This window comes from Hibiscus syriacus, unplaced genomic scaffold (genome assembly GCF_006381635.1).
Source record: "Hibiscus syriacus cultivar Baekdansim isolate YM2019G1 unplaced genomic scaffold, ASM638163v2 tig00116959_pilon, whole genome shotgun sequence".
Taxonomy (NCBI): domain Eukaryota; kingdom Viridiplantae; phylum Streptophyta; class Magnoliopsida; order Malvales; family Malvaceae; genus Hibiscus; species Hibiscus syriacus.
The window spans coordinates 308,187-380,275 of record NW_024063485.1 but is presented as its reverse complement, the minus strand read 5'-3'; the positions used below and the strand labels follow the sequence as shown (position 1 = coordinate 380,275).

General features: G+C 33.9%; 2 protein-coding genes, 1 non-coding gene and 3 pseudogenes across 4 annotated transcripts; 1 reads left to right on the top strand and 5 right to left on the bottom strand.

Annotated features, from left to right (window-relative positions):
* Positions 1 to 515: 515 nt before the first annotated feature.
* Positions 516 to 3,738, top strand: LOC120189796 (annotated as a pseudogene).
* Positions 3,739 to 3,911: 173 nt separating this feature from the next.
* LOC120189851 (serine/threonine-protein kinase Nek2-like) lies at positions 3,912 to 8,919 on the bottom strand. Of its 2 annotated transcripts, XM_039193016.1 has the most exons (15): positions 8,724 to 8,919; positions 7,825 to 7,958; positions 7,608 to 7,674; positions 7,252 to 7,317; positions 7,131 to 7,177; positions 6,969 to 7,014; positions 6,765 to 6,845; positions 6,627 to 6,669; positions 6,477 to 6,526; positions 6,309 to 6,390; positions 6,156 to 6,205; positions 5,593 to 5,666; positions 5,419 to 5,470; positions 4,865 to 5,311; positions 3,912 to 4,764 (listed from the first exon to the last, which is right to left on the bottom strand). In XM_039193016.1, exons 2-15 carry the CDS (start codon positions 7,908 to 7,910, stop codon positions 4,120 to 4,122), a joined length of 1,836 nt encoding a protein of 611 aa, XP_039048947.1. In that variant the 5' UTR covers positions 7,911 to 7,958; positions 8,724 to 8,919; the 3' UTR covers positions 3,912 to 4,119. The 2 variants fall into 2 exon arrangements, with proteins under 2 accessions (XP_039048947.1, XP_039048946.1); XM_039193015.1 differs by lacking the exon at positions 8,724 to 8,919 and having other exon boundaries at positions 7,825 to 8,027.
* A 29,092-nt stretch (positions 8,920 to 38,011) lies between these two features.
* Positions 38,012 to 39,563, bottom strand: LOC120189690 (annotated as a pseudogene).
* Positions 39,564 to 39,634: 71 nt separating this feature from the next.
* LOC120189795 (trihelix transcription factor GTL2-like) lies at positions 39,635 to 40,129 on the bottom strand. The gene has a single exon (XM_039192982.1). It carries the CDS (start codon positions 40,082 to 40,084, stop codon positions 39,635 to 39,637), a length of 450 nt encoding a protein of 149 aa, XP_039048913.1. The 5' UTR covers positions 40,085 to 40,129.
* Positions 40,130 to 63,441: 23,312 nt separating this feature from the next.
* On the bottom strand, positions 63,442 to 65,015 carry LOC120189757 (annotated as a pseudogene).
* Positions 65,016 to 70,107: 5,092 nt separating this feature from the next.
* On the bottom strand, positions 70,108 to 70,262 carry LOC120189853. Its single transcript, XR_005522557.1, has one exon. It is a non-coding gene; the product is annotated as a U1 spliceosomal RNA (small nuclear RNA).
* Between the last annotated feature and the right edge of the window lie 1,827 nt (positions 70,263 to 72,089).

Here is a 72,089-nt window from a genome sequence, read left to right as displayed (position 1 = left end):
CTGATGATTAAGGTCTTCAACAAAATGTACCATCATCCTCAAGCAGCAGCAGCGATACCAGCAATATAATAGAAGATCCTGAAGCACCTCCCACAGAACTTCGAAGATCCACAAGAGAGAGAAGAATGCCAGAAAGGTACAACGATTATGAACTAAATAATATTTCACTTTTCTACTTACTTGTGAACAGTGATCCAATAACATACGAAGAAGAGGTTGAAGATGACAAATGGAAGAATGCAATGGATGAAGAAATTGAATCAATAGAAAGAAATGATACATGGGAGCTAACAAGACAATCGGAAGGCCATAACCCAATTGGAGTAAAATAGGTTTACAAGACAAAGACCAATAAAAAAGGAAAGGTCGAGAAGCACAAAGCGAGGCTAGTTGTCAAAGGTTATAAGCAAAGACAAGGAATAGATTATGATGAAGTATTTGCTCCAGTAGCAAGGATCGAGACCATCAGACTTCTCACAGCAGTCGCAACACAAAAATGATGGAAAATTTATCAGATGGATGTGAAGTCAGTGTTTCTAAATGGCTACCTAGAAGAAGAAGTTTATATTGAGCAACCACCTGGATATATTAAAAAGGGGCATGAAGATAAAGTGTATCGATTGAAGAAAGCTCTATATGGTTTGAAGCAAGCCCCGAGAGCATGGAACACGAGAATTGATGAATATTTCCAGAGAAACGGGTTCATGAAGAGTCTATACGAGCATGCCTTATACACAAAGAAAAATGAAGATGGTGATATCATGATCGTGTGCTTATATGTGGACGACATGATTTTCACAGGAAATAATCCAGGTATGTTCAATGATTTTAAGAAAGCTATGACTAAAGAATTTGAAATGACAAATATTGGAGAAATGTCATACTTCCTTGGAGTTGAAGTGAAGCAAATGCAAAAAGGAATGTTTATATCACAAAAGAAGTATGCAGAAGAAATTTTAAGAAAATTCAGAATGGAATATTGCAAGCCGATAGCCACTCCAGCAGAACCAGGAGTCAAATTAAATGTGAATTCAACAAGAGAGCAAGTGAATCCGACGTTTTAAAACCTTTATAATTTTTATAATTTTTCTCTCTTCCCCTTTTCCTGATTTCTTCTTTCTCTTATTTTCTTTTTAAAACCTTTATAATTTTTCAGCGTTTTGGAAGTGGCTCTATTCCAACTCACCACATTGGTGTCACATTACTGCGAGGAGAGTGGAAAGCTGCTGCAAGCAATATTCTTGATCCAAGACAAGGGGATATCCTTTTTTTTTAAGTTTGATATTTTATTCCTTTTTGGCAGTGTTTTTAATATGCTACACTACTTGAAGGTCTGCAGTGTTTGAAGAAATGTCCTGGGAATTACTTGCAAGCCCTGAAAGCTATACCTAGGACTTTGAGAATGATGTAAGTGTTTGATGTATTGGCAAGTGGGGAATATGATTTTTCTTAATTCTAAAACAGTTAGCCTCATAGACGAGTAATGACCATGGTGTGCTCTAAGTTTTTGTCATTGGTCTATTTTGCTGTAATAACCATATAAGTAGATTCAGGCTTAATCCTTTACCTTGCTTGTGCATTCATCTCACACTGCCTCGTATTTCTGGTTTAAATCAATTATGCATTACCTCGAACATGGATTACTCCAACATATTGATTGATGTTGGGAATTATATTAAGATAATTATTGAGATATTGAATCTTAGATTATCTCTTTTCTATTGATCAGGTATGTACATAGTTACCAAAGCTATCTGTGGAACCATGCAGCAAGCGTGAGAGTGCAAAAATATGGTACGAAAGAAGAAAGCCATTATTGGGTTTGCTGTTTGTTGTATCTCTTTTAAAATGTTTCTACTTAACTGATCTAACATTATTCTGTTAACCCACCATATGCAGGAAGCAATGAAGTTGTATTGGGAGAGTTGGTATATATCAAAGGAGATGATGCGGAAAAAACGAAAGTTGTACTGTATGAAAATGAAGATGACAGCATTGAAGATGCAGATGATTGTAGTCAATTAGATGAAATATCTGGAAACGATCTTCCACTAGAGAAAAATAATCGTGTTAAGGTCAGTTATCACTTTTTGCATTTAGAGTGTTCTAAATTTTTTTAATTGTAAACTCAGGTTCTAAAGGAAATCTTTCTTTCCTAATTTTGATTTGGTGGCAAGACTTCAAACAAGTTTATTTTATTCAATACCCTAGATGATAATTTCTTTCCTAATTTCGATTTGGTGGCTAGAGTAAATGTGAAAGATGTTCAGATTATGGTGCCATTAGCTAATGATCTGCTGCATTCCCATGTTACTCGGATTGGGATGTGTCGGATTCGGGTATGTGGACACGACGGGCATGCTCAATGTTTTGAAGTTTTCCCATGTATTTGGAGGGCCTTTGGATAATCATATACTCATATCCTCATACCACCATATCGGATATGCTTTGGACGTGTGTCGAATATGGAAACTTCAAGAAAAATGAAGTCTTAGAATATAGTTGTATATTCACTTAGCATCAACCTTTCTCTTAGGTCATAACTGCAGCAGATATCAGTGCTGGAACTTATACTATTGAGGATGTCGTCCTTCCTATGCCTGGGTAAGGGAATATCAAAAGAGTCGATGAAGCTTTTACATTGCTCATATCGTTTCTGTAATGAACTGCTATTTGTTTCTTTCCTGACAATGCTATCATGTTTCCTTGGCAGTTCTAGAATTATTTATCCAATGAACGAGGTTACCAATGTTTTATTCTTCAGGATGGCATCAGCTTGACAGAGAGCGTCCATAGTACCAAGTACATATTCATGATTGAAACCATCTCTATATTTCCCGGAGAATCCCATTGCCATCTCCATTTTCATATTTTTTTTAAATTTTCGTTGCAGGGAATTTTCAATAACTAGCATGACCGGAAGCTACAGGCGTGTTTTTCAGAAGCTGATAGACTTTCAATGGTATGGTCTGCTTTTCTGAACATCTTTTTTAAAAGTGTTGTTCTTCTAGGTGACTAGGCAAATTGTCGACCAACTTCGTTTATGTTGTTTCAGGGAATTGCTGTTATATACAGACGGAAATATAGCATTGTCGGAGACTGATTTAGACAAAATTGTGAAAACTGAACCTGTGAACCTGGTCAAAGAAGAGCATCTGACAAATGGAACTGAAGGTGAAGAGCCATTTGATCATTCAGACCAAGTAGAGAGCTTCATTGATGACAAAAAGTTTTCAAGTGACAATGTTGTGGTGGAGGCTGAGCCTCTGGAAGTTCATTCTGCACCTGACTCGAATTCTCAGGAACCTCAGAAAGCTCTCAAATTAGCCTTCACACTTCCTGCTTCTTGTTATGCCACAATGGCCATTTGAGAGCTTCTCAAGACGTCGACTTCTGTATGCACTTTCCTTTAACTGTTTATTTTGTTATCCAGTTCTGAATCATAGGATTGAGAATTTATCTCCACAATTATACCTTAACGCAAAACGTCATCTTACTTTTCTTTTTGCTGCATTTGCAGGTTGCATTCCACAAGACACTCAACAGATTAACTTGTCGCTGCTCATATGGTTTACGAGATTAGGATCAACCCTCCGTGCTAATCAGGAACGAGAAAACAAGGTTTATTCTGGTACACTGGTTCTCTTTTTGGGTACATGTAAGGTACATGTTTTTATACATTTGACAAACTTTACTCCCTGTGCCAACTAGCACATTCTTTTTCGAACCATTATTTATAATCTTCTTAGGTGAGTTGAGCCATCAAGATTACCATTTCCCTTATTATTAGTTTTAAATTAACATGCTGTACCGGTCTGGATAGAGGAATATAAACAAACAAGCAAAAGTAGACGATTAGTTCATTCGATATCTACTTACACCTCATTATCCATTTTGAGGGAAATTATGAAACTTGATGCACAAGGGGGAACTGTGCAGGTGCAGGAAGATCAACTAGAGCCTAGAGCTAACAAGTAGCATTTGTTTGAAAACCAAAATGCCTTTCTACTAAGGTTCTATCGACTAGAATCTTGACCTAAATCCGGATAAGTTGAACTCTGAAAGATTGGTACATGTTACAGCTGCGGATATGATACAAACAGCAGCAGTTCATTGGAATTAGTCCTCTGGCTTGGCGGTGTTCTCCTTAAAGCTCTTAGTCAACCAGATGGCAGTTTCCCTAGGGGAGACCTTTCCGGGTCCAAATGGCTTTAGTAACACACCAAGCTCATCATACCTCTCTTGCTGCAACAACCTCGCGCTAAATTCGAGCAACCCTTCCAATGCCTCAGCACGTTGCTGGAACGATGCGGGGTCAAACCTTCGTCTCCGTGTGTCTGATGAGGTACGGCTAGATGCCCCAGCAGTTGCGTTTTGATCAGAGGAAACACTTGCATCGTCTCCATCCACATGAAACATCTTGCATTGAATTCCTTGCCATGCATCAGCGAAACCGGGCTTTCTAGACAACTGATCGCATATTTGAACCGTACATTTGTTTTTCATGATCAAATGGTCGACAAATTGTGGTGGTGAAGTTTTGTTCATGGGGAAGAATGCATCTTCATATGAGGCTAACGGGAATTCAGCTATCTTATCAATTCGAGGAGCATTGACAGAAACATCTGGTGATTGTATGCAGTGAAGAATGCCGGCATTAGATCTACAAGGAGATTCTCGAACCGAAGTTCTTGTTGGCAGCGGCAAAGAAGCTCTTCGAGTTGAGGGGAGAGGTTTGTTAACCGGAGTGCGCGAAACATGAATCTGTACATACAATGCAACTAACAGTAAAAACCCAGATTTTGGAACAAAGAAAACATTACAACTAACAATCTCTATCAATGTCTTGCACAGTAGAACTTACCGAGTCACGGTTTCTCGAAAGCTCTGTCTTTCTCTTGGGAGTTGCAGAAGCTTTTGCCGGAGAACGTTTTGGATTCTTGGTTGCACTTAAAAGTTTCGAAGTAATAGGCTTGCAAATAACTGTTCCTTCTTGGCTGCTATCAATACACAAATCTTCTAACCTTATATTCAGAAAATCATGTGCCTCGTGATGTATTCCTTTGGTAGAACAAACAGAATCTTGTTCGGCTCCGGATATGCTCGGATTTAAAGTCCTATCGTTACCGAAGGATCGGCGCCTCTTACTGTAAACAGAGAACCGAGTATCTACGGGATCCGAAAATCTAGTTTTCTTCATATTGGTTTCAGGCCAAAGCACGAGTAAAGTATTCTTTCTAGGATTATTAATTTTATGATGAACTTTAACAACATAAGACTGCAGGTGCGGATGCCTGAGCAGTTCCTCGGCCTGTCAAAATCGATAAACAGATCGGATGAGAGGAAAGATCATGAACACATTCCGAAATCATTTAAATATCAAATTACAGTTCAACTTCAGGGGAGAGTTGTACATACACTTGGCCTGAGTTCAGGATTTTTGCGCAGCATGCTTTTAACAAGGCCACGGCTGAAAAGAAAATTGACACGACAATTAGACCGATGTAATTAGTCATCTGAAACTCCGACATATTCGAAAATGAAGCTCGCATGGAAAAAAAACGAGTGTTTTAGAAGGAAAACGAGGCTTACAAGGCACCGGAATATTTTGTCGGAAGTGGAGAAACTATAGATTTATTGATCTTGTTTATCAGTGCTTGCATATCCTGCTCAAGAGATTTAAAGATTAATCGAAAACGGACATAAAACAAGAAACCGGAAATGAGTAACGATCAAATATGACATCGAAATACTACAAGAAATAATACAAGATGCCCCATGCAGTTTATCTCAGCTGGCCTAGATGTCCTGGTGAAACCATAACAGTGAACAGGCATGATGCAGTTAATGTGAATTCATGAAGACCGAATAAATGCAGTGATTCTGAGTTTGTACGTAGGCTTTTCAACAAACAACAGCTCGAAACAATGTGACCAACATACTTGCCTACGAAACAGAATGTCCGATTAGGCAGCCCCGTAAAAGTTCGGGGATGATACGGTCCGTGACCATTTATAAACGGAATATTTTGTAAAGACTATACACAGTGATCAAATCCATATGCTGTTGGAATCCGAAGTCCTAACCAGACTAACAAAAGGGTGTATATGCAACAAGCTGCAAATAATTACAGAAGAGAGGGTTCAAGAACTCACGAATGCTTTAAAAGCAGGCTTGAGAGCGGTCATTTCAAATATACAGCACCCTGGAAAACATATTTTCTAGTCATGTAAACACAGAAAGATAAAAACTCGATACGTTTTGTCAGACCAACTGACAAGCACAAGCATCGGCTGAAGCATGTTTACCTAATGACCAGATGTCTGATTTAGAACCATACGGTATATCGGCCAGAAGCTCGGGACACATATAGCTCGGAGTTCCAACAACCTTCAAAAAAGAAAAACTAGTTACGATCGATAAAACCGAGTGATGCATTTAATTCTCGAAGGTTACATAATTCATATTTTACTTACAGAGGAAGCAAGATCATCTGAAGTCAGAATTTTAGCAAGTCCAAAATCACCTGCATCGGGGTGTTGATCACATTTGTGTTGGAAGAAATTGTATACTCCATCGAAGGAATTATGTGCAAAAAGAAGGGAAAAAAAACGATAATCACTCACCAAGGCGTATGTCATGATCTTTTGTCAAGAAGATGTTTGAACACTGGAAAAATGAAATATCATATCATTAATTAAAGCTGCATCGACAATTTTCGAAGAGATCTACACCTCCAAGAGGCTAAAAGGTCTGCCACGAACCTTGACATCACGATGAAGAATGTGATTCAAGTGCAAATAGTCAAGTGCCATCAGGAGCTGAACAAGCCACTTGCACAGTTTCTGAACATGCACGGAAGCAAAAATTTAGGAGTTACGATCCTTCGACGAATAAAGATGAACACGAGGGAACAGGAACAGAGTAACAAAAAAGAACTGAAGTTAACAGCATAGGAACAAACAAACCTCTTCAGAGAAAAGCATGCCATTTGCTTTCTTTATGGCTTCAGCCCTGTTTTATACCGAAAATCTAATTATGTTTTGCGAAGTTCTTGCGATGTTCTTTGAGTTACAAAAATAAATGCACTATCTCAGTAATCTTGGCATCAGCAGAAAAATGAAACTTACATGTCTCCACCTTCACAATAACCTATAATAATGCATACATAGCAACCCTGGTATAAAAGACATATGCGAACACTTGTTAGGCTCTTCGGTAAGGTTCGATTTTTATGTCGTGACATGATACCTTTTCCACCCAGGAATTTTTGTACTCCACAATAAATGGATTCCGGATTTTAGAAATGAGCTCCATCTACATGAACAAATTGAAAGGTCAGTCTACAGATCGAACAAAACTAGGTTCATGCCAATGAAACAAGGCATGGGGCATGCCAATGAAACGAGGCATAGGGCAGCTACTTTGGACACAACTCTAATTCAAGTTCGGTCCAGCCAAACTTCAACGTTTCCATGTCCGAAGATGCTAACACGTTAATCGAATAGAAGCGATTGGAATCCATCTTTTCTGTTCATTTCTCGCTTATGTTTGCCTCAACAAAGTACAAAAGGAATAGGAGAGACTTATGATTAAATCATACTAACCTCCTGATAAGCAGACCTCCGTGACCTATCGGTCTGGCGAGCAAGACGAATCTTTTTCAACACATACCTGTAACATTCCCAAATATAAGAGAAAGGAGAAGTCAATTGTCAAAAGATGAAGCAAATGACCATGTCAAGTTGTTCATCTTCTCATATATTCCATATGTGATAAGAGTTGACTATAAATAGAGGGCGGACTCGGCCATAGTAATCTTACTTTTTCTTTTCATGCTTATGCCTCACTAAAAGAGCTGAACCGAAAGCTCCCTTCCCAATTTGTTCTAATACTTCATATTGCTCCATGTTGAAAAAAGAAGAAGAAGATGTACTTGATTCCTTTACTGTATTGCACCAATGAAAACAAGTCAGGGCATTTGATATTCATGAATCCTTCACCAAAAACTATAGATGCAAAGAAATATACAGCAATTTCTCTGTGAATTATACAAAAAAGACAACATCGAAAGAATCGAACTTCACAGTACAACAATTCATGATTGAACAAAAATGGAAATCAAAATGGAACACATGATACACAGAAAAGCTTGAGTGCCCTTTGCATACAGGATTAAAGAAGGCTGATCTAAACAATGGTTCAAAACATCTTCAAACGACAATGTTAAAAGGCATCAAATGCATCAATTTCATGCCAGAATCTTGTGTAAAGAGCTTTGTTTTCTAAACCATCAAGCTAAATTATTTAGTCCAATTCCAGACTTGATAGCTAGGAAAGAAGCCATTTTTCACTTGTATTAAGCTTAATTGACTGTTGTAAGCTTCCTATTTAGAGCCAAATTAGGCAAAACATCAAAAGCAGTTGAATAGAAGAGAAAATTTGAAAAGAAAGTGTCTGAGCGAAGCAGAACTCAGTAACAAAGTATGAGACAGTGTACATTACAAGTAGTCTTCCCTCTCAGCTTCAAAACACCCAAGAAAAGAAATTAAAACAATAACAAATACATTTCACCATCAAGAAAGCAAAGAACTTGGAAAAGGGAAAAATGCAGCTTTCAATGAAGAAATGAAAAAAGAAAAACACCCAATGAACAAGAAAGAGAGAAGAAGAAAAGGAAATCTGCAGATTCAGGGAGGGAAAAGGGGACTGTTCAATGTACCTTAGTGATAAAGGGTATATAAGATATTGATCTAAAGATTATCAGAAGGAGAAGAATAATGTGGACTTATACATTTGAGCAGAAGCTAAAGAATTACAGTTTACAGTACAGAGAAAGAGGAGAACAACAAAACAAGAAGATGAGGAAGAAAAGGAAGGTGCTGCCTGTTGCAGCTGTTTTGCCATTGGGTTGTTTTAGTTTCAAGGAGGAAATGACAAAGTTTGTAAGGGAGATTGGACAACAATATATATTAAAAATATGAAACTTTTTATGGGAAAAGATTCAAAGAAAGAAACTAAGATTAGTTTAATGGAGTATTTGTAGTTAATGGTGGACAAAGATCGTGGATTAGTGAAGAGTGGGGGAGTTCATAGTTATGTTTAGCTTTTGATGAGCACAATATAATTGCTGAAGAAACAAACAAAAATGGAAACAAAGTTGATGATCAAGACTGTTTTGGAATTGGATTAGGAATTTATTGACCATAATTGTCAGCATGTCACATAGATTTATTAAGTTAAATATATATTTATTAAATAAGTTTAATCATCCAACTTTATTATTGTTCCTGTCAAAAGAAAATTATTTGTTGGAATTCTTTAGAATTAAATGAGATATTTCGAGTTCAAGTAGTTACATTTATAATGGTGTTATGTGTGCAAGTTATTAGTTGATAAAAAGGATTATGATCAGTTAATACCTCATAATCATCTCAGGTTATTAAAAAATAATAAATTATTTCTCTTGACGAGTAATAAAACTATAAATAATAAAACTAGTATGAAAAAAGAAAAAAAATCTAATATTATAAAAACTAAAAGAAAAAACCTAATAAAAAAATTAAAATAAAACCTAATAATAATTATTGAATATCAAAATTCAAATCCATTAAGTAGATTCAGGTAATAGACATCTAGGGATATATTTATATTCGTTTCATTCAAAATCAGTATGGATAATAGTTAAAATATTCAAATTGAAATTTATTAAATTTATAATATTTAAATCTATAAAAAAGCTAAATGAAATATACGTAAATACATGAATTTTTATTATTTGTTATTACCTCATAAATTTATGGAGGGAAACAAATAAATTGAAGTGAATGGTGAGAAAAAGGAAAAATGCGGGTCAAAATAGGGATCAAATTAACTCAGAGTAGTTGTTTGATACTTTTTAGGGTAAACTACACGGGAGACCACTAAACTATAGTCAAAAATCAATTTGACTACCGAAGTTTCAATTGAATCAATCATACCACTAAACTATTTAAAAGTTTCAATCAAGCCACCGACCGTTAATTTTTAACGAAGGTGGTGAAGTGTCCGTTAATAAAATTGGCATAATTATATATTTGGTCCTTAATATTTAGACATTCTATTAATTTAATCACTATTTTAAGTCAATTAAATAAATTTAACTATCCAAATAGAACATGACATGTGTCTGTCACAACCGTCTTTCGGGTGGGCCCGGAATTGGGCTTTGACTTAAATAAAATACGTTAGAGCCGCCACCGATCATTTTTTTAAAAAAAAGGTTGATTGGATACCTTAATTTACCATCTTACCTTATATACGCTTTACCAGAAATATGTCGGATTCGGGAGTCGGTTACAACCAAGGAAGGATTAGCACCCTTGAACTGTCATTTTGGTACCATTTTAATTTATCGGTTGTCTTAATTGTGAAAATTAAAATTTAAAGATTCGATTCGAATTACTTACCTCCGATCGATAAAAATTGCCCATATTAAAAACATTAAACCGAAGTTAACTAAAAAATAACATTACGGTTAGAATAAAATAAATAAAAATTAAATTAAATTAAATAAAGAAAAAAATAATATTCAAATCACAAGGGTTAAACTGCAAAGAATTTAGAATTAAGGACCAAATTGATATTATTTGAAAGTTGAAAGAAATAATATAGAGTTAGGAGGGGTTAATTTGTAAAATATAAGAATTTTAAATCGGGATTAAATTGAAATTATTCAAAATTTATGGGCAAAATTACAATATGTGACCAAAATGAATTATACTTCGAAAGTGCAGGAACTGCATAAATAATTTAGGAATCTCATAATTACAATTTGACCCCCTACAAAACCCAAAAATTAACATTTCATTTCATTTTTTTCAAAACATCATCTCTCCCCACCCCTAAATGCTCTCAACCTAAACCTCTCCGGCCAATGGTCGGTCCGACCCCGACAAGGCTCTCCACCGCACCAGCCGCCGCCGACCACCGCTCCGGCCACCACCGATGGTCGAAAAACCAAACTCACCCAAAAAAATTCCCCTTGTCCCCATAAGTTCAAAATCGAGGCCAAAAACCCTAAACCTACCCCCATCGACATAGATATAAGCACAAAGTTTGAGCCTTTTACCTTTTCGACGGTGGTTCTTCGTTTTCCGACGCTTTGACTATACGAGTCCCTCGGCTTTGAGTGTTGCCTTCGGTTTCTTAATATTTGGTTGCTTTGTGGTTGTGATTGGTGATACTTTACTTCTCTTTTTGTTGTTCTTCGATGTTTTGTTTTGCAGGGCATTTATAGGCCCCCATTGGGGACATTTTCAATTGCTTCGAGGTTACTCTCGACTGTTTCAGGGTTGTTTGCCCCTATTTCCTTATTTGTTCGAGGTTAAGGGTTATTGTTTGACCAAGGGTTGTTGGTTGACCGGCTAAAACAGGATGAGTCAGTCCCGATTTAGTCGGGATTCATTGGCCTTGGTTGCTTTGTGACCGACATTCGACCGTAATCTCTGCCTGATCGCCTGGTATTCCCTGGATGCTTTTTGTGACCGTTGGATCAGGTGGCCAGATCCAACAATCCTTGTGCTGCGGCGCCTTTACTGGATTTACAACCCTAATATGTTTCGGGTTTAGTTCTGGGTTGGGTTTAGTGGCCTGTTGGGTCAGGCGGGTCTGGATATGGACCCTGAATGAGCTCCTTATTAAGTTATTTGGACTTGATGAACCCTAAAGGGGAAAAATAGCGAAATGAATAAACAAATAGTAAATAAAATGTAAACAAAAATTATAAAAAATAATATTATATATTTTCGGAATTTTTTTTCAAAATATTATATTATATATAAATTTTCAAAATGTTTTCTAAAATATATAATATATATATATTTTCCAAAACGTTTTCAAAATTATATATTATATATTTTCAAAATGTTTTCAAAACTATACATTATATATGTTTTTAAAAATATTTTCAAAATTATATATTATATATTTTCAAAAATGATTTCAAAACTATATAATTCAAAAAAAAATTCAAAATTCAAAATTATATATTTTCTCAAACGTTTTCAAAATAATATATTATATATTTTCAAAAATGTTTTCAAAACTATATATTATATATTATTTATTATGTATATATTAAATAGAACCTTGGACGAAAATGAGTGACTACAGTATCAATACATGATTGGAAGGTTTAATTTATGAATTTTAAATTATTTAATTAAATGATTTTTCTACTTATTCAGGTCGTGACACGTGTTAACACCCAATTGAAGTGAAAATAAAGGGACAAAGTTGTGCTCTAGGAGATTCAAACTAGTGTCAGGAGGGATTATGAACAACCAGACGCTCAAACCATAGTGTCAAAGGTCCCCAATAGTTTAAAGTTACAACAATTTGTACTTGTCTTTTAAAGGCTTGTTAATGATAAAAAATTAAACAAATTATTTGCCTTTTAAAGTTCACAACTACGGGTGTTCAAACGGTTAATTCGGTCACCGACCGAACCAAATTAACCATAACCGAATTAACTGAATTTTTTTCTTTAAGTGTTAATCGAACATATTTTGATTAATTCGGCCAATTTTCCAATTAACCGAAATTTTTTAAAATTTTCTAATTTATATAACAATTGAATATTTTTTAATTCAAAAAAAATAGTTTACAATTAATTTAAATAATAAGTAGTCGCGAGCATTTAGTTTTTGTATTTTTTAATTAATTAATATTGATTTAGGTTTAAAAGTTATTGGATCTTAAATTATAAATTGGGTTTTAAATGGTTTAGGCTGAGCCTATATGTTATATATAACATATTTAATATTAAAAAAAAATTAATTTCAGTTAATTCAGTTAATCCGGTTAATTAACCGATTTTGAACTGAATTAACCGTTAACTGAATTCTAAAAAAATTATTAATCGTTCCCCGACCGAACTAATTTGGTGGTCGACTAAATTAATCAAACTAATTTGGTTCGGTCGATTAATTCGGTTAAAACCAAAAAATGAACACCCCTATTTACAACAAAAGTTTGAATAATTTAAATTTCATAAATAATTTATGCAGGTTCTAATTCTATTATTTATCATTTCTAATTTTTTTTATCATTAACAAACTTTTAAAAGGAAAATACAAATTGTTGTAAGTTTAAACCACTGGGGACCTTTGGCCCAATGGATTGGGTGTCTGGTTGCTCATAATCCTCCCCCCCGACATTAGTTCAAATCTCTTGGAGCGCACCTTTGTCCTTTTATTTTCACTTGAATTAAGTGGTGACACTTGTTACCACCTGAATGGATAGAAAAATCATTTAACTAAGTAATTTAAAATTCATAAATAAAGCATTTCAATCATGTATCGACACTTTTACGTTCTAATTGGATAGTTAAATTTCTTTAATTGAATTAAAATAGTGACTAAATTGATAGAATATGTAAATATTAAGGACCAAATATAGAATTATGTTAATTTTATTAACAGACACGTCACCACATTCGTTAAAAATTAACGGCCGATGGCTTGATTGAAACATTTAAATAGTTGGGTGATTTGATCGATTCAACTGAAGCTTTGGTGGTCAAATTGATTTTTGACCATAGTTTAGTGGTCTCTCGTGTAGTTTACGCTATTTTTATTACTTCTATGAATAGGGAGTTCTAATGTGAGGTGCCTAAAATAAGGTGAATAAACGGCTTAACCGGTAAAAAAGGCTACAGTTTAAAAGTGCTACCTATAATATTACAAATTGGAACTGGAAAAGTTATCAGTCGGAGTAATATGACAGATTACACTAAAATATCATACAAGATAAGAAAATGAGTTATAAACAGTAAATGTTATGAATATTATTAATATTTTAGGTTGCGCCTAAAATGTTATCAGAGTTTAAGCTGATGGAACATTGGATTTTCCCACGATAGAAAATAAGTTAAAAACTGAAAATGTTATGAATATATATAAGAAATACAGTTGCGCATAAAAATGTCATAGTTCACTAAGAAACATGTTGCGATATGTAAATATTAAAGACCAAATATAGAATTATGCCAATTTTATAAACGAACATGTCACCACCTCCATTAAAAATTAACGATCGGTGGCTTGATTGAAACATTTAAATAGTTGGGTGGTTTGATTGATTCAATTAAAAATTCGGTGGTCAAATTGATTTTTGACCATAGTTTAGTGATCTCTCGTATAGTTTACCATATTTTTTTATTACTTCTATGAATGGGGAGTTCTGTGATGTGCCTAAAATAAGGCGAATAAACAACATAATCGGTAAACAAAAATGCTACAGTTTAAAAGTTCTACCTATAATATTACAAATTGGAACTAGAAAAGTTATCAGTCGGAGTAATATGACAAATTGCACTAAAATATTGTACAAGATAAGAAAATGAGTTATAAACAGTAAACATTATGAAAATTATTAATATTTTAGGTTGCACCTAAAATGTTATCAGAGTTTAAGCTGATGAAACATTGGATTTTCCCATGATAAGAGAACAAGTTAAAAACTGAAAATGTTATGAATGTATATATAAGAAATACAGTTGCACCTAAAAATGTCATGGTTCACTAAGAAACAGGTTGCGATATGTAATGTTAATATTTTTATTAATAAAATAAGTTGCATCCAAGAATGTCATGGTTCACTAAGAAATAAGTTACGATCTGTAATGTTAATATTTTTATTAATAAAATAGGTTGCACCCCAAAATGTAATGATTCACTAAGAAATATATTACAAATGAGTTGCGTCCAAGAATGTCATTGTTCACTAAGAAATAAGTTGTGATCTAAAATGTTAAATTTTTTTAATAAAATGTGTTGCGTCCAAGAATGTCATGGTTCACTAAGAAATAAGTTTACGATCTGGAATGTTAATATTTTTATTAATAAAATGGGTTGCGCTCAAGAATGTCATGGTTTACTAAGAAATAAGTTACGATCAATAATATTAATTTTTTATTAATAAAATGAGTTGCGTCCAAGAATGTTATGGTTCACTAAGAAATAGGTTGTGATTTGGAATATTTTTATTTTTTAAATAAAATGGGATGCGCCAAAAAATGTCATGGTTAGTTAAGAAATAAGGTGTGATTTGAATGTTAATATTTTTATTAATAAATGGGTTATACACAAGAATATTATGTTCACTAAGAAAGCAAGTTGCAATCTGAAAATTAATTTTCTATTATAAAAAATTCGAAATTATGGATACTCTTCCAAAAGTTGATACTTTCAAATACAAAATTCGAAAGTATGGATACTTTTCCAAAAGTATCGATTATTTCAAATTTAAAGAAAAACATGCAAATGAGAAGGCTGCAAAGTATCGATATTTTTCATTCTTGTGTGCAACCTATTTTATTAATAAAAATATTAACATTCAAATATTGTAACCTATTTAGTAGTGAACCATGACATTCTTGAGCACATCCCATTTTATTAATAAAAATATTAAAATTTCATATCGTGACCTATTTCTTAATTTATCATGATATTTTTAGGCACAACCATATTTCTTATATATATTCATAACATTTTCAATTTTCAATTTATTTTCTTATCGTGGGAAATTCAATGCTCAATTAGCTTAAATTGTGGTAACATTTTAGGTACAATCCAATTTATTAAAAAAATATTAACATTCCAGGTCGCAACCTATTTCTTAGTGAATGAGACATTCTTGGGTGTAACTCATTTTATTAATAAAAATATTAACATTCTAGATCCCAACATGTTTCTTAGTAAACTATGACATTTTTAGACGCAACCATATTTTTTTATATATATTCATAATATTTTCAGTTTTTAACTTATTTTCTTATCATGAGAAAACCCTATGCTCCATCAGTTTAAACCGTGGTAAGATTTTAGACGCAATTCATTTTATTAAAAAAAATAATATTTCATATTGTAACCTATTTCTTCATGAATCATGACATTCTTGGGCCCAACCCATTTTATTAATAAAAATATCAACATTTCATATTGCAACATGTTTCTTAGTTAACCATGATATTTTTAGGCGCAACCGTATTTCTTATATATATTCCTAACATTTTCAGTTTTTAACTTATTTTCTTATCGTGGGAAAATCCAATGCTCCATCATCTTAAACTATGTAACATTTTAGGTGCAACCCATTTAATTAATAAAAATATTAACATTTCAAATCGCAACAAATTTCTCAGTGAATAATGACAATTTTTTGACGCAACCATATTTTATATATATTCATAACATTTTTAGTTTTTAATTTATTTTCTTATCGTGGGAAAATCCAATGCTCCATCATCTTAAACTATGTAACATTTTAGGTGCAACCCATTTTATTAATAAAAATATTAACATTTCAAATCGCAACAAATTTCTCAGTGAATAATGACAATTTTTTGACGCAACCATATTTTATATATATTCATAACATTTTTAGTTTTTAATTTATTTTCTTATAGTGGGAAAATCTAATGCTCCATCAGTTTTAATTGTGGTAACATTTTAGGTGCAACTCATTTTATTAAAAAAATATTAACATTCCAGATCCCAACCTATTTCTTAGTGAAGCATGATATTCTTGGGTGCTACCCATTTTGTTAATAAAAATATTAACATTCTATATCACAACTTATTTCTTAATGAACCATGATATTCTTGGGCACAACCCATTTTATTAATAAAAATATTAACATTACAGATCATAACCTAATTCTTAGTGAACCATGACATTGTTAGGCGCAACCGTATTTCTTATATATATTCATAATATTTTCAGTTTCCAACTTATTTTCTTATCGTGGGAAAATCCAATCCTCCATCAGCTTAAACTTTATTAACATTTTAGGCACAACCTAAAATGTTAATAATAGTCATATCATTTATTGTTTATAATTTAATTTTTTTACCTTTATAACATTTTAGTGGTAACCTATTATGTTACTATATTAATAACTTTTCCAGTTCCGTTTTATAATATTTTATGTTCCGTTTTTAACTTGTAAGATAGGTTTCCCGGTTACACCATCTAACGTTATTTTAAAATGGTTACAACCCAATATATTACAAATAAGTTAATATTTTAGGTGTCGCTAAACCTATTTTATTAAAGATTTTCTCATATTTTTGATTGCGTCGCTTTTTAATCTTATATTAGTATGTCGTTCCTTAGAATTCCCCCTATGAATGACTATTATGAAAAGGATAGAACGAAGTGTAAACTCAAAGTGGAGTCAAAAGTCAGAAAGAAAATAATTTTAAAAAGGAGGGTTTGCTCAGTAAATTTGTCAGCTTTTGTGGGGTTTATCTATAATTTCTCCTTTCTTTTCCCACTCTAACTAAAATTCAAGCATTTAAACGAAAGGGTAAACTACACGTTTGACAACTAAACTTTACCTTCTCTCTTATTTCTCTCATCATATTTTCAATTTTTTAATTTCCTTACTAAACTTTATAGATTAATTTTTTTATCACTTCGTCGTTAAATAATTAATGATGTTATGGCATGACCATATTTTAATCAAAACGATGTCATTTTAATTTAAAATTTAATTTTTTTCAGGAATTCAAAACGGCTTCAATTTGATATAGGTTGTTATATCTTAACGTCGTTTAATTATTTAAAAGTGGAATGATAAAAAATTAATATATAAAATTTAGTGAGTAAATTGAAAAAATTAAAAGTATAATGAGTAAAATAGGAGAGAGTAATCAAACGTGAATTTACCCAAAATAAGAACAATTTATTGTCCAATTATTTATTTTACTATCTATTTTTCAACCTTGGACATAAAAGGCCGACCAAGTGGGGCCCTACACCTCTTCGATTGATCTGCGATCACGAAGCGGTGCGTTTTTGCCCCCAACTTAAATTGCCGAAAAAGCCCTTTGTTATTTATCGAATTTAAGAAGAGTAGGACTCGGGTTCTTTTATCGGTATGAGTTGAATATAATATAATATTTATTCGATTTTTTTAATTATTTGACAACGAACATTCATTTACTATAGACATTACCCAAATCTGAAATTTCAAGATATAATAACAATTTAGTATTGAATTCACTTGATTCGTGCTGATATAATTTATTCGAGACGAAGATTGCATTAAGTGGACCCTCACGGGTATGGTTTATTGGGGAAGTGGGTCAAGTTTGCCCCGGCAATATCCAACTTAAAAAATCTTTCACATATGTTTTGTTCTCTATCAATAATTATATATTGTCCATTTATGGTAGTAAAATACAGGAAACTTCTATTCCATGTAATAATTTCATTACTTCATTTAACATTCTAATAAGTTCAATGAATTCAGCCATTGTTACCATTCTATTCGTTGATGACCAAGTTAGTAGTAAAAATGAATGTAAGATTTTTTTAGTAAAAATAAAAGAAACGTGTTAAAAGTAATAAACTTATATCTTTATTATTTTAAAATTTTGAAAATATATTAATAAATTTAGTTTAAAAATATATGAAATATGTAGAATAATAATAATAAATTTAGTTTAAAAATATAAATATATTAAACTCATTTTTATTTTAAACTTTTTAATACTCCAAAGTGATTGTAATATAGCATATGTTCAAAATCTATTGACAACTTACACACAATCTGTAGATAGATTGCTCGAATTCAGGATCTATATAGAGAACAACACTCCCTTGTACCATTGAGGTCGCTTAATAAGCTAAATTATATATATAAATATTTAATTATAAATCATATCTATTAGATTTATTTTAGTATTTTTGGTGTTCCCATACATCTAAATTAACCTAGTTTCTCACTTGGCAACTTCTACTCTATCTTTTTCTGCCATTAATTATAACATAGAATATAGGGTTAGGATCCACTCAATGTAATTTCTTTTTAATTTTACATAAATTTAAAATCGTTGGATGAGTAAAAATAGATAATTGAGATTAACTCTCTTTTTTTCAGTGACTATTTTCTCATTTCTTAATGTTAATCTCAATCATTTATTTACACTTGTCTAGTAGTTCTAGATCTGTGTAAAACTAAAAAAAATTACCTAGTATAATTGGATCTTATCAGTATATATATATATATATATATATATATTAAATATTATATTTAATTATTAAATATGATAATTGACCTAATGGTCAATGCATGCCCAGTTAACCCTTAGGTTTTAAGTTTGAGTCCAAGGTTATTTTCTTTTTCTTTGTCATGAATTTTATTAGAATATAGAAAGTATGTTGTAAAGTTTTCCCATTTGTGGGGTTGAACCTGATGGTAGAATCGCGTATAAACTCTCTGATTAGAGTTAAAATATTAAATTAAATAAATTAAAATTTAAAATCTCTAATTAGGTGGTGACATATGTCACCATATGATTGGGAGGTTAAATTTATTGAATTAATTTAAAATTAGGACTAAATTGATAGAATGTGTAAGTAACGAGGACTGAATATGTAATTATATTAATTTTCTTAACATACATATCACCTCTTCTGTTAAATGTTAGAGACGGGTGACTTGATTGACATCAACTAAATAATTAGATGGCCTGATTAATAAAATTAAAAGATCGATAATTAAAATAAAAAATTGACAATAATTAAATAGTTATGGATATAGTTGACCATAAATTAAATACTTAACTTTAACCTAATGAGTTGAGTAATGAAAGAATTTTGAGCTTGAAAACATGGTAAGTTTGAAATTTGAAGATCACTAGGATTTATAATCTCAATTGTCCTTGAACTACCGGATGGGGGCCAAAATCATGAACCATTGTAATGTAAAGATGAATTGTGAGTGGTCAATTTCATATTGCTTCACTACATACCAAGACAAGGTAGGCTACGCCATTGCTTCCTTTCGGGATTCTGATTCGCCCATAACCCATAACCCCATCATCAACCTCGGCAAAAGCAAACCACGATAGAGCCCTATGTTATCGGGTAGATCTATCGTACGATAATTTAATTTAAGATTAAAGAATGATAGGAAATGGATGCAATTAAAAATGTTATAAAAATATAACATTTTTGGTTGGGGTGAATTAAATGTTAATTTTTTATAACATTTTTTGTTGAACCGAAAATACTAAGAAGAATGTAACATTGTCAGTTTAACTGAAAAATATTAGAAAAAGTTAACATTTTACGTTGAGCCTAACAAAAATTATTATGCATAATATTTTTCGATTGTGGCTATTCTTTGTCGTTACTTAACCTTAAATCAGATTGTCATTACTCAAACTCCATGTCCTATAATAAATTATTAAATTTGTTTGACATCTTCAACTTCTCTTTTCGCCCCATTTTCTTATCTTCCTCTTTTGCTTTATTTATGAACTTAGGCATACAAATCTTCACGATACATTTAATAAAAAGTGTCGCCAATTATTATCCACAAGTAACACACACACACACATATATATATATATATATATATATATATATATATATATATTTAAGGGTTCTAAGAATTTGATATATAAGAAGTGTAAAATTTAAATTCTACAAATATATTTATTTAAGTGTGGTCATAGGATCGAGTCCCACGGTGGGCAATTCATAATTCTGACTGCTGGAGGTCTTCCACGGAAGCTGCTCTCAACCTGGCGTTGAGGGCAGCCTACTACCTTACCTCTCCCTCACCCCATTACATATGGGAATAGGGTCAGCTAATTTTAGCATATTTGAATGAACTTAAATCTTAAATTTATTTTGGTTGCCCTCTGGTCTCAAGGTTTCGTCCTGATTAATTTGGACAGACACGGGTCATACATTGATTTTAGTGGGTGAGTCTCCCAGTGGAGATTTTCTGCATACACAAAGATTCGAACCTGAGATCTTGCTTAAGTGATATCAAACTGCTTACTACTTGAACCAACCAGTTGGTTAAAATCTTAAATTTCAATTCTTAGATTCTAAATTATAAATCTTAAATTTAAATTTTAAATTATACACCCTAAAACTTATAATATTATACCCTAAATGAGACAAATCAAATTAATACAATGTCGTTTGTATAATATTTTTTTCACCTTCAGCGTAAATTATATTTGAAGAAATTCAAACTCATCATGTCCGTATGAGAAATTTTAATTTTTTAATATATTTTATAAAATTTATTATTCTCACTGAATTCCACGTACATTATAAAAAATAGCCTAAATCTCAAATTAATAACCCAATCAATGGCAACAATACGTACATGTGTAGTAAAACATAGTTCACCTTGTGAGGGTTCAACAACCACATCCACAATGAAAACTGGCAGATACATTAAGACACTGAAAAGAACTTCAAGTCACAATGAAAATGGTCAAAATCGCTATGAAAAGTGAGCTTTCAGTGTGAATTGCAGCATCTTAAATTAGAGGGCTGAACCGACCAACTTATTGAATTACCCGTGAAGAGATACAAAAGAGCTCGAGTTTTACGTGAGTGGGTGTAATTCCGAACTACTCTCATCATCATAATGTGTTTGCCTCTTTTATGGCTCACCTAAATGAGATCACCAAATTCAAAATGGAAAAGGATTATGAAACTCAAAAAATAATATAATAATTATAGATGTTTACTAGTCAGATTAGGTTTACATCACACTCATAATAATTGGGTAAACTACTTATTTCATCACTCAATTACTTTTCTCCAAAATTGTACTTAATGTTACGTTTGATTCTGGTTTGGCCATCTACCATTAAAAAATAGAGGTGATGTTGTTGGTTACCATAAAATAATACTATGTCAGTACTGCAAAAATAATATAAAAATGTCACGTCAGCATCACCGTTGATTTTTTAACTATTAGTGACTAAAACATAACCAAAACTCATAACTTCTAGGGATAATAATCACCCCTTTACCCACTGAGTCGTTTGGTTCATGATGATAAATTGAAATTTTACCTCGATGTGATAAATTTTAATAAAAAATTATATTTTATTAGAACTAGTCACCTCAAGGTGACGAGTTTGAATAAAAAATATTTTTTATTTGAATTCTTCACATTGACGTGATAAGTTCCATGTACACCGTAAAAAATACCACAAATCTCAAAATAAAGTTCTACTTACCTTATTTTCTTAAATAATTTACCCGTTTGTTCTATTGAGAAAAAAAAAGAAAACCAATATAACATACTGAAATTATATACACACACTAACTTGAAAGCAATGTAACAAGAAAGATTTAAAGATAACCGTAATGGACTTAAATTTGACATTATTAATTGGACTTGGAGTTTTGAATATGTAAAATAAAAGGATTAAATTTCTGAAAATTAAAGTAGAGTGCTAAATTTATATTTTTTTTAAAAAAAAGATCATATTTAAAACATATTTTAAATATTATAAATTTATTTTTTGTGATATGTATTACATAATATATAAAAGTAAAATAAAATAAAACAGTATAATACTTTAAAACAAGTTAGTTTGGGAGACTCAAGCATTGAACGATGGATTCTAAACTCAATTTATATTTTAATCTAATTAAATTATTATTATTTAATTTTGCATTTATTATTTTTATTCAGTCTTTCTATAATATATAATCAAGCTTCAAATCTGATTGAATAACCCAATTTTTGAATAAATCTTAGGAAAATGTACTCTCATTATCATTTTTTAATTAAAATAAAATTAAACGTTTTTTGAATGTTAATTTGTTTTTTTAAAAAAGAGAAGGAAGGGCGGAGAAATTGGGTATATAATATAGGTAAATCCATAATTATATTTTGATCATTCAACTATTATTTAAAAAAATGTTTAATGTTATATTTTAATTATGTTTTGATCACATTTTGTTAAAAAATCAATAGTAATATTGATGTGTCACCATAAGATAATATCATGTCAATAATAAAAAATAATGGAAAATGCCACATCAACATATAAAAACATAACCAAAATTTAACGTTCAATATAATTTTGAGAAATATAATAGTTGAATGATCAAAATAGAAACTAAATAATAAATAGATGACTAGATAAATAATTACTCTATCATATTAATATAATTACATTTTTCTATAATGAGGTGGCCACTAGAAACTAAGGACAAAGAGAGAAGTCAAAACCAATGGTCAAAGGAAAAGAGTGATTGATTTAATTTAAAAGAAGCATTGGCTTAGAACTCGGATATAGTCCCCTTTTTGTTTGCCATTAGAGATGACCCATATTAATCATTGCCAATATCATTTCCTCCTTTAATTTTTAAATATTCATTCACGCTCCTTGTCGTTAGTATTAAGCACGATTTACTTATTTATTTATAGTATGACCACCAAATTTTTCAAGCATGATCAACCTACAAATAATCATTATCATTTTAAAGATGACATACACACGTGCTAAAATCTATTATAAATACCTGTAATCAAGATTAAAAGGGGAAAACATGTTAATAGTTTTGGTCTATCTGAGAGATTTGTAGACCTCTTGAAATTTATAATTGAAGTCGTTGGGTTGAGTGAAGGCTTAATTGGATGAAAATTTGGCTCAATTAACCATAAAAGATGATTTTTACATAGTATAAATGTGAGAATGGACCAAACTTATCATAAATAATAAACTAATAAACCTTCGCATAACGTTCTAGATGAGAGAACTAGCGATATAGCAGTTAGTGAGAGGTTGACCTCACTTCAGTGTGTCGAGCTACACTAGCTACTTGGGTTGCCTTAGTGGGGCGTTATCAGTGTTTTGTGGCCTTTAGCCCTCAGTCATGCATGTATAGTTGCATCAGTCCAGTACAATTGATATCTTCATAACTTGCCTTGACGGTTGTGTTAGACCAACCCAATGCTTTAGTTGAGCGTGAATTGTACAGATGCTATATGACACCAAGTTCCCCCTTCATGATCTACCTGATTGATATGTCAGACCAGGGGATCATTCAACAACTTAGTGGAAATTTTACCTATACTATGTGACATTGAATTCCCTCAATTAACTAGTATATAATGGCCATGTGAGGCCAGATACTAGTAGTGTTGCATTTAGGTAATGCACAACAGTGTAAGTGTTACATTCAGATAATGCACAACAAAGTCACTGTTGCATTTAGATAATGTATATGAGTGTCAGTGTCACATTTAGATAATGCAAAGCAGTTACAGTTAGTGTGGGTAGAGACCCAATAGAGGTGTACTCATGGCAAGGCTCTTAGTAGAGGATTAAGGGAAGCATGAGACTCCTACTTCAGCAATAGAATAGTAAAACCTTAAGTAGGTAGCACTTAATTAAGATCATGCATGTACTTGATTACTATGTGAGGCCAATAGATCATTCAACAACTTAATGGGAATTTTACCTATATTATGTGACACTGAATTCCCTCAGTTAACTAGTATATAATGGCTATGTGAGGCCAGATACTAGCAGTGTCGCATTCAGGTAATGCATAACAGTGTAAGTGTTGCATTCAGATGATGCACAATAGAGTCAATGTTGTATTCAAATAATGCATAGGAGTGTCAGTGTCGCATTTAGATAATGCAAAACAGTTACAGTCAGTGTGGGTAGAGACCCAATAGAGGTGTACTCATGGAGAGGCTCTTAGCAAAGGATTAAGAAAGCATGAGACTCATACTTCAGCAATAGAACAGTAAAACCTTAAGTAGGTAGCACTTAATTAAGATCATGCATATACCTACTGCTTAGTACCATGTCTTTAGCACGCTTGTGTTCATAAAACTCATAATGCTGCTCTAGATTAGCGATAATACTTATAAGCTTTGTAAACTCAGCGTTCAGATGTTTGCATTTGCATGTTATTAGCTTGAGTCGTTCGCAGAGGTCGCAACAGGACTTCCAACATCTCTTCCAAAATATTGTATTGTAGCTTTAGTATGCATGTATATTCATATGACATTTATTATTGCATTCAGATTTCATAACCTTGAATTGTATTATTTTGATTTTAAATTGTATCACAGAGCTCCAATTTATAAAAATATTTTTATAATTGTTATGTTTTTTTTCCTAATTTGGTACGATTCAGTATGTTTTGAAATGAAAATGAATAGTTTTTGAAATCAGGGGTTGTCTCGGTAACCTAATATAGTACTTTAGGCCAAATTGAGTTTAAGGTGTTACAAAACACATTTTATAACCACCCTTCTTATTGTTCTCTTACTTTCTCGTGACCTTGTTTCTTCTTCACCCATATAGCAATTAACAACTGTCCTCCCACCAACCTCAATTCTTCCTTCAAACTAGAAAGGATGAGTCTTTCACAATTGAGAAGGTAAATTTTTATTTCCATGTCAACTTTAATTTATAATTAAATTTGAATGATATATTTCCACTATTTAAAAAATATTTGTCTGATCCAATTTATCTTGTAATTATAATATTATTATCTATTTCAAAAAAATTATTTTATGTTACTTATAATATTAAAGGTTGAGTAAACTTAATTCAATATGTACGAACGCACCGGTGATGTTAGTGTTGAATATTTTGTTTTTGGATATCATTAGTAGCGTTAATTAATTGGACGACAAGTGCATGTATGTGACCACATCATGTTTGCGAGCGAGTAACCAACTCGTTGTATCAGACAAAGATCGAGTTTTCAGTGCACGTTAGAGGTGGTGGGTATGTTGGGCTATATACGACACCAAGGGAGAATTCTTATTACATGGTTAAAATTTTGTCGTCATCTCTATTCGAAGTGATCCAACTGTACAAATAATTATTGATTAAAATTGATATTAAATGAATTTTAATTCGAAACTCAATAAATATTATGTTGAAAATTGAGTGGATATTTAGATTATATTTTAGAGGATTTAACTCTGATTATTGTCAATGAAGCTTTCGTATAATTGGCAAAGATTAAAATATTGACTTAAGTTTTATATAATGTAAATCACATATGATTTCTTTTAAAATTTATTCTAATTAAATTTCATCATATATGAGTTTAATATAAAACTATTCTGTTAAATTAAGTTTTACATAGTTTAATCGAATCCTTCCCTATATATGTGTGTATTCATTATATGTTTGTGACTGTAGTCGTAAAAATGTTCCTAAAGTGTGGAAGTTGGATTTGCTTCACAACTAATTATTGTTAGGTTTGGACGAAGACGGATGCAAAATTTTATATCAAGTAAAAATTTAATGAGTTATATCAAAATTTTATATGGTGTGAAATTATAAATTTTCAAGAGAAACAAAAATGGATGTCCCTTGTTCCCATATGTAATGGGGTAAGAGTGAGGTAAGATAGTAGGTTGCCCCCAACATTAAGTTGAGAGCAACTTCCGTAGGAGACCTCCAAATTATGAAATGCCCTCCATGAGACTCGATCCACGGCCTCAAGGTTAAGAACCTTGTACTCTACCAACTGAGCTGGATGGTCATTTCTAAAAAAAACAAAACTAGATCATTAATAAAAATTATTAAAAAAATAAATAAAGAACATGGAGATTTAAAATATTCGGAGATACCCCGTTATCTTTTGATCTATCCTTGAGTTTGGGGTCGAGTTGCAAGAGAAAAGTGAAAGGAAAAGCTTAAATTTGGGTAACAAAACTGAGGCCTTCCCTAAGGCAAAATTGGCCCAATACAACACAAAGTAAATTATTTAGAGATTTACGATATTTACTATAGCAATTTGGAACTCGTCATGTAGACGTGATGAGTTACGATAAAATATAATTTTTTATTTAAAATTTTCACTCCGATGTGATAAATTATAATAAAAATATATATTTTATTAAAACTCATCACGTCTGTAGCATTTACCGTAAATTGTAAAATAAATTTTAAACTAACCTACTGAGCCAATTAATTTTTCCACTCCGCCTAATGGCCCAAAAAAAATCTTTCTTAAATGTTGAAAACAGCCCAAACTAATTACCCTTATATTGCCTGACTAGATAGGTCGATAAGTCTACCCAAAATGATTATCTACATACCTTGCGCTATAAACATGTCCCAAGATCATCCTCTATATTCGACCTAATACGCCCATGCTAATACGAAGTGCATTAAAAAGAATACGATCGAATTAACCGTTTGAACATCTTTACGCTTATTCATTTTGTTGCAGTCGTTGGTGTTCAAACTCGTGATCTCTAGAAAAATAACGATTCTTTCAACCACTGAAGTAAGTTGATTCATGTATTTACAATGTCATTTGAATCAAGTTCAAACTTTATTTTTTTTACTATAATTATGAGGTCAATTTAATATATAAGTCTTTTCAAAGTTACAATTTACAAGTGTAATTAAATATAATATATATTTGCATAACTATCATGAAAATTAACCATTACAAAGTACAATCATACTAATAATCAGAATATATTGAGAGAGGGCCAAGTGAATTCTATTTTTTGGGGGGGGGGGGTGAAATTAAAAATATAATAATAAAATTGGATGGGGATTACAAATTGATCAAGTTGACTTTAGCTTTTTGATGATCAAATTATTTCTGAGCCATCGGACGAGTGGGCCTCCACAAGATGCACGTGCGCCAACCCATTTCTCTTGGCTGCATATGAGACGAGTCACAGACCATCACATGTGACATTCATGTCAGATTGAATGGCTTCTATCAATGCAATTTTCCTAAACTACAAGAAAAATAAATTTAAGACTTAAGGATCACTCTTACCCACATTAAAAATTTAATAAAAATTAAAATTTTTGTTAAAATATGTAAAATTATAAAATAATTTATAAATAAAATATAAGTTCAGAAAATCATTCATATATTACAAACAGAATTAAAATTATACAAGTTTCAGACTCAGTATAAAAATCAAATATGACCTACATGCCCCCTAATTACACTTGTACCGTACTCTGCAAGTAAAGCTGAAGGAACTCCAATTAATGAAGTCGGTAGTTGCACTGGAACGATCTTTTAACTTAAAATGGTGAGTAAAAGGGTGAGCTTTGGGGTGCTCAGTAATATAGAACTGTCAAATGATGATGAAGGACATGCAGATAAATGAAAAGCATAAAATTTCTCTTATTGGTTTAGGCATCTACAGGTTTTCGTGATAAGCTGAGGTTTTATTGATATTTCTTCAGGTAACAGACAAGTAGCTTATAGCTCATGGGAAACATTCAGAAGACCAAGTTCAAAGATTGAAACATACGTCTAGTGTGTTCCTTCAAAAATCAGAATAAAATGTAATCATAGTTTAAAAATAATAGTAGTTATTTCAGATTCAGATACCCCAATAATCCCACCCAATCAATACCCCAATAAAACAGATTCAGATAGAACCAGTAATATCAGAAAACATAAATCAGAAGTTGGGTTTTTATTTAAAATACAAAGTTTCCCTCCAACCGTACACCAAATGCAATACCCCAGAACAAGCATTCATAAGGACTTACCTTAGACCCCTAGGATCTAGGAGTCCAATATAAATGACCAAAATAGAAAGGATTTACCAGCTAGCTGAACCTTAGAGTCTCCGGACACCTACCTAGACAATACCCTAATAAAACATATAAGATAACATGCAATAATACAAGAAATCTGGAGCTAATTGTACCATGTCTCAGAAATCAAAAACTGTACTTTATATAAATAAGATAAAATATTTTTGTCAATAGGGAACACACTATAGGATCCATATATTTTTCGAAGGTGCTTGGAAATTATCAGGAATATAAAGTATGAACTTACACAAAATTGATCGGATTTCAGGATCGAGGCCCCTATTAAAAGGGTTTAATTGCTAACATATCTAAATAGACATTCAAAGATTGATGCTTCAGGACCATTTAGGATTTCAAGTGTATCAAAAGGTATTTAGGAACCTTTACATCATAATAAATTAAGATTTCATATATAACCAGAGCGAGTTCATTATTTAGGTCATCAGGGGGATTTCACACACTTTGATTTCTAGTGGATTCTTAGCAACTTAATCCAATATGGGTGAAACGATGATTTATGGTATTCAAGATTCATGTCAATTTATCAGGATATCAGGTCAACTCGAGCTGAACAAATCCTAACATTGTGATGCCTATCAACCACTCGAATCGAGACACTTCAAGAATATTAACACTTTAATACTGACATCACTAGTCGAACTGATAATCTTTCAAAACCATCGTTGAATGAATCTTGAGGAATTGTACGTATTTCGATGGTATATGTTTTATATATGTATTGCAACAGTCTCCATGATGACCAACTTACTTGGGTCGTCTCCATAACCTTGAGGGGCGGTACAATAATTAGATTTCTCGATATTTCTTGAATTATCCAAGAACATTCACTTATTTCTAGGTTAAAGGGTATTTGGGTCATTTTTGTACTAGAGGTTAATTTGGTCCTTTAGAGTTCAAGGTATTTCGCAGCTCGATAATATTTTGGTAATTCTGTTCAATCCAAACATATGAATTTTTTCTAGTAATTTGGTCAATTATGTCATTTCATTGTTATTTTTCACTATCATGGGCAATCTTGGTCTTTTTGCAGCACTATGGCATTTTTGTAATTTTACTCCATAGGGCTATTTTTGTAATTTCTTATCCAAGTATTCTTAGCACTCAACCTTAAAAGAAAATAATCAAAAATTACAGATCATGAGGTCAATTGTTGATCCTGAATTTCTTTATTATCGGTCTTCTAATTTCTTAAGCAAGTTATCCAAGTCTTATTCACTATACCAACTTTATATTGTACTCAATTCGAGTCTTAACCAATTTAATATCCGTTTACCATATTCAGTACAAATTTAAGAATATTCATCGGGCTTTACTTGACTAAACGTTATAAATCATGCATCAGTGACTTACCAATATATATCGTAAAAGATGCATAGGGTAGTAAAGTATTATCTCGATTTTCAAGCAAGATCATTTGAACTCCATTCGAATACTCTCACACTTTATTTCGATGTCCCATAATATCTCGGTGACATAGCAAAAGTGTTGAACTATATTTTGATATAACAATTTAAGGCAAAATGGTTTTTGGACTTGAATTGAATTTACAAAATGTTTTTGGACTTAATTGAATTTATTCAAAGTTTTAAAAGGTTTAAAAAATAATTCAAAGTCCATTAAATTCAGATTTGAGCCAAAATGCTAAAGGGTGTCAAAGTGCATCCATGCACCCCTGCAGTGCATCTATGCATCCCTGCAGTGCATCTATGCATCCCTGCAATGCATCCATGCACCTGCACTAGTGCATCGATGCATCCCTGCAGTGCATCCATGCACCTGCACTAGTGCATCGATGCACCATGCAGTGCATCCATGCACCTGCACTAGTGCATCGATGCACCATGCAATACATCTATGCACTCAAAAACCGAATGCAATTAGTGCATCGATGCATCCTTCTGTGCATCGATGCATCATTCTGTGCATCGATGCATCAAGGATGTGCATCGATGCATCCTGTTGTGCATCCATGCACGAAGGCTATAACGGGTAGTAACGACTAGTTTATTTTAATTTAATGAAGGGGTATCGATGCACCATGATAGTGCACCGATGCACCATGTTATGGACAACCTTTTTGAGTAGAAAAATCATCCCCCAAACGGCTCCAAAACATCCCCAACGGTTATATACGACATCAAACACATTCCAAGCTATAAATACAAGCTAAGGACACTTGAAGAAAAAAGAGAACAACTATCCAAGCAATCAAACACAAGAGAAGAGTTTTTCATTCTTATTTCATCTTTCTTTTGTAAATATTTTGTTCTTGTGAGCTCAATCTTGTAAACACCTACCTTAGAGAGGTCTTCTTGTTTATATCTTTTATCCTTTTGTAAAGGGGAAAGGTTCTAGCTTATCCCGTGTAAAAGCTAGGGAAATGTTCTAGTTTAGCCTGGAAAAACTAGGGAGTTGTAAGGTTATCTCTTTGTCCTCAAAAGAAAGAAAAAATTAGTGAATTTGTTGGAAAATATTTGGTGAGGAGCTAAGGTAGTGGATGTAGACTTTGGTTGAGAAACTCGAACCACTCTAAATCGTTGTGCAATTTTCTATCTTTCAATCTCCTTACTCCCTAAACACAAAACCGTTCCGACCCCTCTTTGCAAACCGTTCTGATTGTCGATTCGAGCTTCCGAAAATCCCAACAATTGGCATCAGAGCCTAACTCGTTAAGAAGGCTTAACCACCTTGAGACGATCCTCGAAGAAGCTCTACCAATTTCCGACGCAACCGAAAAAGAAATGACTTTTTCCTCCGGTGCTTATTATCTTGAAGAATATCTCATTATGGATTCACAACCGGTCAACAAGCCACCCTTCTTCAATGGAGCAAATTATGCACATTGGAAGAATAAGATGATGTACTTTATTCAATCCTACAATCTAGGAGCTTGGAACTCAATCATGGACGGTTACTCCTCTCCACCCGGCAAGTACAACGAATGGAGTAGAGAAGAGCAGAAAAATTTCCAGCTTAACTCTAAGGATATACATATTCTATTATGTGCTTTAGGCCCAAATGAATATGGAAGAATCTCATCTTGTTCCAATGCCAAAGATATTTGGGATAAGCTCCAAGTCACTCATGAAGGAACCAACGAAGTGAGGGAATCAAAGAAAAGTCTTCTCAACTATAGCTACGAGAACTTCAAGATGAAACCCGATGAAGACATCAAAGATATGACGGATAGATTTTTTGTGATTGTCAACAGTCTTAAGGGATATGGAGAAGTAATCCCTAATGAGAAGCTTGTGAGGAAGATGATCTACTCTCTTCCAAAGGAGTGGCAATCGAAGAAGACGACCATTATCGAAGCAAGAAACTTAAAGTCTCTCACTCTTTACGAGTTAATTGGTTCTCTTCTCACTCATGAGATGATGATGAAGGAAGATTAAGAAAGGGGAGAGAAGAAAAACAAGAAGAAGAAGGAGGTAGACATTGCCTTCAAATCTACCAATGAAAGCTATCAAGATTCAAGTGATGAGGTGGATGAAGACGATGATGAACAAGAAGAAGAGATGGTCAAGCTCTTGAAGGAACTCAAGAGATTCATGATTTCCAAGGAAGTGAAACATGAATCAACCAAGAAGAAGAGTCCCCTGATATGTTTCAATTGTCAAAGAAAGGGGCATGTCAAGTATGAAAGTCCCCTTCTAAAGAGAAAGGGGAAGAAGGCATTTGTTGCATCTTGGAGTGATGAAGATGATTCCAATGATGAAGATGAAGTAGTCAACCTATGTCTCATGACCACTCAAGAAGAATTCGATGTATCTTATAAATCAAATGAATTTAATTCATTTACTTTTGATGAGTTACAAGATGCTTATAATATGTTGTATTTGGGATTTGAGACCATGAATTCCAAATATACGAAATTAATTTCAAAACTCAAAATTAAAGATAATTTGATTTTGAAAGCAAAAGTTGATTTTGAAAATCAAAATGAAATTTTGAAAAATAATTTAGAGCTTTCAAAAATCAAAATAAATGATTTAGAAAAAGAAAATTTTGAGTTAGGAGTTAAGCTTGAAGGCTTAACAAAAGAAAAAGAATTAATTTGTAAAAATAACCTATTATGTTTAAAAATGGCAAAATGCTCACATTGTCATTTTTATGATCATTTGGAACATACTTGTCCTTTAAAGAAAGGAAAACGTTTTAGAATTAGACAAGTGTGGGTTCCGAAAGGAACAAGGGGCATTGTAACTAATGTTCAAGGATCCAAAGCAATTTGGATACCAAAATCTACTTAAATGTCTCTTGTAGATGTATGGAAGCAATTGTGATGAAAATGATGATATTCAAGATGCTCTAGCCACACATGAAAAGGAATGGGTAACCTCTAAGCTTAGTGTTTTTAATTTTAGTTATTTGGTTGCTCATTTGATTTTAAGCATGCATGAGTTTTGTTTTTAAATAATTATACATTATTGTTTTAATCTCATGTATGTTAAAAAGGTTTTATGATGAACATTTTAAAGTTTTAATGATTTTTTAGAATTTTTAGTTCATCATAAGGAATTTTGGTCAAAATTGGTTTTAATGCAAATGATATCTCTCTAACAATTGATATCAACTTTTCAAATGTTTTGATTTTATAAATTTTAAAATTTTTGACCTAAATTTAAATGTTTATGCATGTGGTTTAAATGAAAATGATATATGTCTAACAATTGATATCAAAATTTTCAAATGCATAACATTTTTGGAAAACTTTATGCATATGCACTTAATTTCAATAATTGATATTGCATAAAGTATTTTAGACTTGGATACATTGAATTTCATGAGCTACTAACATGTTTTTTATTCTTTGTTGAAATTCAATTTTGTTTAAGTGTCAAGTTCTTAAAGCTAAATTTTGTTTGGAATGCATTTATTGAGGGGGAGCTTTGATTTTTCAAATAAGTTTTAAAATGTCAAATTTACTACTTACTCTCCAAAGTTATTTTGAACTTCAAAGATTGAATTATTTTTGATATAACAAAAAGGGAGAGAAGTTTTGGTTTGAAAAATTCAATTTCTTAATGAAAAAGGAGGAGCAACATTTTCATATATTTTCAAACAATTGGTATTTGTTAACAATTGGTATCTTTTTCATTAAACAATTTATTAAGGGGGGGTTTTGCCAAAAACAATTTTTCAAATGTTTTGTTATATCAAAAAGGGGGAGATTGTTGAACTATATTTTGATATAACAATTTAAGGCAAAATGGTTTTCGGACTTGAATTGAATTTACAAAATGTTTTTGGACTTAATCGAATTTATTCAAAGTTGTAAAAGGTTTCAAAAATAATTCAAAGTCCATTAAATTCGGATTTGAGCCAAAATGCTAAAGGGTGTCAAAGTGCATCCATGCACCCTTGTAGTGCATCCATGCATCCCCGCAGTGCATCCATGCACCTGCACTAGTGCATCGATGCACCATGCAGTGCATCCATGCACTCAAACACCGAATGCAATTAGTGCATCCATGCATCCTTCTGTGCATCGATGCATCAAGGTTGTGCATCGATTCATCCTGCTGTGCATCCATGCACGAAGGCTACAACGACTAGTAACATTTAGTTTATTTGAATTTAATGAAGGGGTATCGATGCACCATGATAATGCACCGATGCACCATGTTATGGGCAGCCTTTTTTAGTAGAAAAATCATCCCCAAACGGCTCCAAAACATCCCCAACGGTTATATACGACATCAAACACATTCCAAGCTATAAATACAAGCTAAGAACACTTGAAGAAAAAAGAGAACAACTATCCAAGCAATCAAACACAAGAGAAGAGTTTTTCATTCTTATTTAATCTTTCTCTTGTAAATATTTTGTTCTTGTGAGCTCAATCTTGTAAACACCTACCTTAGAGAGGTTTTCTTGTTTACATCTTTTATCCTTTTGTAAAGGGGAAAGGTTCTAGCTTATTCCGTGTAAAAGCTAGGGAAAGGTTCTAGTTTAGCCCGAAAAAACTAGGGAGTTGTAAGGTTATCTCTTTGTCCTCAAAAGAAAGAACAAATTAGTGAATTTATTGAAAATCCTTGGTGAGGAGCTAAGGTAGTGGATATAGACTTTGGTTGAGAAACTCGAACCACTCTAAATCGTTGTGCAATTTTCTATCTTTCAATCTCCTTACTCCCTAAACACAAAACCGTTCCGACCCCTCTTTGCAAACCGTTCCGGTTATCGATTCGAGCTTCCAAAAATCCCAACAAAAAGAATTTACGTCATAAACAGAATTTAATCGGGAACATTATTCGAATCGAAAGATAAAACACTGGAAAACAATTTACTTGGTTTGAATCTAATGAAACAGACTACGAATTCGGATTCATGACGTCAAAAAACATAAAATAGGACATTTTGAAAAAGTTAACTTTTTGGTCAAAGTCCGCGGTCAACACAGTCAAAGTCAAAGTCATCGATCATATGTCAACAGTCAATGGGTTTGACTGGTCTGAGTTGACTCAATGGGTTGACTCACGAGTTGACTAAGTTGACTCGGTCAACTCGGTCGAGTTGACTCAGTTTTCCAGAAGTCTCAGCTGGGAATGAAGCCCCACGTACTGTGGAGATGCGTGGTGGTGCATACAGCGGACAACAGGGACGGAGGCGACGACCGATTAACCAGAACACCATCAAACACCAAAGACAACTCAGATTAACCTAATAATCCAACCAAAACATCAATCCAAAATTAAATAAAAAGAAACAGGTCTTAACCAACGGTGGACAGCGAAAAACTAACGATGAAGCGATGATTTTGGTTGGGTTTTGGATGGAATGGAGCAAGAAATCATATGGCAGTGGCAGTGTGATGAAAAGATCACCCAATCGATCAAAAAATGCGAAAATCAGCGACAAGTTTAGAGTTTCCCAACGAAGCTTTCGAGGGCTCTCCATAGTAGATGGCAGCGAAGCTCAAAGATCGACCACCAGGGTTTTAATCGGGACGAGGCGACGCATCGAATGCTGTCGGTTGTAACGTTCCCCGCCCAACGATGACGGAGATCGGCTTCGGATCTTCGAACGAGTTTTTCACGATTTTAAGACGAACGTCGGCTCGTCGGGGTAGCTGACAGTTGGGGTTTACTCACGGGTGGCACTAAAGCAGCTGCTGGCGACGGTGTAAGCCATCACCGACTGGAGACTAGCGAACGACGGGACAACAGTTACGGGCGGTGAAGTTTTCACCCGAGGAAATTAATTCAATTGATAAAAGAATTGAGGATTTAAATTCCCATAAGAAAAACTTTAAAATTTATTTTATATTTTTTTTCATCTACAGTACAAAATAGTGCATGGCTCCCCATTCCTTCTGGCTTGGGTTCAAAACCCATCGGCCAATATTACAAAATATCTCACCTTTTTTTTAACTGAAGAAGAGGGGTAAATGCCAACTTAGGTCGCTCAAAATTTAGGAATTTTGAAAACTGCCTTAAAATTATGAAGATCTTACTAATTAGTCCTTTAAATTAATTAATTATTTTACAATAAAAAATTGGATTGTGATAGATTAGGTTAAAATATTTATTAAACACACTGGTTGGAACTAATTCCTAAAATTTTATTATTTATTTAAGTGAGATTAAGTGATTAGATAAGATTTTTGGGGACTTTTTTTCTAACTGTTGTATTTATTAAATATAAAATATTTTATTATTTTTTAATAAATATCACGTCTTCATCAAGTCATGTCAGTAATATTTGGCTGATATGAAAATTGTTATTATTGAAAAATGCAAAAGACTAATGGTTTTATTAGTCAAAACGGACTTTGAGGGCTAAGATGAATACCATAGACAACTTCGAGTGCTAAATTGATGCAAAAAATTGATATAGGCGAAAATAATAAATTGAGTTTACTATAACGGTAACTATTTTGCCTAAATTTAACTATGATATATATATATATTAAAAAGTATATGCTATATTTTTCATAATTCTATTATAATAAATGATGGTTGTAGTGATGTTATGATTGTAATCACATAAAAATGATGAATTTAAACTTTAAAATTAATATTATTTAAAAAATAACTAAAAATTGTGAATATTAATAACAAAATAAATTAAAAATTAATTTTAAAACTAAAATTATATAATTAGTGCTTGGGAGTAGGATGACAATTTGACCATCCGATAATATAATTTAAAAAAATAAATTCAGATCGATTAAATTTTGTAAAGAATAAAGTCGAGTTAAATTTGAATTTAATACAAAAAAGTTTTAATCTAATTTGAGATATTGATATATTCTTTTATATATTTAAAAATAATTAATATAATATATCTCTATAATTTTTCAAGTAAATTCTTATATCGAATAAAATATATTTTTAAATATTTATATCAGGTCATATAAAATAAATAAATATTTATCTCAAAATTAAAATTAAATTTTGTATTAAATAAAATATTTTTAAACTTGATAATTATATTTAAATATATATTTGAAGTGAAATACAATTAATCCAAAACCCGACTCTACCGATCGTACATAATAGTATGGAGACACTCTGAAAATGTAAAATTTAATTTTCCCTGAAAATTGGTGGGTCCCAACAAACATAATGTTGGAGCTGCTGTTTTGTCGTTGTAACCTATCAAAAATTTAAATTTATAAAATTAAATTTGAATTTTATCAACAATATTTTTTACGAATAATTTATAAATTTCTATATAAATCTCAATTGGGTTTTAGGTATGTCCTGATCCTAGACTATGAGAGTCAATGGCGGATGTACACATGTCCAGGGTGGTCACATGTTCATTATGAAATCTGAATTTTTTTATGTTATATGTCCGTTTTATTAAAATTGTCCACCCTAGAATTTTTTTATATTTATCCTATATGATTTTTTGTTATTAATACATATACATCTATCATGAAAAATATTTCTAAATCTACTACAGAAAGAACAACCTGACCTAAAGTTTTTGTAAAAAAAACACAAATTAATTTCAAATTAAACTATGAGAGTCAGTGGCGGATGTTCACATGTCCAGGGTGATCACATATTCATTATGAAATCTGAAATTTTTTATGTTATATGTCCGTTTTATTAAAATTGTCCACCCTAGAATTTTTTTGCACTTATCCTATATGATTTTTTGTTATTAATACATATACATCTATCATGAAAAATATTTCTAAATCTGCTACCGAAAGAACAACCTGACCTAAAGTTTTTGTAAAAAAAACACAAATGAATTTCAAATTAAACTCTTTATATGCGCATTTTTCTCTCCAATAAACTAATGTATACTCAGTTTAAGTATTTATGAATATATTTCGATTACGTATATAAATATATTATCTATCATGTTTCTGAAATTTTCCAGCAACTAATGTACAAAACCTCATTTTCTTGCCTGAAAAGATTCCCGAATTTTCTTTCCGCATTGTTTTTATTTCATTTGGCATCAAACAGTGAACTGCCCCTATTTAAACTATGAATTTAAAATTATAATTACAGTAATTAATTACGATGATAAAAAGTGAATAAAATTGTCATATATATAATGAAAGTAGCTCCGACCTGAAATTAAATTATCATTTCCCAAACTGTTGGTGCTCACTACAATACAATATATGGCCTCCATGAAAGTTTACATCAGATTCTCTAAGAAAGTTAAAAAATATCAACCCACTATTATTTATCTAATATACTATAGTATTCTTAATGCTGTTATTAGATATTATAGTACTAAAAATTAATTTAACATGTGATTTAAAATTCGAATTCAAAACCCGGTTCTTGAATTATGCTGTTCGTCTCATCACCTTTAGAAATTTGCACGGTACAGACTGTTTCCGATGACTTCGGGTGGTTTCCCGGTCCTTCGGGCGGTGCCGTGAGTGTTCCTCGGCTGTACAAAGTGCTTAACTGGTGAAAATAAGGGCATGTCCTAGAGTCAATGGACCTCTTCTTGTTGACATCTTTGGTTTTCCTGAAGTACTTGTTAATGTTTTCCCATTTCTCCTTGCACCTCTTTGCACTTCTCTTGTAACCCAAATCCAACATCCCTTGCGAGATTCTTTCCCATAGGGGAGCTTCATGGCTCCTCTTCCTTGTCGTGGTTGCCATTGTTATAGAGACTGCATCTCAGGTTTATCAATGCCGATACTTCGTCTCTCGGCCATCGCTTTCCGATATCTTCTTTGTCGCTGGACGGAGGGTTTTGAGGAGCTTTGTTTACCATCAATGGTGGGTTAGGGTTTTGGGGAGCTAATGATGAAGTGGGAGCTTTTGGATTAGGGTTTATGGGAGATGAAGCGGTAGAAACTTGATCAACTTTGTTTTGTTCATTGATGATAGGATTAGGTTTTCTGTAACTGGAACTAAGGAAGAAGAAGCTGTATTAACCCTAATTCCAAGACATTGGCTTTTGAAGATCCATTTTGTGAGAATTTGCTCAAGAATTTGATCATGGTGGCCTGTCTAACACCAGCAACAGCTTGTTCTTTGGCTCTATGTTCAAGCTCCATGTCAATCCTATCAACCTCTTGCTTCTTCCAAGCTTCTTCTCTTGCAACATTCTCTTCATCTCTCTTCACCATATACTCAATCAGCTTATTATGCATCTCCTTCTGTTGGATCATCAACTTGTTCACTATATCCTCACAAACCCTTTGAACATCTCAAGTTTCTTCACTCTTTTCCTCTTCTTGTTGTTCTTGTTCTTGCTGCTGGCTTTGTTGTCATCATTGCCTTTGTTATCCTGATCTGATGATATTGGTGCATTGTTGTTTTCTGGTGAAGTTTGGTATAATACATCAATAGTTTTTGAATCATCTTCCAAATTCTGACCTATATTGTCGTCTAATACCCTTGACTTTCCCACGTTTTTGTTGCTTTCATCTGCAACAACAGCCTCCTCCTCCCGCCACCGTCGCTGCTGCAGCTGGTGGTTCTGATGATGAGGAAGATTCTCAGCTTGGCAAAGTTCTTCAAGTTCACTAAAGATCCTGTAGTTTTTGCTGCAATTGGTAGTGCTGAAATATCTGCTTCCTTCTTCAAATTTCTTTTTGCATTTATCTGCACTCCTTTTGAACCCAAGCTCTGCCAACTTCCTGCACCCACCATAATTGTGTCTATATATATATATATAAAATTGAATTTTAAGCAATAAACAATTACCTATATTTATATATCAAACACTTATCCTTTCTATTTTACTATCCATTATTCACTTATAAGTATGAAGTATCCTTCTCTCTTTTATTAAACAACGGCTCCATAAATATGTACATGAATAATAACATGAAGAAATGTACGTATGTATACCTTGAGACATGTTCCAGTGAATTGTGGGAACCAAGTTTCCATGCTGGATCTAACCCTCAACAGTGCAAGAACTTCATCGTTGGACCAAGGTTGATGATGATGATGAAGATTATCAATGGGTTCAGCCATGGATCTCTGATCTCTTTCATTAATCTCCGTGTTCATAGTTACCAAGCTGCTGCTCTCTTCATTATTCTTCTGCTGCTGGTGCAATGGCTGCAACAACTGAGGTGGCAGCTGATGATAATGATGATGGGAGTTTGAAGAGGACGTGATGTACAAAGAGTCAAAAGAAGTGAAAGAGAGGGGGAGGAGAGCGGTGGTTCTTGCGGTTGCCGATGAGGCGGAGACGGCGCCTATGAATTGATCCGGCAGTCCATCAAACATTTTTGTTGGTCTTTTCTTGTATGTTTGGGAGGGTATCAGGGAAATGGGAGAGGAGGAAGGGACATGAAAATGGTGCAGAAACACTCAAAAATACAGATGCTGCCACCTCCTAAATGTTCAATGCTGATTTTTGGATTAACTCTTAATTAATTACTACCCCTCTACTCAGGGATGAATCGAAAGGATCGATGAGTAATCTTCTTTTAAAAATTTTAAATTAATAGATATTTTCTTTGAATTTTTAGTTGATGATATGTTTTTATTTCTAGAATTTTTTTTTTAGAAAACCGTTAATTTTATTAAAAATAAAAAAAATATATAGAATTACAATAAAGATTTATGAGTATAACAATAAACGTAAACTAAATTATAATTAGGACATTTTCTTATAACAATTAACACAAAAACTAGCTACCTAAATCACACAAGGACCACAAAAGGAAAATGTTAAAAAACCTAACCAATGCTTGAATAAAATAAAGATACGAACAAATCTGATTGCATCGGCAAATAAGCCACAAAAGGAGATGAAGCTACTGAAGGTCACCGACAAATCGTAAATCAGAGTCAAAAGACGTGAGAAAACTATCCACGAACGCAAATCGCGTATCAAAATCAATATGAGAGTCCAAAGCAGGGAATAGCATCATGATAACAAATAAGCATCATCTTGGTCAGTCGTGGCGATATCAAAACCAACCCTGAGAAAAAAGATAAATGAAAACAATCCCAAAAAATTGTAAACTACCAAAAGGCAGAGAAAAACGTGACATAAAGGCAAAAAACATGTCACAGAGATATAATTATTTTTATTAAAAAACTAAAAAAAAAAGACAATCGGCGGGCGGCAACCAACATCAAAACCAATGTCGCCGTCGATAAAACAAAATTAAAGAAAAAAAGTTAGATTGATCAATAAAATTGACACGAGTTGTAAAAAAAAGGGAAGAGGTAGGAAGAGGAATAAAATCATACCTAGAATTTTATAAATTTATTCATTCCTAAATATTTTAAAAAAATTATTCTTTTAATATAAGATCATACATCCGTCTCTAACTTTACCTAATTCATGTGATGTTCAAAAGTATAATTAGATTCGTTAATTTGAATAAAATATTAAGAACATCACATAATAACATTTTATCAAAAAGTGACGGGCCAAAGATTGAAACTTTGATATAAAATAAAACTAATATAAATAATATGATAAATACAAAAGTAACAAATTTTAAATTTATATACCTAAAGTAACATTATTTCTTTAAATTTATATACTTTAATGGGAAAATAAATGCTTTTTTTATTATTTATCTTAAAAAAAGAGGCCAATATTGAATATAAAGCTCAACAATTTTCCTAGGTTTATTTGCTCTCTTTTTTCCCTTCAAAAGTTTCGACCTTTTCTGTTCCTTTGAGGTTGTCACTTCTTTTTGAACGGACATCCTTTGTTGTCATCGGCCGTTGATATATTTGATTTTAATATCAAGTCAATTGTTTTTCAATCAATTTCTTTCTTAAAATTATCCATTAACGGATGAATCAACTTACGTAAGTGGTTAAATAAACTATTGTTGTTCTACGAGATTACAGGTTTAAACACCAACAACTGTAGTAATTGAGAATTCATTATCAAATATCTAAAAATATTTATAAAAGATACTATCTTATAATCACCTAATTATCTTAATAAAAAATCCATTAGCAAATAAACATTAATTCATTTATATAGTTATTGCGATAATACTTTTACCTTAAAAATCAATTTTTTTTCTTATTGGTGTGTCGCTCATCTATTTTTCTTTTTATCTTTGTTGGTCGACGGTGACATCAACTTTAATGTTGGTTGTCGACTGCCGATATTCTTAATTGTCTTTTTCTTTTTTATCTTATCTTTATTTTTTTTTATTTTCAATAAGTCTGTCTTTGTTGTACGTTTTTCTCTGCCTATATGACATATTTTCTTGTGCTTTTTGGCATGTTTTTCGATTCTTTGACACTTTTTCATTTTTAAGGGTTGATTTGATATGGTCACGACTAATCAAGATGACGCTTATTTGATATCTTGTTGATTTTCCCTGCTTTAGACCTTCAAATTGAATTTTAAAATTCTGTTAGTTTTTTTAAAGTATGAATCAAATTAAAATCTAAACTAAATGTTAGACATGATTTTAAAAATGAAATTTATTTAATTTGACCTTAAATCCAATACAAATATAGAGGAAAAAAACAGGGTTTCATAATTAATGATGGGTGAAAATGGAACATGAAAAGGAAGTGGGATCCAGTGAAGAGGCATGAGAGTGAGGGACAAAGAGGGAATTGGAAAGGATACTCTCTTTGTTTTTTTTTTCCTTTTAATTTTATGAAATATTTTTTGGGGTTCTCTTCGAATCCTATACAGTAGCTGATGCTGTAATTAGCGGCCACGGTGACAGCAGGACACGTGAAACCATGCAGACACTGGGACCAATTTATTTAAGGAACAAACCCCACCCATTTACCCTATCTTCTATCCTTATTTAACTAGCTTATAAATATTGCTCATATTTATGAATTTAAATGCTTGGAATTAAATAACTCATACGGTGATTTTAATGATAAAAAAATATTGTTCTATTTAAAAATTTTAGGTTCGAATAATTACGTTTGTAGGACTTATATGCTATTTATTGATTAATTTTTTTTAAAATATTATATTATAATCACCTCCGACTATTAAAAAATATTTGGAATTAAAATAATTTTTATATATAATTAGAGGGAAAAATTATTTGATCTTAAATTCGATTCGGTTTCTGAGGTGAAAATTCATAATCGACCTAACTCGATCTATATATAATTTTACTTTTATTTGATAAAATAAATATCTAATTAAAAATATATAAAATAAGATATTATTGTAATTATCTCTAAATATATAAGAGATAATTATATTATTATATATGTTTAATTCAAATACGATATTTTTATCCTAAACTTAAATCTAACTGGATCTTATTCTCCCAAAAAAAAACATCCATAATCTTGTATTCTAAAAAATTCGGACTCTAACGCGATCTGACCTTATCCTAAAAAAAAGAACAACACAACTTATACTTGATTTTAGTTTTCAAAAAAGCTCAATTTTATAAATCAAATCAGAACATTTATTCACATCACTTTTCCCGTCAAGTAAATAATTTCGTGCCCGGACGAAAACCGGTTACGACACAACTTATACTTGATTTTAGTTTTAAAAAAGCTCAATTTTATAAATCAAATCAGAACACAACCTGCCCAGTGAAGATCTATGAACTGCGAGTAGCAATTAGCACTAGTGAATTCAGTGAATGAAATGATTAATTAAATTTGAGGAAGCAAAAATGAACGCATGGACGTGGATCTTGAGAAAATGGGCCGTTGTGCTCGCCCTTTAGCCAAGGTAACAAGGATCCTATAACACTAGAATTTTTTCTGCAAACTAAACAAACCTAACAAATAACATGTAAAAGTAGTACATTTTGCCCAAATTAAGTTGAATGATATTTGGTGTAGGTTACCCTACTTTAAGATGTGTAAACACTTTAACCAAATCAAAGAAGATAAATTCATTGAGATTGGAATGGGAGTAGGAGAGTTGATACCATGTCAACCAAGAAAGGTGGTGAGGAGTCGAGTTGTGTACAAGCATCTTCATTTTCCCACACTCGTATGCTGCTAACTCTTTTAACATAGGCCACTTTTGTTGCTTACCACTCGAGTTCTCCGGTGGACTCCAATTCACAAAGGATCGGCTGATCGAACTTGAAGGTGAGAGTCATTTCTGAATCCGATCCTTCCTCTAGCCTGGAAACATCCTCCACTGCAAGCTATTGCTAGATCACTAAGTTGTGGGAGGTCTCTTGTTACGTACTGAGACTGGAAGTACACTCTTCAGGCTGGAAATCCTATAGGATCGTTTTTTTTCAAATATATTCACGTTTGATAAATTGGTAATGGCTCGATATTGAAGTCTCTTCGTTGAGCGTTGCCGGTAAGATGAAAAGTTGTTTCTTTTTTCCCGTGCTGTTTTAAACTTTGCACTTCGGTTTCAAATACTTGTTGTAGAGAAACACTAATGCCTCAGCTAAAGCATGTACCTGCTATAAACTTTGTGCCTACATTGGTTCTCTCGACGCTATTGTTTGATTTTTTAATTTAACAAACAACAGAACTAGCAAATTGCCTATTTAGTCAGTCGTAGAGCGCAAGGCTCTTATCTTGTGGTCGTGGCTCTAAAAAAGCCCAGAACTCGATTATTTTTTGAAGTAGCTGAACTGGAGGAGTTGTGGCATGGTATCTAAGATCCAACCTGAAATGCCTATCTTAAGAATGCAGGTTTTGGTATAGAGGTGACAGAACAAGTGGTCAAGTTTTATAAAGTTTCTAGACTCAATATTCCCTCGGTTCATCCTTGGATATACTCATTCTTGTTAGTTGCACCATGCTTTTAGCTGTTGTAAGTGTTGCTAATCCATGACATTTTGTTACCCCTAGTGTTGTCAAATGTTACAATGACAGACGATGGTACTAAATTCTTTAATACTTGTAGAAATTCCAGGGTTGCAGATAACTTTTTGCAAGTGCTACTTCTTTCTTCCAGACAATTCCAGACAACCTTAATTCCTTCAAGTGAGCAACTGATCCTGCATGTTCATCTTCATCCCTAAGTCCTTCACGAATCACATGGAATTAATTCTTTGAAGACTGCCCTTACCGCGTCGAGCTTTTCAAGATTTGGTAATGGCTGAATGAAACAGTTTAGGATAGCAACTGATGTGATCTCTAAACTTCTTAGACCAACAAATATCGGTTTGGAAGTGCTCCATGCCATATCTCCTTCAAATTGCCATTTTGAGGCAACAATATTATTATTTTTTTATTAAGGTCGAGCCAGCAGTAGTTCTTCTAAATTGGGTAAGAGTTACTAATGGTCTTGAGAAGAAACTTCACAACCACAGAATAGTTACAGTAAGTGCAATTGGATACTTCAAAACAAGTAAACATTTAATTAAATCAAAGCAGAGGAATATATTGAGATTGCAATGGGAGTGGGAGAGTCCACACCTTTCAATCAAGAAAAGTGGTGAGGATCAAGTTTGTTATGATTTTGGTAGAAAGGAAATAGGAGTAGAAGAAGGATGAAAGGAAATTCAGAATTTCATTGAATTTTCATCATAACGGTACGTTCTCTCAATCTTAATTTATTCTATACAATGTACTGAACCGTGGCTAGTGCCAGCTGGATAACTAACTCCCAAATCATGTGATTCTTCTCTTCTTCTTAATGGTCTGCTCCAGGTGCTGTGTTAGCCCACTGTCCATGCTTGGATCCATCAACGTGCTCTCAAGCCCACCAATCCCATTTGTATGTTTAAAGTCCACTCCATCAACGTCGTCATTTTGCTTTTCCTCTATTTACCTTTTATCTGAATCAATTTTCCCCATTTCACTTCAATCTCTAAATCCCCAATTCCTTCACTCCTCGATTTCTTAAATTCAAGCCCTAACTCTGCCTTACCACCATAACATTACCTCCCCTTCACCGATCCTTGTCCTAAGGATCAACCCAGGAAATTGGGATCTCAAAACGGAATAATCTTCCCACGTAGCACTCTCCGGTTCCAAGTTCGACCACTGTACGAGTTGTTGGGTCACAACTTTGTTATGTCGTTTGACGATTCGCTTTTCCAACACAACCGTCGGATAAACACTAAGTTAATCGTCAACTCCAAACTCAGGAGGATCAAGAGGTAACAATATTCCTTCCGATATTCTCTTCATCAAACTTAATGAAAAATGGGGTGAATCTTCGAGTTTGCAGGTAATTGTAATTGTATAATTGAGCCAATTCTCTCAATGACTTTGTAGGTACCAAAAATTTGGCAGATAACTTCAAGTTTCGACAAATAGCAACAGAGGTTTGACGATAGGGCTGTAGCTTAAGGTAAACTTCATCTCCAATATCAAATTGCCTCTTTGAACGATGTTTATGTGTTCTGCTTCATTCGGTGTTGAGCTCTGATGAGATTATCTTTCAAACTCTGTTTAATTGTTCTCTTTGTTGTTGCATATCTTGAATTACCTAAACTGGTGTGTTGTAGTTTTGTTGTAAAATTGGGCCTTACCATACAATGCTTCGAACGTTGTCATGCTAATGGTTGTATGAAATTAGTGTCACCCACCATTCAGCTGAGGTAACCACTGTGCCCAATCATTAGTTTAGGAAACACAGACTGCGCAAGTATTGTTCCAAACACTAGTTAACTCTTTATGTCTGATCATATATCTCCGTATGCATCGCTAAATAGAGTAATGGTCCCTAATTACTTGAAAAGCTCCTTCCAAAATAGACAAGTAAAACCTTTATCCCTATCTGAAATCACAATCTGTAGTTAACCATGCAATATAAATGTTCCAAAATTTCTTTGCCACTTCTTAACAGTGTTGGGGTGAGGGAGCCTAATAAAATGACTATACTTAGTCAATTTATCCACTATGACCAATTTACAATTAAACTTTAAGGATGTATGAAGGCCTTCGATAAAAACATTGTGATTACTGATAACTCCGTAAAAAGGTCATATTTGAGACCTTTTCACTTAAGTTATTGGCTGTCTAAGAGCCCTTTAGGATCATATAGATGCATTTAGGAGCATAGTTGCATATGGTGGAATTCTGTTTGTCGCTGTATTTTATTTTGTAATTAGTGCCGCTTTAGGGGGGAAGTATTTGTTTGGTGATGCACATTTGAGAGCAAGGAAAAGCAAAAGGGAAATGCCATGACATAAGGAGACTGCTGAGCAGAATGAAAATGCCATGACATAACAAAATGAAAGAAGATATTTTTAGAGCCATATGTCCCTATATTCACGTGATCTCTACCCGTGATGAGACACCTGCCTGGAGGGGACAACAAGCTGCTACAACTGATCTTGTCGAACCACACCTTGTTGCTGATGATCCTGCCAGACTGTGACCTGCTGCAGCTTGATATTGTCGGGTACTCAGCCAGCCACCCAGGCTAGACCACTGCTAACTGCCCAAGGGGACCACTGCCAGCTCTACCCACCCTCACATGAATGAATCATGATTTGGGGTATCCTAAGAATTTTAACACAAATTCCTAGGTTTATTCTCCCTTATAAATAGGAGATGAAGCCACCTTGCAAAAAAGACTTTTACACACGCCAAGAGCCCTAAATTCAGAGAAAAATGTCTCTCCTTTCTCCACCTATCCTATTTGTTGTGGCATTCCTCCGTTGACAAGATAGAGGGAGTGTCATTCTAGGCGTCCGAGAGAAGCTAGTTCGCTGGGCAGTACGTGGTGGCCAAGGGAAGCTCTGACAGTGCACGTTGAAGGCTTTTCCTCATTTCCTTTGCTCTTTGCTTTCATTTTTATCATTCTGGTTGTAAGGAACAGATTAACTTGCTTTGTACTTGATGTATTCGAACTCCACCATGAACTAATCCTATTTGGTGGGAGTTCATTTTGGATATTTAAGATTTGCTTTAATGAATGGTTGTTTTTGTATGTTATTATCTATTTTGTTTATGAAGCTTAGTGCCTTAAGGTTGTAGGAGCTATGAGAGTAGTCATTCCTTAGGAGATTACTTAGTGTTCGATAGAATGACTAGGTAGCATATCTTTAGTGTTTGAGAGAAACTAGGGAGGAACCACATAAACAAGGGGTTCTAGATAGTAACTAGGCATAATCCACCTTAGAGATAAGGCTAAGATTTCATTCGACTAAAAGGAATTGCGCATGAACGAGAGGTTAGATGTTAATGCTACCGCAGGGTATTGCCGAGACATATTCTGTTATCTGGACCATAGGATAACTGCAGGGGTTTACGCCAACCTGTTTGCCAAGGCATCTTCAATCTGTCGATTCCCTTATTAGAGATAGCATAAGGCACCCTTAGTAAACTCTGTCGGGCAGATAAACCATAGAAGTAAGACCATTCTGAGAAGTAGACTTAAATTTCCCAAGTGACTCCTATCACTCATTCTCATAGTAGCTTGTCGTGTGAGGAAGTTAAAGTTCTAGTAATCAAATCCTACTTTTATATTTTATTTTGCCTTTACATTTTCATTTGATTGCACTCAACACAATATAATTTGCCACGACATCTCCATCTGCTACCATATTACCATCATTCCATTACCACAAAATCCATTTCATTTTGCCACAACATTCTCATATGTACATACCATCACTAACTTTACCTTGGTGACATAGTAAAGTGCTTTGATTAAACTTATCAATTTCCTCCAATCCCCGTGGATACGATACTCACTCATCACTATATTACTTGTTCGATTGTGTATACTTACACATATTTCCGTAATAATATATAGTAGTCACCAAGCGGACAAGTTTTTGGCGCCGTTGCCGGGGATTGGCAACTGGAAGTTAATTTGTTTTGTCATATCATTTTTATTTTACTTGTTTATTTTTTTATATAGTTTTACTTTTTATTTTCCTTATATTTTTCAGGTTTTTCTTGGTGTATGACCAGAAGACACTCTAAGGAGCCATTAGAACCTAATATCGAGAGACTTTTAGGCAAAGAAGACGTGTTCAACGTGCAAATATGTATCAAATCAGAAATCAATGCATTGGTAATGAGAAAGATCAGAATGTCGAGGCAATTCAGAATGTTGGGAATACAGCCAGACCTTGTGTTATTCATGATCACTTAAACCCTATTCTAGATGACTTAAATCCTGGAATTATAGCACCAGAGATTCAGGCAACCCATTTCGAGCTCAAACCTGTTATGTTCAATATGTTGAATTACATAGGATATTTGGGGGCATGCCAAATGAAGATGCCAGACAACATATTCATAATTTCTTGGTGGTGTGCGATTCTTTTCGCCAACAAGGAGTGCACGAAGATATATCGAAGTTAAAACTATTTCCATATTCTCTACGTGACCGATCAAGGGCTTGGTTGAGTGGCGTTCCAGCTGGTTCAATGGAGTCTGAACTGATATGTGCAAAAATATTGTTACGATATAATCCTCCGATCATGAATAAACAACTGAGAAACGACATCGCTTGTTTTCGTCAAGCTGATGACGAATCAACGTATGAATGTTGGAATCGATATAAAGGATTGTTTCGCAAATGTTTAAATCATAGTTTTCAAGATTGGAAGCAAGTGGTGATGTTCTATAATTGAGTTAATACGCCCACGAGGTTGATGCTAGATGCCTCGGCAAATGGGACATTACTTGGCAAATAACATGCGGAGGCATTTGACATTCTGGATAGGATTGCCAACAATGATTATCAATTTCCATCTACAGGGCTTGGACTTGGGCGAAAATCACCTGGAATTCGAGCTATATGCTAAGGATTCGATGTCTGTCCAACTTGTTTCTATCACCAATATATTGAAGAATTTGCAGAGACCAAGTGAGGTTAGAGAAGTAAAGGTAGCCAATTCAACATGTTTATTATGCCAAGGCAATCACCATGAGAGTGAGTGCCTGACCAATCAAGAATCCATCAACTATGTGGGAAACTACAATCGAGGCAACAACAACCCCTATTCTAACACATATAATCCTGGATGGCATCAACATCCAAACTTTTCTTGGGGAAATCAAGTAACCAACAATGCTAATCAACCAGTTCGGTAGAAGAATTTCAATGACTCTCAAGGTTTTCAAACAAATATGCCTTGGCATAATTCTAACAAGGGAGGGCCATATTCATATAGCACAAGTTCTTTGGAAGCTACAATGCAAAAGTTCATAGAAACTACGAATACCATGCTGCAAGACCATGCGAACTCTATCAAAAACCAAGGAGCCCTTCTTCAGAGCCACAGTTCATCTCTGAGGGCATTGGAGAGTCAGATTGCTAAAATTACCGCGACGTTACAAGAACGACGACCAGGACATCTTCCAAGTGACATTGAAGTCACGAAACCTCATGGAAAAGCACAATGTAGTGTACTAACTCTACGGAGTGGTACTCAAATCAATGTCGAAGACAAGTTTGGGGGAAAACCAAAGAATAATTTACCCCATGTAACCGTGCAAGCTGATCATGAATTTCCATAAGAAACACCAGTGGAAGAGGATAAGGGTTCATCAAGTAAAGTGACTGAGGGAGCAAACAAAAAAGCCAAGGCAAACTCTGTTCCCACCACATCAGTACAAGAAGTTAGACCCCACCTCATTTCCCGCAAAGACTAAAGAAGCATAACAAAGATATTCAATTCAAAAAGTTTGTTGACATTCTGAGTCAACTTCATATCAATGTTCCTTTTCTGGAAACTATGGAACAAATGCCTACATATGCTAAATTCCTCAAGGAGATTGTTACCAAGAAAAGAAAGACTGAGCAGTATGAGACAATTTCCACGATAAAAGAATATTGCTCTTCCTTAAGCAAGCTTCCACCAAAAAGACATGATCCAGGCAGTTTTATCATTCCATGTTTGATATGAGACAAATATGTTGGGAAGACACTATGTGACCTTGGCTCAAGTGTGAACTTGATGCCTAAGTCAATTTTAATGAATCTTGGAATAGCAAATGCGAGACCCATATCTTTCATCTTGCAATTAGCCGATCGTTCACATGTTCGTCCTGAAGGGAGAATCGAGGATGTCATTGTGTGGGTTAACAAGTTCGTATTTCCAGTCAACTTTCTGATTCTGGACTGTGAGGTCGATGCCACAACACCTATAATTTTAGGGATACCCTCCCCTAGCTATCGATCATATTCTTATTGACAGTGAGAAGGGTAAGCTGACCATGAGAGTGGCCAACCAATGTGTCACTATGAATGTCTTCCGTTATCTCAAATACATGGTTGATTCTGAAGAATGCCAGAGCATTTTAGAAGTGGATTCATTTATAGCAAGAGAAGCATATCAATTTTAACATGACATTTTCATTCAGCTGGAAACTGATGAGAGGCTATTTGAAGACTTAAAGGCCGAAAAGCCTAATGACTTTTTGTTTGAGGAACATCAAGCTAGCTTCCTCGTAGCTAGCCCCAGGTACGCGTTGTGAACCTTTTAATTTTGAAGAATTTGTTCCTCCTAAGCCCTCATTACAGCATGCTCCTACCCTAAAGCTTAAGAATTTGCCACAGTATCTTAAATATGCCTATCTGGGTAGTAATGAAACTTTACCTGTGATTATTTCCTCTACCCTTACTCCTAACCAAGAATCTAGTCTGCTAAGTGTTTTGTCACAACATAAGTGACCGTTAGGATGGACGATGGTTGATTTGAAAGGAAAGTCCAACCATTTGCAAGTACAAAATCCTGTTGGAAGAATTCCATGGAAAATCCATTGAACCGCAACAAGATTAAACCCAATCATGAAGTAAGTTGTAATGAAAGAAACTCTTAAGTGGCTTAATGCTAGAGTGATTTACCTCATCTCTGATAGTTCTTGGGTGAGTCCTGTTCAATGTGTGCTAAATAAGGGAGGTACGATCGTGGTGACAAGTGAAGACATTAAGTTGCTACCAGCACATACTATCACCGGGTGGCGAATATGCATGGACTACCGCAAACTTAACAAGTTCACCAAGAAGGATCACTTTCCTTTGTCGTTCATCGATCAAATACTGGATTGACTAGCTGGCAAAGTATATTACTATTTCTTGGACAAATACTTGGGGTATAATCAAATTGCCATCGTACCAGAGGACTAAGAGAAGACAACATTCACGTGTCCCTATGGCACTTATGCTTTTCGAAGAATACATTTTGGACTCTGTAATGCCCCGATAACTTTTCAGTGCTGCATGCAAGCCATATTTTATGACATGGTTGAGGATTTTCTAGAAATTTTTATGGACGACTTCTCTGTGTCTGGAGATTAATTTCAAAAATACCTCGGCAATCTGGTAAAGGTACTCAAATAATGTGAGGAGGCCAATCTTGTACTAAATTGGGAAAAGTGTCACTTCATGGTGACCGAATGAATTGTTCTAGGCCATAAGATCTCTGCAAAGGGCATTGAAGTGGACAAATCCAAAATCGAGGTGATCGAGAAGCTACCCCCACTAACTTCTATCAAGGGCATTAGGATTTTCCTTAGACATGCTGAGTTTATAGACGATTCATCAAGGACTTCTCCACGATATCCAAGCCCTTTTGTACCCTTCTTCAACAAAATCAGCCATTCGTGTTCGATCAAAATTGCCATGACACATTCAATGAACTGAAACGAAGACTTATATCTACACCTATCATGGTTCCCTCTAATTGGACGTCACCATTCGAGTTAATTTGTGATGCAAGCGATTTTGCCGTGGGAGTTGTGCTTTAGCAACGTAGAGGTAAAATTTTTCATGTTATATATTATGCTAGCCGTACCTTGAATGAGGCACAATTGAACTATACTACCACTGAGAAAAAAATACTTGCCGTGGTATTTGCATTTGATAAGTTTAGGCCATACTTGATAGGCACTAAAGTCATTGTTCACACTGATCACTTAGCTATAAAATACTTAGTGAATAAGAAAGATGCCAAGCCTAGACTCATTAGGTGGACATTACTACTGCAAGAATTTGACTTAGAGATAATAGATAGGAAAGGTACTGAGAACCAGGTTGCAGATCATTTATCTAGGCTAGAGAACATTTCAGAATGCCATGACATTTTTGATATTAAAGAGGAATTCTCTGATGAGAAAATTTTATATGCCACAATAATTTCGTGGTATGTTGACATTGTTAATTTTCTTGTTAGTGGTATTTTACCTTATGAATTAAACAACCAGGGTAAGAAGAAGTTTCAGTATAATGCCGAGTTCTATTTTTGGGACGAGCCGTATTTTTTTAAACAATGTGCCAATCAAATGATTCGACAATGTGTCTTTGAATAAGAGCAACGAGATATTCTACACTATTGCTACACAACTCCCTGTGGAGGGCATTTTGGAGGTGTGAGGACTGCTGCTAAGGTCATCCAATCAAGCTTGTATTGGCCATCACTTCTTAAGGATGCTCACGAGTTTTTCAAAGCATGTGATAGATGCCAGCGCACTGGAAACATTTCCAGACGACACGAAATGCCATTGCAAAATATTATGGAGATAAAGCTCTTTGATGTTTGGGGCATTGATTTCATGGGACCATTTCCATATTCTTTTGGAGACTTGTATATTTTGCTTGCGGCGAACTATGTATCTAAGTGGGTTGAAGCGATTGTCACACCGAGGAATGACTCAAAAACTATGCTCAAATTCCTTCACAAGAACATCTTTACTCGATTTGGAGCACTAAGAGCCATCATCAATGACGAGGACACTCATTTTGATAACAAGCTAATTGCCAAGGCATTACAAAAATATGGAGTGTGGTATAAAATTGCCACGGCATATCACCCACAAACCAATGGGAAAGATGAAGTGTTCAACCGAGAAATCAAGCAAATCCTAGAGAAGGTGGTGAACCTGAGAAGGAATTATTGGTCCCCGAAACTGGACGAAACGTTATGGGTTTATCGGACGACATTCAAAACACCTCTGGGAATGTCACATTTCAAGATGGTATATGGGAAAGCCTGTCACCTACCTGTGGAGTTAGAACATAAGGAATATTGGGCGATAAAGAAGCTGAACTTCGACGCACAATTAGCTGGGGAGCAAAGGTTACTCGATCTGAATGAAATAGAAGACTTCCGAGCACAAGCATATGAAAATGCCAAGCTTTACAAAGAAAAAACAAAGAAGTGACATGATCGAATGCTTTTGCCATGGCATTTCCAAATTGGCCAGCAAGTGCTCTTATTTAACTCAAGGCTTAAGCTCTTCCTTGGGAAATTAAAGTTACGATGGTCAGGACCATTTGAAGTACACTATGTTTACCCTCATGGCGCTGTGGATATCAAGAATGTGGATGATAGATCCATTTTTAAAGTCAATGGCCAGCTTCTGAAGGCTTATCAAGGAGTTCCACCCATGCGTGACAAATCAACACTCCTCTTGCACGATGTCAAAAATTGCCAAGTATCTTGAAGATGCTGTTACATTTTAGATTTACTTCTGAGCATAAATAATACTTTACTTTGCTATTGTTTTATTCCATTTTATTTTAAGTGGTTATTTTATTTTTCTTTGCACAATTAGGTTCCAAACAGCTGGCATGTGATGACTGCACGGTGAAATCAAAAAGATTTGGGCGGCAACAAGACAAAAAGAGGAGGGAATTTTTTTTACTTTTTCACATTTTTATTTTTTTACTTTTCCTTTAGGGTTTATTTATTTATTTTTCCTTCCTATTCCCCAACCACTCATTAAATACCCTCAATTTTTTACTTTGTTCTTATCTTTTCACTTTTTACTTTGTTTTCATCTCTTCTTCTTCCTCCCTCCTTAGCACCGAAAAACCATAGTAAAAAAGCTTCAAGCTTTTTCATTTTTTATTTGTCTTGACAACTAACCATAGTGAGATCACGTCCCTCTAGCTCGGATCCAACATCCACATCTCGTTTCGTGGATGAAGCTACGTAAGAAAGGTTTCAAAACCTTAAAAACCATCGGGTGTTCTTTGAGTTGGGTTTTGTCTTCTCCAATGAGGAAGATGTCGACCTTGGCAGTGATGTAATGGACATTGTACTCCAGCACAAGTGGAAAACATTTGCATATGCCAGGGAAAGGAGAAAGAGGAGAACACTTCTCGTGTTGTTGTAACTCCAAATGCCAGGGCAAAACCAGATACCCTAGAAGGGGTCATTAAGCATACTCAAGCACATGTCGAACATCTGACTAGCAAAATGATTACCTAATTTTCATATGCCATGGCATTGCCTGGAATGAAATTATAAATAAATGTTTCGGTATATGAATAAATGTTTCGGTATATCTGTAAAGGGAAACTCCGCTATCCCATGGCATTGCCTGGAAACTGTATATAAATAAATGGTAGTTATGGCATATAAGTGGGATGATATGTGTGATGGGTTGACTCTCCTCCTAACAGAGTCAATGAAAAAAAAGAAAACAATGTGTGAGTAAAATTTAGTAATGTCGTGGCAAAACAAGAAGCTTGCTTAGAAAATATTTAGGTTTGTTAAGCATAGATTGGATACAAACACACACACACTCACACAAAGAATCTTTCCCTAGGGGACAATACTTGATTTCTAAAACTAGTCTAGCATGTTGAAGCCAAATGCTGAGGACTGAAATTTTATCCCATATAACTATTATGATTCTGAACTTGCCATGATATTTTTATTTTGCTTAATACTATCCACTGCTTGAGGACAAACAATAGCTTACGTTTAGGACATTTTCACTTAAGTTATTGACTGTCTAAGAGCCCATTTAGGATCATATAGATGCATTTAGGAACATATAGTTGCATATGGTGGAATTCTGTTTCTCGCGATATTTTATTTTGTAATCATTGCTGCTTTATAGGGTAGGTGTTTGTTTGGTGATGTGCAGGATTTGAGAGCAAGGAAAAGCAAAAGGAAAATGCCATGACATAAGGAGACTGTTGAGCAGAATGCAAATGCCGAGCCAGTTGGTATTTCGAGAGCAAACAAAATGAAAGAAGATATTTTTGAGCCAACTGTCCCTATCTTCACGTGATCTCTACCCGTGAGGAGACACCTGCTTGGAGGGGACCACAAGCTATTGCAGATGATCTTGTCGAACCACACCCTGCTGTTGATGATCCTTCCAGACTGTGCCCTGCTGTAGCTTGATATTGTCAGGTACTCAGCCAACCACCTAGGCTGGACCACTGCCAGCTTTGCCCACCCTCACGTGAATGAAGCATGATTTGGGGTATCATAGGAATTTCAACACAAATTCCTAGGTTTATTCCCCCTATAAATAGGAGATAAAGCCACCTTGCAAAAATGACTTTTACACACGCTGCCAAGAGCCTAAAAATTTGGAGAAAAATGTCTCTCATTTCTCCACATATCCTATTTGTTGTGGCATTCCTCCGTTGACAAGCTAGAGGGAGTGGCGTTCTAGGCGTCCGAGAGGAGCTAGTTCGCTGGGACAGTCCGTGGTGGCCGAGGAAAGCTCTGGTAGTGCACTTCGAAGGCTTTTCCTCATTCCCTTTGCTCTTTGCTTTCATTTTTATTATTCTGGTTGTAAGGAATAGATTAACTTACTTTGTTCTTGATGTATCCATTAACTAATCTTATTTGGTGGGAGTTCATTTTGGATAGTTAAGATTTGCTTTAATGAATGGTTATTTTTGTATGTTATTATATGTTTTGTTTATGAAGCTTAGTGTCTTAAGGTTACAGAAGCTATGATAGTAGCCATTCCTTATGAGATTACTTAGTGTTCAAGAGAATGACTAGTTAGCACATCCTTAGTGTTCGAGAGAAACTAGGGAGGAACCACATAAACAAGGGGTTCTAGATAGTAACTAGGCCTAATCCACCTTAGAGATAAGGCTATGATTTCATTCGACTAAAAGGAGTTACGCATGAATGAAAGGTTAGATGTTAAAGTTGCCGTAAAAAGGTATTGTCGAGATATATCTTGTTATCTAGACCAATAGGATCACTGCAGGGGTTTACGCCAACCGGTTTGCTAAGGCATCTTCAATCTGTCGAGTCCCTTACTAGAGATAGCATATGACACCCTTAGTAAACTCTGTCGGGCATATAAGGCATAAAATTAAGATCATTATGAGAAGTAGACTTAAATTTCCTAAGTGACTCCTATCACTCATTCCTATAGTAGCTTGTCATGTGAGGAAGTTAAAGTCCTAGTAATCAAATCTTACTTTTATATTTTATTTTGCCTTTACATTTTCATTTTTTGCACTCAACATAATATAATTTGCCACAACATCTCCATCTGCTACCATATTACCGTCATTCCATTGCCACAACATCCATTTCATTTTGCCAGAACATTCTCATATAAACATACCATCACTAACTTTACTTAGGTGACAGAGTAAAGTGCTTTGATTAAACTTATCAATTTCCTCCCATCCCTATGGATACGACACTCACTCATTACTATATCACTTGTTCGATTGTGTATACTTGCACATATTTCCGCAACAATATATAGTAGTCACACCAAGCGAACAATTACCTCCCAATCTCGGTTTGGATTAGGCAAAGGCTGAAGAAGACCATGTTTAGAAATATGTTCCCTTTTCGTTCTTTGGAAAACATTAGGCTGCAGAACTATCGTTTTCAACCCTGACTAGTAGAAAAGAGGTTTAATACGTTGATAGGTGACCTGAACCCCGGAGTGGCATTATAATACCTCGAATATGAGTTAAGAGTTTAGGGTTTTTTTGAATGGACTTTAAGATAAAATTTTCTTCAGAGTATAAAGTTTCGGACCCAATTGGTTTTGTCTTGGGCATGGTATGAGCCCAACAAGCTTGACAAGGGAATGCTTTTAATCTTAAATAAAACGAGGGAGGGCTAGGTGGGTAATTAACCCATTTATTTGAATCAAAGTTGATTCTTCATTAAGGGTGATGACTTCACATCTGAAACACCATCTTTTTTTTACCCTAACTTTGTCTATTATCTCCCCTTTTTTTCATCTCCAAGGAAAGTTAAAGGTCCAAGTTTTTTAGTTTGGCAATCTTGAAATAGAATTTTCATGGTAAGATTCATAATCTACACTTCCTAAGCTTTAAGTTAAGACCTCATTTTCAAAGTTTAGGGGTCTTAGGTGAAAATGGGTTTTGGAGGGGTTTAGGGAACCTTGTGATTTAGTTTGATTTTAAGAGAGTTTTGGGTTGTAAGAATTATTTCTAGTGTTACTTTAAGTTTAAAATGAGTTAATAACTCATTTTCCATGACTTTGATTATTGCAAGAGCAAAGTGAGAGCTCAAAGGCTAGAGGAAAAGAAAACTTAACCCTTGGGTAATTCAAGGACGTTTTTCAGTCACCAAGCTTCAAGGTAACACGATTCTAACTTAACTATACTGCATATAGGTCATTTTATGTGCATATTTGGTATGTTAAGCACATGAAAGTATGCTAGAGTAAATTCATGGCATATTCTGAAATTGTGTGTTCCAAGCATGAAAGATGATAACTTTAAACCTCTAAAACCCCAAATAAGACTTTAATAAAATTTTCTAGTCTTAGAGAAGTGTATGGGTGAGATTTAGAGGATTTTCATGCTCAAAATAGAGAATTATGGTCTGTCGATATCGGTACTAGAAGAGCAGTACTACTATTTATGAAAGGAAAAAACCAAGCATAATATAAGGAAAGTATCGATACCCCTCTAAGAAGTATCGATACTCGGGGTCTAATATTGATACTCAGAGGGTTGATATCGATACTGAGGCATTTTTAAAACATCAAAACCAAATTTAGTATCGATACTCATGAGAGTATCGATACCCAGGGTATAGTATCGATACTCCCTATAGGAGTATCGATACCAAGTTATTTAAGCTATTTTTGGTATCTATACTCAGACGATACCCAATGTTTAATATCGATACAGTTGGTACATTATCAATAATACTCATTGTGGATTTTTGGGCAATTTTGGTTAATTTGTTTGAGTGTTCGGGTTAAGGTGTTTTGAGTTCGTATAAGCCTTAAGTATTCGATACAAGTGAAAACAATCAGTTAACTTAATTATCACCTAAATCAAGAAAAATAGGATGACATAAGATTTGCCTTTGCATGATACTCGGGAAACGGTTAGGACACATGAGTTATTCTAGCACTATGAAGATCGTCATTTGTTTATAAATATCTAGATATTGTTTTTTGTACGCATCTGATACATGTAAATTTGGGTCGTATTGATACGAGTATTGATGCACGTAAATTATAGAATTATAACATATGCTTGACTAGTTACGGGATGTGAGCTTCCGATGTACGTAAATTCTGAAACTTACCTCAAGATCTAGAGGATCCGAGATAGACTACGGGCTTTACGTTTCAATGCACATAAATTCTGGTTCTTACCCCGAAGCTATCACGTTCTAGATAGACTAGTGTGTCTTTCGAGATGCATGTAAATTCCTCCAAGTAGATCACTTGACCTATCTCATGTTTGTTATGTATTTTTCCATGTTTATGACTTGCACGCTGGTATGTTAATGTAATGAATGCATGTAGTATTCCATTATTATTTTCGCGCCACTAAGCTTATGGACTCAGCGTATGGAATGTGTTTTCGTGCGCAGGTTAGTAGAGGGGATCGTTGAGGAGCCTATCGCATCCGTACATTCCATACCAGTTGATTTGCAGAGTATATCTTGAGTCTATTTTAGTGGGCATGTATTCTATATATGAACTATGTATATTCGAGTCATAACTTTATTTTGTTTTAAAACTCTATGGTTGTGTTGTATGTATTTTGAGGGATTATGATATTTTGTAAATGTTGAATTTAATTTTTACTGCATTTATGATGAACTATTTTGATGATTATAAACATTTTTAAAGGAATTTTTTTGTTAACTATTTAAGTGGTTTCATGTGGCATCATAATACATGGATCTTTGGGTCGAACTGGAATAGGGTATTATATTTAGTGGTATCAGAGCTTCCATGTTTAGTCATTCCTAGGACCCGAGCGTTAGAGTCAGTAAGTATCTGTATGAGTACATGTCTTTTGTGTTTCAATGATACTTAAGATTATGGAATGGCGATAGTGATAGTTTTTTTTTAAAATTTAAGATTCGATCATGGTCAATAATGATATCCCTAGTTACGAGGTCCAGGAGAAGAGTCACACCTTCTTGGCTGGAGATTTTGGTGACGAGTATGCCCCCAATTCTGAGAAGGAGATGGTTGTGGATGTAGGAGTTGATGAGGCGACTTTATTTCATAATTTGACCTCGACTCTTCGACAGATTACCTGTGTCATTATGAATATGTTTGTTATGCCACCTCCCCCACTTGTACCACCGGTTCAACCTGCCATAGCGCCTCAGGAGTATTCAGTCGAGAGGCTCTATTGGTATAAGAATGCGGATTTCTATGGATCTAGGGATGACGATCTCATCTCTGCAAACCATTGGCCCCGAGAGATATTCCGTACTCTTCGTCAGTTACACCTCACTCCTGAGGGCAAGTTTGAATGTGTCACTACCCTTCTAAAGGGTGACACGATTAATTGATGGGAGACTATAGAGTTGGTGATGGAGCCAGAAAGACCCACCTGGGAGTATTTTTTTTCATAGTTTCGTGAGAAGTACATTGGAGAGTCTCACGTTGACGATTTCTACTACCAGTCTTTGTATCTGACCCAGGGCGATCGGACAATGCTTGAGTATGAGGAGTTTATTAGATTGAGCAAGTATGCGCCAGAGTTTATTTTGACTGAGGCTCATCGTTGTAAAAGGTTTAGAGATGATCTCCATTTGGATATTCAAATTTAGTTAGTAGTCAATCTCCCTCGTGTATTTATGGATTTGACCCACCATGCTAAGGCGGTCGAGAGAATTCTATGCAAGAAAGCTCAGGAGATGAGCAACTTAGTGGGACAGAGTTGGAGGGCTCCAGAGACTGCTGGGACATCTCAAACATCAACAAAGTAGGCCATATGCCCTCAGAGTTTGGGGAGACCGCCATTAGGGCCGTCTAGAGGAGTAGCTCAGAGTTCGAACCATGGTGGTAGGTCTAAATCCCGTAGAATACATTTACCATTAGCTTCTGGATTGAGCGCCAGTAGATTTGAGTGGGCACCATATCACATAGTGTGCTCGATTTATGGGCATAGATACATTGGGGAGTGTTACCGATTCACTATAGGTTGCTTCAGCAGTGGATCTTTGGATCATTTTGTCAGAGACGATCTAAAAGCTCAGAGTTTGGCCCCTGCATCATCATAGAGATCTGCCCATATATTCAGCGAGGTCAAGGGTCCTCGAGGGATGGCGGAGCTAGTTTAGGATAGTACAATAGGGGTATCGCTAGATCTGAGTATGTCCAGAAACCTAGAGTAGAATCGCATTAGTATGTCGTGCGTGCCCAATAGGAGTGAGATGTCGCTTATGTGATTTCAGGAGTCATCAACACAATCCCCTTCAACTGGAATTGACTTTGAATTTAAAAGATCATGCTCTAACTGATTATGACTAACATCCAGAGTCTCTTCTTCCTCCATCATATTAGGTTGCTTTGGTTTACAAACATGACCAGGTCCAAATTTGTCCTCGCACTTGAAACACAACCTATTCGCTCGACGATAATCCACCAAAAGTTGTCGAGCAGTGTTTGGTACGGTAAGAGGTTTACCAAGTGTGTTAGTCACATGAATATGAGATTTTTTAACTGTCCCTAAAGATCCAAAAGTAGTAGGTTTGAATGAATAACGAGGTTTTTTTTCACTTCTAAGGCCAACTCATACAATTTAGTTTTGCGACACACTGAAGCCACAGTCTGTGGTTGATAAACTTTGACCCTATGCTTGATTTCCTCCTTAAGCCCACTGAGAAAACTGAAAACAAAATAAGCTTCCCCCAATTGAGGATTCACTTGCAAAACAAAGGGTTGCAATGCCTCAAATTTTGCTTGATGGTCCTCTACTAATGACTGCTGAAATAATTTATTAAATTCTTCAATAACATCACTCATGTCTTTATCACAAAATCTGTGACAAATATTTGCTACAAATTCATTCCATTTAACCCGATTTTTCTATATAATATAAGCATCAAACTATGTCTCTGTTTGACCAGATAAATACATAGGGGCTATCTTCATTTTCTGATGCTCAGGAGTTGCATACAATAAAAACAATTTGTGACATTTTTGGACCCAACTCTTGGGATTAGTGCCATCAAAATAAGGATGTTCTATTCTAGACTGAGAAAGTGACAAACCCAAGCATTTATTTGTGTAATTCCTACTAGAATGTTCCCCTAATTCACAAACTTGATTAACAAACTTTAGTGCATGATTATCACTAGAAGAGAGGTTTACTTGCTAGGAACCGGGTCTCGGAGCTAAGATACCTGGTTCATCTGGATTGAACGAATATTTTTCGTGTTCATCAATTATAGTAACTTGGAGAGGTTTTTAACCTACTGATTTATGCCCAAGAGTTTCAGGTTTTCGCTGAGTGCTCACTGGTGTGGATTGCTCAACCTTTTCAGCGCTCTTAGCCATCAGTTGCAAGATTCGTGGCAGGTATTCTCGATTTTTCTTTGACTGAGTTTCCAGAATAGCAAAATACTCCTCAAAAGTAGTTCGTTCCTTCGCCCACCAAGGAGGTAGTCCCTCCTGAGTAATCTTAGCAACCAGATCAGGCAGCACCGAATTTGTTGTATCAACCATATGCTAAATTTTTTTATTCTTAACCAACTTGGAATTTTTTTTTTGCACTTTTAGATCAAAAAACCGAGATCTAATTACCAATTTGTTATGATTTTGGTAGAAAGAAAAATAGGAGTTGAAGAAAGGATGAAAGGAAATTCAGAATTTCATTGAATTTTCATCACAACAGTACATTCTCTCAATCTTAATTTATTGTATACAATGTACTGAACCGTTGCTAATGCCAGCCGGATAACAAACTCCCAAATCATGCAATTCTTCTCTTTTTCTTCTTAATGGTCTGCTGCAGGTGTTGTGTTAGCCCACTGTCCATGCTACGGATCCATCAACGTTCTCTCAAGCCCACCAATCCCATTTGTATGTTTAATGTCCACTCCAACGTAGTCGTTTTGCTTTGCCTCTATTTCCCTTTTGTCTGAATCAATTTTCCCCATTTCACTCTCAATCCCTAAATCCCCAATTCCTTCACTCCCCGATTTCTTCAATTTAAGCCCTAACTCTGCCTTACCAACGATAAAAAAGTTGTCCATTGTTAGCTGTTGATAACATGTGTACTAAACATATTAATTTTCCACACTCGTATGTTGCTAACTCTTTTAACATGGGCCACTTTGTGGTATGCCAAACTTTCGAGTTCCGTTGAACTCCAAAGAACAGGGGAGGATAGTCGATTGAACTCAAAGATGAGAGTCGTTTCCGAATCCAATCCGTCATGTGGTCTGGAAACAATCTCCTCTACTCCCCAGCAAGCTATTGATTGCTCGATCACTAAGTCGTGGGAGGTCTCTGGCTACCGGAAAATGGTTCACAACCCATCACATCCTTCAACTTCCAGTTTCCGTAGTTTGGGAAATCAATTTGGTGGAAGTGAGTTCTTCTATTTCATCATCTTTCTCAAGTGGGAAATTCTCACTTCCTCCAAGATGGGAGATGCAACCTGCACTAATCATTCCAATATAATGGAAAGATCCTTGGTATGCATTATTTTAAATGTTATTAATATTATTATGATAATCTTTAAATAAAACACTAAAGAATTGAAGATGAGATTTTCAAGAATAGAAAGGAATAAAAACAAAGTTATTTCTGAAATTTTGGCCAATATTTCCTTCTACCATGCAACTTTAGCTTGAGAAGGGAGAGAACAAATATAATGATAGGGTTAGAATGAGCTCAATCTAAACATCTCTCTGTCACTCATTTTACAACACACAGATGCAACCAATGAGTTCCATATTAAAAGGGCTGGCACCATCCCCTGACTTACCATCGCTTCTAACCACATCACAGCTTCATATTGCCTACCTATTAAGCAGAGCCCCTTTATAAGTCCGTTATAAGTTTCAGCACCCGGCCGATGTGATTTGATCTGCATCCATTCCAAAACCTGACTTGCTTCGTTATATTTACCATCTTTGCACAACCCAATAACCAAAATGCTATAGGTTTCTTTGTTGGCTACACAACCAACCTGCTTGGCCATCTTCTTCAAATATCCAACGGCTAATTCTGAATCCCCTGCATTACAAAGACATTTCAATATGGTGTTATATAATCCGACACTCGAAACACAAGTTCCTTCATTGATATCCTCTTCGATTACTTTGATTACTACACTAACTCTCCCTTTCTTACTCAAAGCAGCTGCCTTTGCTTCATGCATCGGCAATGAAGGGAAGAACCCTCTCTTACGCATTTCATCGAACAATTTATCACCCTCATCGACTCTACCTTCATTATATAAATCAATGGCCATAGCACTATAGCTACCCAAACTAGGAACTCCACCTCTTATTAAAGCTTCATTAATCAAGCGTTTAGTATCTTCTGAATCTTCCCCATCTTTGCATTTACTTAAAATGAGTCGTTGTCGACGACTCTTCGGGGCCTTTAAACCCTTCCTCAAAACCTTCCCAAGGATTTCTAAAGCTTCTTCAACCTTCCCGTCATCGCAAAAAGCATCCAATAAAATATGATAAATCACAATATCTTCACCACTACCCTTTTGGGAAATCCTCCAAAACATTGAATATAACAAATGGATAGCTTCATCTAACCTCCCATCATCACATAAACCCTTCATTAAAATAATGTAGCTTTCTCTATCAGGGTAACAACCTTGAAAATCCATTTCATGGAAAATATTCAAGGCGAGATCGGATTTTTTGAATTGACAAAGCCCTTCCATTAACAAATTCAATGATTTCACCCTAGATTTCACTTCCAACCTCCAACAATTATCCGAGAAGAGTTGATAAGCTGCTTTGAAATCAGACTCTTTCAGCACTATCCCCAAAATGGTATTAAAAGATTCAGTAAAATTGACACAATTGAACTGAGGAATGCTGTTAAAGAGATTCAAAGCCTCATTTACCATCCCAGCACTTGCAAAAGTTCTGATAGCATCAACAAAAACTGAATCTTTGCACACACAAGAGTCGTCTTTCATTTGATCGATCACTTGTTTCATCTCTAGAATTCGACCGGAGTTGCCAAGAATGTTGATCATGGTGGCATAAACGGGACCGTTGTGACGATAGTTGGGGTATATTTGGTGCGCTTGATTGAAGATTTGGAACGCAGTTAAAGGGTTCTTTTGGGTTGATATAATCTGAGAGAGATGCGTTGGGGTTAAAATTCTCGGTTATCTGCTTCCCATCACCTGCACAACTATCTTCAACCCTTTTTTTTTAGTTCAAAGCTTGCAATTTGAGTGTTTTTTTATATCAGTGAGACATTTAATAAAATAGCTGGAGGGCTTGCCGTGTATTTCATTCACCTTGGTGTGGGATTGGTGGTTGGCAGTCCTCAAAATCAATCAGATTTCAAAGAAAAAGTCCAAATATTTGAAGCCTATTATATTAATATTAGGGTAAATTACAAATTTTGATGACTGAACTTTCATACAATTCCTATTTTACTCATCATACTTTTAAAAAATTCAATTTAATCACTGAATTTTATACATTAATTTTTTTTAGCACTCTGCCGTTAAATAATTAACAGCATTATGACGTGAAAACTTATACCAAAATGACGTAATTTTGGATCTTTAAAAATTTTAAATTTTAACCAAAACGACATCGTTTTGATCTAAAGAAGAAATTATATTTCTTTTTTTTCTTCATTTTTTTTTCCTTTCCCCTCTTTATTCTTCTTCTTCATCCTCTCATTTCCATTTTCTCTACTATGGAAGCTAAGGAGAAACATGAGATGGTCTTGAGTCTTGACTGGTGCTGGAACCGACAGAAGACGACGACGACGGCATGCAAGGAAATCAAAAAGGAGTTTTTGGTATTTTTGTCCTTTTTATTTTTTCTCTTTTCCTTCTTTATTCTTCATCTTCTTTATTTTTTGGTATTTTCATTTTTGGATTTAAAGAGAGAACAAAAATGATTCATTGTGATTATTTGGTTCTTGGAATGTAATAACCCTAAATTTTGGCTAGTGACTAAATTGTAAGTTTTGAAAGTTTGGTGGCTAAAATATAAACTTTGTAAAAATTTAAGGACCAAAAATATAATTTTTAAAATGTTATATTTAAGTCTTTAAACAAACCGTTTGTCTTGATATAAGAATTTTCGTGGTAATCAGATTTTCTATACGTGATTTGTGTTAAAAGTTATAAAACGATAAAATTCGGTATCGAAATTGGATAATCGGATTGAAATGGAATTTTACGAAAAATTTAAGGATGATAGATAATGGTTGAAAATATTATTTTCATATTTTAGATTAGAGAAATTTAGCTCATATCAATGTAATTTTATAGATTTGGCCGAACAATGTGATTTTAGTTACTAAAGTGTAAATTTAAAAATTACAGGGTCATACCAATAAATGTAACACTCATAATCTGTACATGTTTCAATGTACAAGTTAAAGATGTCACATCAACTTTATAATATTTAATGAACATAAATACTTAAAATTTTGTTTCATTTTAAAACATTCATATTTCAACTTTAAAACTATTTTCTTATTAGCATAAAAATTAAAAATTAATAGTTTATTGTAAAAAAATTCATTTTCAAGTAGTGATTAGACAGTTAGTATGTTATCGTAAACTATTTAAAACTGCTTGAGTTTTCAAACTATTTGAAACATAATATTATATGTATTCTACCCATTAAATATAACAATGTATATATACCCATTTTATAGTTATTGACAAAACTAGACTAATCAAAATAAAATGATCATAATTTACTATTACAAACCCTTTAAATAAAATTGATAAAGCAAATGGATAAGATGAATATAAATGTCACTATTAATCAAAAGTAACATCGAATATGTCTTACTGACACTGATATTATAGATGATCTCCAAAAATATGCTCGAGAGGCTCCTCACTGCATGTCCGTAATAACTTAGTGAGATATTAATAACTAAAGGTGAGATAAAATATATAAAATATTGTAAATATATTAAAACATTTAAAATAATTCATAAAAAAATCTTAAAATGTTCAAATCGAGTATCTCATGCTATATCTTCATCAAAAACCTGAAAAGAACCATCTTATGATTTTCTCAAAATTATAATAAACAATATTAGACATAATAATCATTTAACGCTCCTTTTTGTTAAGACACATTTCAGAATTTTTATATTTCATTTTCATAGCCCAAAATATATTTAAGAGAATGCAAGGTACGTGAGTCAGACGAGTGTGTGCAACTTAAGTGCTATCATCAAAATCAAACTATGCACTCCAAGTGCAATCTTAAACTTTGCACACACGATGCTATACATAATATACACAGATGTATCATATCAGAGTCATATTCACTCCATCTCATGGCATGTCAACTGTACCTACGAATCTTAATGCAACATACAATAAACTTTTTTTCGTTTCATAACCATTTAATAAACATCATATCAAAACCATAATCATTTTCAAATCGTAGTCGTAAAATATAACATGGGCAATTCATACCCGAAATCATTCATAAAACTTAGTAAAATATTATGGAAATAATTCATAATTAAAACATAAATCATACCTTTAAAATAAAATAACATGAGATTGACTTATCATAAGTCGTCATCGATCAGAGTAATTAAATAAATAAATTACACTCAGCTTTGCCTCACTACCGAACCTTTTACATAATATTTCTAATCACGTGCTTTGTCCTTTCCTTTCAGGTTGTTTGGATCACTAGGTTTATCGTAATTTGACAACATAACATATTCAAGTTATATGTTAGTATCAAACTAATATAATCTAAACTTAAAAACATAAAAGTCTATAAAATAAAAATTGATACTTAATCGATAAAAAAAGTCATGCTTTCATCAAAATTTCAAATTTCTCAAAATACTCTTTAACTTCCATAAATGTTTATTTCTAACTTTAGTCCCTCAATTTTTTTCAATTACACAATCAAACCACTAATTTTGAATTCTTTCTAGAATTCACCTCAACTTTTTCATTAAATTCATAATAGCCCTTCACTACTATGATCATGTCACATTAATCACATAAAATTTCCAGCACCGTAATAAAATATTCAAATCAACACTTAAACATTCAAAAGCTTGCAATTTCACCCTAAACTTTCTTAGACTTTTTCGAATTCAACCTCCAATCTTTATAAACTTGCAATTTGATCCAAACTTAAATAATTAAACCCAAAATCAGCATGCTATTAAAATTTCCAGAATTGTTCTAATTTACCCAAATGATACTTTCACATTTAAAAACTTACAATCAAGACCCTATTTTTCTAAGACCTTTCAAATTCCACCTTCAACTTTTACTAACTTTGCAATTTGGTTCCAAACAACTTTCCAACTCAAATTTCCAGCATTTCAATGTTAAAATTTAACATCGAACACCCCAATTATCACATTTTTACAATAATGTCCCACAATTCTTAAAACTTGTAAACTAGCCTTTTTACTATCTCAAGGTTCCAAATTGATCTTCAAATCACATAGACCATTTCAAATATCTTTTCTAGACCATAGAAAAATTTTCAAAATCCCCCCCAAATTTCTCCCTATGGCCGAACCTACATAGTACTTTAGGACAAGGTTTTCATTCAATTTCAAGCATGAATTCAACTTCCTAACACCAAAATCATGCTATTCCAATCATCATAACATCAAATTAAACCAAAATCAATCAATCTCCTAAAACCCTAGGTATGGTCGAACATTATATATATGCATGTACAAATAATTTTAATCATCATAAATGCTTTAGAACTAATCTCCAACATCAAAAACATAAAAATCTTTCATCAATTCTTCAAAATCCATAAACCCTACATAAACCCTAACTTTCAATATCAACATATAAGCATCTTCACTATGAAATGTTGATACCAAATGATAGACAATATCATGTAGATTAATTCTCTATCTAATAGCTTAATCCAAAAATCAAGTATATGGCTTCAAAAAATAAAAAAAATAAAATCTTACCTTATGAAGCAATGAAGTTTCGGCCAAGGCTTGTTCAAGAGCTAGAAAATATGCTTATTTTTTATTATTCTAGTATTTAACAACTAATACACTTGGCATTAAACTAATATAATTGTATTTAAAATTCAATTATTAATAATTCCCCAAAATACCATTAATGAAACTTGATATTTACAAAATTTCACTGCATTATCTTCCATTAAAATATTACTTAATCAAAGATGAATCAACTTGACTTTGACTTGGAACAAGTTTATAAGATCTCCATTGAAATTGTTTGTGGACTTTCATGGCTTCCTGATTAATTTGCAAAATTTTTTACGGAAGGATATGGGGGCTAGTGTTTTTTTTATAGGATTTTGGGTGTAATTTTCAATTAGTAATTATGATTTTTTGGTTCTTGGAACAAGTTTATAAGATCTCCATTGGAGTTGCATGTGGACTTTCATGGTTGCATGATTAATTTGAGATTTTTTGTGTGGTAGTATTTGGGGTTATGGTTTTGTATAGGATTTTTTTTCTGATTAATTTTTATTTTATTAAATAGAAATCTTATGTGACATCTTATGTAGCTGAATTTTAATATTAAAATAAGCCACATCAATGAGCTGTTAGTGATATAATGGTAAAGTGACAAAAAAACTAAATCTATAAAGTTGAGTGAGCAAATTGAAAATTTTACAAGTACAATGAGTAAAATAGGATTCACATGAAAGTTCAGTTGTCAAATTTGTAATTTAACCTCATCTAGTATCAACATTTGCTCAAACACACGAATAAATGAATAACTTTGTGCTTTCAAGATTGAACCAAATAAATTCAAACATTGTGCAAAATTTGATATCCACACTTTTAGCTAGAAGTGAAACATTTATAATACTAGATACATTGAAGAAAGAAAGAAACAATGTTATTTTACATTTTAATCAATCGATGAAAAATAATAGGCTAAATTACCCTAAGGTCACTAAATTATGGGTCGGTTCTATTTTAACTATTGAACAAAACATTTTATCAATTAAGTCACTAAATTAATATACAGTTCATAACGAAATACCCTTAAATTATGGTATAAATTCTAAATTAGTATTCAAATTTTCAAATATTCTGCTTGAATTCTTAATGTAGTATTATATATTGTTCTGTCAATCTAGCACTTAGTTTGGGTGTTATTATGTCAACTTAAGTATGACATGAAGCAAATATAAAACATATCACGTTGTAAATATACAATCATCTACTGAAAAGACACTTTAAATTTGATGTGTTTCAAAAAGCAACAGGCCGGGAAATTTTGATTTAGACTACAATTGGACAGGGGCCGCCCAACTATAACAAATTATGACGTAGGCTCTCCCACTTTGGGGAGACCTTAGGCGAGCACCCCTCTCCTAAGTGCAATGGAGGTCACTAACCTAGGTCATGGACCTTCTTGATCACCCATTGACCCAGTCCAGATAAGTATTTTGCAACGAAGATGGTTGCCTGTTATTTATGAAGCCACGCTCGTTCTTCCTTCTCTTGCTTGATGTGGGATTAGTGCTTTATCATAAATAATCCTGTATGAATTTTTCCTGCTGATTGGTGAGACTAAATGGAGCCACGGCCGTTTTACAAAGAATATATGAAACTCTGAACAGATTAAAATCTGTTTCATTATTTCTTTATCTCGCTGCTTCTGGTTTCTCAACTCCGATAACATTAACCCCTTTGAACAATTTTGCTTCAAAAATCATGTGTTGAAAAACATGTAAGCTTAATATTTGTGCAGCAAGTTGAGAAAGAAACGGAGGAGAATTTCACTGCCAAAGATGTCACTGAAGTAAGCTGTTTTTCATCTTCTTTAATGGATTTTTATTGGTGTTCAAGAAAACAATTCATAACATTGATATTATTGAGTCTATAGGTGTCCATTGCTGTTGGAAACAAGAGTTAAGTAACATAAATATGAATATAGAGAATAAATATATTGCATTTAAACTGCAAGTACACATTGGAACCATTGAAAGCTGCGAGGCTTCTGAATTGGTTGTGTTTATTAATTGTTGAATCAAAATAGAGTAAAAACTCTAATTGATCGAGAAGAAGAAAAAAAACTCTTTAGAATAATCTCACAAAATTGCAAAAGGGAAGAACTCTTAAGAAAGCTTTCAAATGCTTATAATTAAGCTTTGATTGTTGGATGATAAAACTCAAATACAAGTAGGGTATTTATAGGTTACAAGAAACAATCTAAACCACTCATTAAAATAAGCACTAAATAATCTAAACCATTAAAATTAAAACATGAGAAAAATACTTAATTTTCACCTAACTAAATTGATGTAAGCAATGACATCAAAACTAAATTGATGTAAGCAATGACATCAAATTAATTTAGGTGTGAACTTATTTAGGCTAATATTGAATTTTTAACACTCCCCCTCAATGTTAGCCTCCATTCTTTGAATCACGCCATGCTGACGACGGAAATGTTCAAACTTTCCAACACTCAAGCTTTTTGTAAATAAGTCAGCAATTTTCTCATCTGTCTTGATTTGCCTCATCTCAATCTCTTCTTGCAAAACTTTTTCCCTAACAAAGTGGTAATGTACTTCCACATGTTTAGTTCTTGCATGAAAGACAGGATTCTCCGCCAGTCGAATTGTCGATTGGTTGTCACAATACAACGAAATTGCATAATCTACCGATTGATGTAGATTATTCATCAACTGTATCAACCATGTACTCTCTTGAGCTGCCATTATTGCTGCTCGATACTCAGCTTCAGTGGTTGACAATGATACCGTTGGTTGTCTTTTGCTACACCAAGAAATTGTTCCGGAGCTAAGCTTAAACACATATCCAGTTGTTGATCTCCTGTGTCATGATCTCCTGCATAATCACATCACAATAACCAACTAACATGCAGTCTTCATCTTTCTTGTACAAAAGACCATAGTCAATTGTATTCTTCACATATCTCAGTATTCGTCGAACTGCTTCCAAATGAGGCTTCTTTGGATTTTGCATATACCGACTCATCACACCAACTGCATAAGAAATGTCAGGTCGGGTTAAGGTTAAGTAGATCAGACTACCTATCAATTGTCGATACATTGTTGCATCTTCCAAATATTTTCCTTCATGTGCACACATTTTGATATTTGGTTCCATTGGCGTTGAAGTTGACTTGCATTCGAGCATTCCCAACCTCTTCAACAAATCTTTAGCATATTTCTGTTGACATAGAAATATTCCTTCGTGTATGCGATCAACCTCTAGACCAAGGAAGTGCTTAAGTTGTCCAAGT

Coding starts and splice junctions, on each gene's coding strand:
- LOC120189851 (XM_039193016.1), bottom strand. CDS start 7,910: ATGGAGCAATATGAAGTATTAGAACAAATTGGGAAGGGAGCTTTCGGT. Junction 6,391..6,476: donor CAGATGATCTTGCTTCCTCT/GTAAGTAAAATA, acceptor TCTTTTTTGAAG/GTTGTTGGAACTCCGAGCTA. Junction 5,471..5,592: donor ACAAAATATTCCGGTGCCTT/GTAAGCCTCGTT, acceptor TTTTCTTTTCAG/CCGTGGCCTTGTTAAAAGCA.
- LOC120189795 (XM_039192982.1), bottom strand. CDS start 40,084: ATGTTTGATGGACTGCCGGATCAATTCATAGGCGCCGTCTCCGCCTCA.